Source organism: Malus sylvestris, chromosome 14, assembly GCF_916048215.2.
Source record: "Malus sylvestris chromosome 14, drMalSylv7.2, whole genome shotgun sequence".
Taxonomy (NCBI): Eukaryota; Viridiplantae; Streptophyta; class Magnoliopsida; order Rosales; family Rosaceae; genus Malus; species Malus sylvestris.
Window position 1 is genome coordinate 4,398,260 of NC_062273.1, and position 71,676 is coordinate 4,469,935.

Sequence of the window (71,676 nt, forward strand, 5' to 3'; positions counted from 1 at the left end):
TGTCGCTTTTCATAATAGCAAGCCTCTCCAAAGGTGAACTGGACTTAGCTCCCAACAGACGTCTTGGTACAAAATTCGGCACTAAGGGCATGACAAAACCTTTATGTCAAACAATCCTATCAGCAATCGTACTAGCCATTCTTGACATGGCAGGCGCCACATGCTCAGATCTAGTAGCCTCATTTTTCGTCCCCTTGGAAAAAGTCAAGTCAATCACAAGCCTGGAGGTAGTCGGCGAACCAGCTCGAGCAGCGAAAGAAGTCTTTGGTTTTTTCTCAGCCGGCATCTCTTGAGCAAGCAGAGAAGATCCATTTTCCCACCTTCAGTTGCAGTGGGATCCACAACGGTGATTGGACGAGCCAGTGCATCCACTTTGATCCTATTCACCTCCTCTTTTGGGAGCAGCCCACGTTTCTCCTGACGAAAAGAGTTAAAGTAGCCAATGTCATTCGTGGTACCTAGCAGGGAAGTTCAACCCAACATTCTAGCAGCTCATGAGGACCGCAATCTCTTCATTCTCTCAATCACCGACCTAGCTAGCGTCATGTCCAAAAGCCTAAAAGGACATAAGCCATGTGACTTGCCTAGCACTGCGCCCCAGTGCCACAATCCGAGGCCCCAGCCACACAAGCTGCCCTTGGTTCTAGCCAAGTCGAGCAGCTTAAAGCAGTGGTCCCAGCCACAATACCTCCTCGGCCCATGCCGAGTCGACTCCTGGCCCATGCCAGCCGACGTGCCGCACCATCTCGACGGCTGCCCCGCGGTAGCACCATCCACGAAGAAGACGAAGAAATCAACGAAAGACGGTCCTTTGCACAGGCAAGATGTAGAAGATTGCTAGAGGAGGGGGAACAAATATCCTCTAAGCCATCTCTCTCTTGTAAGGTAGAATAAATCGCTCTCCAAAGTTGATTTAATAACCCACTTAAGGTGGATTTAAATAGGCTTTGAGAGAAATTTATTTCCCTTTCCTAGAAGGATCTAATTTCCTATTAAAGAGAGAATATACATCAAAATAGGAAGCAGTCTTAAGTTTCCTAAAGCAAGAAGATCTCTACACCTGCTGCCCATTTCTGCGAGCAGCCCAACAGGTGTGGGGGCATTTGTGGAGCCAAAAATATTCACTAGGCGACACGTGGACTTTTGGACAAAAGAGGACAAAAATACCCTTGAGGCATACCGAGTTTCCTACGCGCAAGTAGTGGGTAATCATCCTCAATCAATTAAAAAATGCTCCAAAAGAGGTAACCAATTCCAAACTATCTCATTTTAGGTAATTATTTCCAAAACTTAATTTCTCTAATATATTATTTAGTTAATTAATTATCTAAATAATATATTCTTCCCATATCTCCTAAAATCATCCCTTAAAATCATAAATAATTGATTAATTAGGGGATCAACTCAATTAATCCCCTAATTGTCAATAAAGTGACCCAAATTAGTAGACAAAACCGGCCACCTCCCTTTGCTCCATACCTTTTCTGATTTTCTCCACCTTATTACCCAAATAAAGCTAGTCATTCAATTTGGTAACTTCCCATTTATTTTTCTCATATTTAAGTAAGCCAATAAATTGGCTAATTACATCACAAACTCACCAAAAACATACAAAGTGGCCGGCCACTTTCTTGGAAAAGTGGACCAACCTAGTCCTATAAATAGTCACCCATTTTTACCAAACACTCATTCCAAACCTCTTGCAAAAAATCCCAAATGCTCTAAACAATATTTCTCTCTAAAATTCTAACTTTGGCATCGGAGGTTCTTCGGCCAAAGCCCCCCCCATTCACCGTGGGCGCGTGAGGCTTTTGGCCTTAACCTAAGATGCTAGTTGTTTTGTAGGTGCAAAATCGTCCAAGATTGAGGAGGAGAAAATTTGCATCCATAACCCTATCATCAAGATTTTAAATTAATCCATGGAAGTCCATACAGCTATTCAATCAAGATTCTAAAGGAGTTTATAAATTCCAGAGAAATATGAGGGTATTCAATCAATTAAATTTTAAAGTAGTCTATAAAACTTTATGTGTATTCAATAATGATTTGAATTTAAAAGTTAAGGAGTTTGATAAATTTGCAGGGATTATAATATGTTTTAGGCTTAGGAAATAAAGCCAAACCCCATCAAACTTCATGTATTTGCACAATGATATATTACATTGCATGGATTTATAACTATATTAAAAGAGTAATGCTAGTCTTACCAGGAAAACTAATGAAAAGGGCTTGAAAATTTTGAGTTTTAATGATTATGACAAAATAAAGGTAAAGTGAATAGTACCATGTTTGACTTTTTAGTGTTAAAATGTGGTTTTTCGTTAAAGTGAACAGTACCGCAGGCTTTTCGTTAAAACTCTCATATTTATACCATATTTCTATTACCACCTTATATGGTGGCTGAGTTGGACATCCACGTCAATTCTAATTTATTTAGTTAAAACACTGAAAAAAAGAAAACAACTTATCAAACCCCAACCCAAATCTGCATCGGGGCCATTAATTGGTACCTGATTTGAAACCCATATGTGGAAACCAACAAAACAACCGAGTTGGATTCGAGTGTCAAAGAATCGTAACTGGGGTAAGATTTTTGTGTGTTGGAGAGGACGGCGACCACAGTGGAGAAAGCGACGCAGGTAGTAAAGAGGATAGAGATGAAGATGACGGTGGTGCTGGGTGTGTGAGAAGGGGAGGAAGATGGGATTGGAGAGGCGGAGTAGTCGGGTGTGAAAGAAAGCAGCGCCGCCGCTAGGTTCAATGAGTCTTTGCCGTGGGGAAAAGGATCCTCTCCAGATCCCTCCATCATAATCCACCAAATCAGGAAATCTGAGCTATTGAAATTTAATTCAATGACTACAAACAGGGGCTCACTTTAAAAGTTATAATAACTTTAGCAGTTGGATCAATTTTCAATGGCACAAATTCCCTGATTTGGTGGATTAGGATGAAGAGATCCAGAGATTATCCTTTTTCTTATTGTGGACGTACACCTAGCTAGTAGCTATTGCGTTAAAGGGTAAGTTAGGGAGACTAAATTTCTAAAATAAAATTTGAAAATTAAATGACATGAAAGTTGATGATTGGTTAATTACTTTAGCGTTAATTAACGTGCTCAATCCTATTGGTGGCACATCATTTAGTTTGCAAATTTAGTATCCTAGCATTACCCTACATAAAATGGCAGTTAAAATGTGAAACAAATAAGTGGTAAGAGTATATATATATTTTTTAACAGTGTAAGGCCTCGTTTGGTGGGTCGTATAAGGGACCAGATATGACTAATAATACAGACCAGGTTGTTTGGTGTCCTTTCGTATTAAATAGTCGTCAGATTAATTTAGTCAGTCTGCTTATTTTGTAGGGTAAACACCTGCATAATAAACCTTTCCAAAATGAGTGGATTATTAGTCCGGTTCCATTCCCTCTCTCTCGCACTTCATTCTCGCCCTCATCGTTCTCGCCCTCATCGTTCTCGCCAACGTCATTCTCCCCGTCGTCATTCTTGCCGGCACCGTCAATGCCTACGGCCGCCACATCTTCCTCTGCTACAAGAGCCCTAAGGCATGATCGTCGCGTGTCGAAGGCTCTGAGTCCGATCCGCTCCCTAAGTTCTTTGCCTACACTCTCAAAGCTCACAAGAACGACATCACCGTTAAGATCTGTCTTGTAGCTCAATCCCCTTCTGTTGTGTCGAAAACTTTTGCAGCTCAATTCCCCTTACCCCCTTTTTTGTTTTCTAATAGTAATCAAGTTTCCTTATTTCTGGGTAATTTGGGATTCGTTTCAAATATATAGAGGTGGAAGATTTGCTTGAACTGGTAAGGAGAGTGAGGGTGTATGGGGGCGCGGTGGAGAAGATCTGGGGAAGAAAGGATTTTTTTTATTTGTTTTTTTATATATATATATATAATTTGGTTTAAATAAAGGACAAATAGAAAATGCAATATCAAAGTTCAAATGACAAACAAGATTATTTTTATTTTATTTTTTAATTTGATGCATTTGGTTGTTGTGAATTTTTGTCAAAAAAAAAATCCCTTTTTTTCATTAGTCATCAAATTTTTTTTGTAAAAATAATAAGATCCCATCTCTTATTTGGAATGGTACCAAACACATTATAAATAATACGGTCATTAGTACGATAATGCACAAAACGTCAGACTAATTTAGTCAGTACAGTCCGATGGCAGATTATTCTATCTGACTAAAATAATCAGTACAGTTCGAACTGCCAAACTAGGCCTAAGAGTATATTTAGTCGTATTAAAAATCCCAATTAATTGAATTCTCATTTGCAAAAGATAAATGAACACTTCCAACTAAATACAATATGAACCAAATAATGGAATGCTCATTCCTTTCCATCGTTGATTAAAATTAGTGAAGGCAGTAATATTCAAACCCAAAACTTCAAACGCAAAATGTGAATACTCTTAAACAATTCTTTTACTCCTCAAAATAGTATAAATTAACCCAAACAAGATAACATTTTCAAATTCAGACCACTCCTAATCAAAATATGATCCTAACTCGCACTAACAGTTATTATCTATTACTCCAGTTAGTGTAAGAGTGGGTGAGATTTCACCCTATCAGAAAGAAAACAGGTAGTCTTCTGTCTTGAACCATATATATGGACAACCTACTAAGTTGATAGCAATAGTTTATACAGAATCCAAATTAACCAAAAAAATAGGGGACCTGAACTTTGAGTAAATTTAAGCCACATTTAAAATTGCAAATCATTGTATTTTCCCTACCACCCACCTAGGGCGGAGTTAGGATTTTTTTCTTGGGTGGGTTAGCTGAAATCAGTACCACAAAATTATATGTTCATTCTTTTTGCCTATATAAAATTTTATAATAATCAACATGAAACAACAACAATGAAATATAAACTTTTCTCAAAATCGTAATCTAATCAACAAATTCAAGGACCATATAATAATTAGCCTACTAATTAGATCAAGAATAGTAAATAAAGAGATTAAGAACAAACCATATGTGACATTCATTGGAAAATCTCAACGGAAAGTAAAGAAATTGCGGAGCTAGGGGTTGAATGGTTGATTAAAAAAAAAAATCTTTTTTTTGAGTAAGAAGCACAATGGCTAGATTGCATAGGGTAAAAAGTCTTTTTTTTTTGTTTGTCAAACAATAGATTTGTTAGATTAGGGAGCCAACGGGGTTCAAACTCACGATGTGGTGCAAGGGCAACACTCTTCTCCACCACTGTAAAAGGATGGGGAATAGAGAGAGAGATCATTTTATTTTAGTATAAAAAGTATTATTTATTACCTATCATGTACTAAGTATACATTAAATATTAACTTGAATTAAAATTGAGTTAGCTATATAAACTACATGCATTAACATAGCCAATTAAAGCATGAATTTACAAAAAACCTTCCTAAGCTACAGCCCACCTAAACCTTGGGTGATTCCGCCACTGCCGCCCACGTGTAACAATGTTTAACATGGCATGATTAAATTAGGGTTTTGGTCTTCCCTCAACAAGTAGAAAAAAAATTACGCATCACTTTGACCGCAACCATGCGATGCAAGTTGCTGATCAATTGGGGTTAAAACTTAAATCTTTCTTCTTTGACATGGACTGTTGTGATTGCAAAAGTAACAGATAATTAAGAAAATGGAAAAATGGGGAATTAATGCATGCATGATGCTGATGGTGGCGGCTGTGATATATAGTTGGTGTATATTCATCATGCATGATCGGTATATATGATGGTGATGGTGGTAGCCACGGATTAGTGGGAATCAGGATAAAAGTGGTAGCCACGGACGGATGTGATACATCTTCATCATGCATTCACACTTGACTCAAATATAGAGTGTTGTTCTTCTTACCTTAGTGTATTATCTTCTCATGCATTTTTTAATAAAAATTTTAATTACAAGTTTTCTCCTTTGTTAAATGATTGATAAGGACCTTAAAAGATACATAATAGTAATAGATTGGGCACGAAAAGGTAGCATAAGCCCTAGACTTCTATTGGGTTGTGAAAGGAATGGGCAATATGTAAGTCGAATTCACAAAAAAAAAACATAAATGGCTAGGATAAAAAGAATTCTAGAATGAAAGAGTGCATATGAGCTAGCAACTGATGATTTAAATTAATATTGATAGTAGTTATTAGAGTGCATAATCTCACAGCAGCAACAAAGAATTTGAAGCATCATTCATTTGCTAATAGATTATCGTCAGAGGATGGGGAAGTAGCATTTCAATTTTCTAAGAATAATAGTGATGTGGAAATAGCATATTAGAGGTTATGAGGAATAATAGCGGATGAAAAAAAAATAATATTTCAATTTTTTAACTTTTTATGGTAGGTGAAATTATAATGTGGGTTTGAAAAAATGACATTGGGGCAGGTCTAGCAGCTCTCAAAATAAATACCACCCTCACTATCGAGTTCATAAATTTCTTCTTATTATATTGTATTGTGTGTTTATGTGTGAAGATTGAGCGTTGTTTCACATCGAAAAAAATATAGGATCTTACATGTGCTTATAACAAATTATATTATTATAACCAATTAGTTTTATAATACAATTTCAACTTCCTTCATAATGATCAAAATTACTTCAATTCCAACTTCTAAGCAATTTTCTTTATGGCATAAAAACACTTTTATATAATAAAAAAATGTATTTGACAATGCTTGACCAAAAAAGTTAAACCCAACACTACTCCTTAATTATAAAAACATTGTTTTAGAGCTTTTGAGAAAACCACCTATCATGTGGCGGAACCAAGATGACGAATCAAGTTGCTTGAAAACTTGGGCTGATCGGGCTAGAGCTTATCCAGCCCTTCATGTTATTCCGCCTCTACATCTAAGTGCTTTTCTAAGATTCAAAAGTGATTTTCGAACATTGTTTTTGTCTTTGTGAGCTCTTCTTTGTTTATGTACCTCGATTTTCTTTTAAATTTATTCAACTCAAAGGTCGAAAAAAAAAACAGAAAGGAGTCTATGTAAAGAAAAAAAGAGATCTGACTTCTCTACCCTCCCACTTCCCATACACTCACATCCCCTCTTATTTGTACGATCACGGTTAAGCCACGTCAATATTTTATATGACTATTACTTTTTGTCTTATTATTTCTATACAAAAAATCAATATAAAATGTTGACGTGGCTTAACCGTGATCGCACAAAATAGGAGGGAATGAGAATGTATGGGAAGTGAGAGGGTAGAGAAGCCGGGTCCGAAAAAAAAAGTACGGAAATCAGTAATTCCCTAAGTAGAGAATTCTATTTTACAATTACTAGTGTTAAATCAAATACTATATTAGCAACGCATGGTATATACGTGCATGCTTATGCTTTTAATAAGTCTAAGCAACGAGAAACTATTGTAGAGTACAATACTGGAATGGTATTATACTATTGTACTATACTGGAATATGGCTATGTGATATAACAAATCCGCTCATACACATGAATTTGTAATTATTACTATGACCATAAAGCATAACCTTATCGTTGATCCGTATTATACCATGGTTACAAATAACCCAAAAGCCAGTTTTGAGTGCCTAACACATATTCCCTAGTTGGTTGAAGCTGTCGTAATGTGAAAGTAGCAAGGGTCGCCATTGTTCAAAGCTAAGCTCCGTACCCCAATCTTGCGTTTTGTTTGTGTGCTTTACGTATGGTGTCTATCACGATACTTAATGCCCAAATTATAGGTTGGCCACATTTTTCATCGCTTGCGTATAGATTGTGCATGACCTATGTTGACAGATATCAATAACGTATCCTCACTTTATTATTAATATATTATTAAAAATATATTAATTATCAATTTACTGTTAATACATTGTTATGATACATTGTCAATACGGATCATGAATAACTCACGTGCACAACCTATGTGCACAGGAGATGCTTAGTCAAATTTTTATCTGCTTGTTTGGCTTGGAAAACCACAAGTGGACCCCATTTCAACGTAATCCCTGGTTGAATGATGTTAACGAGAGGGATAAAATATTATGAGTCGGTAATTGCCTATTCCTTGTTGGGTAATCTATGAACTTGAGAATCCTTGGAGTCATTTGTTGTACCTAAGGCCTAACTCCTCTAGGTGCTAGATTCTATCAATTATTGCCTCCAATTTAAGATTCATGAGGATCAAAAACTTTTTAAAGAAAAAAACAAAACACTTTTATTCAAATCCCGTGCGAATCTTACCAGAGTTCTATTTTTCCCCACTCTTGTTTTGGCAGTTTCAAATTTCTTCGTTAACTTCTAATCCATGTCTCCCGGCAAATGCATTGAACCATATTAGAAATTAACAGCCATGGACGGAGGGAGGGCCATCTTACCAGAGTTCTATTTTTCCCCACTCTAGTTTTGGCAGTTTCAAATTTCTTCGTTGACTTCTAATCCATGTCTCCCGGCAAATGCATTGAACCATATTAGAAATTTACAGGACGGAGGGAGGTGAGGCCCAGTGGGTGCACATGCCCCTTCTCATCCTTTTTTTAAAATTACAAATTATTCAATTAATCATTCCCATTTTTTTTGCTTTGCAAATTATTCAATTAATCATATTAAAATAGTAAAAATCCTCTTTTAGTTTTTAAATGTCCCTCCGTCTTAGATATTTTTCTCACACACTAATGTCTAAACCTTGTTGAGTTGCATGTATTTGGTTTAGGGATGGGCAAATACCCATCGGTTATGAGTAACCGTTTAGATAAATAAATGGTTATGGGTATAACCGTTTACCCGTGAAATTTAAATGGACGGTTATGGGTATTAACCGCGGTTATAAACGGATAACCATTTACCCATTTATTTTATATATGTAAAATTAACACAAATCATGTTCCCTATCGAACAAAATTTAGATCAATACTATAATGCATGATTTCTATAGCTAATATAATATAATTTTCCTTAACCACTTTAAATTTCATGGTCTATTATATATATTATATTAATATTTTACATTCCAAGTCAAATAACCCAATAATACTGTCTTTTAACAGTTTTCGTAACCCAAGAATACTTAGCAAATTTTATATTACCTTCATTGTTAACAGTTAAAAATATCATCTGTAAACTATTATTTCAATTATTGGAATGGTATACGAACTTAAAAAATTAAAATGCGGAAATGTATAATGAAACTATAACGGTGTTTAATTGTTAGGAAAACAAAATTATGACAAATTTTATTTTTTAATTTTCAAGTTGTTAAAAAAAACACGTAGACAGGTGAAAAAGGAGTAAATGGTAAAAAAGAAATGATAAACGGGTTTAAAAATGATAAATGGGTAAACGGGTACTAAACGGTTATGTTTAAATGGGTACACGGTAATGAGTATGGTTAACCGTTTATAAACGGTTATGGGTATGGGTATAACCATTTAGACAATCACTCAACGAGTAAACGGTTATGCGGGTATGAGAATAAACGGTTATGGATAAATAACTGCGGTTACCCGCCCGCCATAACCGTTGCTCATCCCTAATTTGGCTAATTAGTACAAATAAGCATTAGATTGTCAACAATTAAAGACAAAATTAGACAATAGAGTAATAAAATTAGGCATTTTGTAATTAATTTTTTCAGCATTTGTAAAAGAACTAGCTTTATTTGTCCAAAAAATGAGCTCAAATTTTTTAAGGTGCCCCCTTTTAGTTAAATTTATGGCTTCGTCCCTGTTTACAGCCTACCCTAATCGAGCCATGAGACATCTATTCCATTGGCCATTCTTTCCTAAAATTATAAGGAAAACTAACGAAAAGTCCAAAAAAACTTCATTTTTAATGAAAAATCATTTTTAAAGGTATAGTGAATAGTATCAGGAAAATGTATAAATGTGGTTTTTTGTTAAAAATGAACAGTACGGGGAGTGTTTTGTTAAAACTTCCAAAATTATATGGACAAGTCTAGCGAGTTTACAATGATTGATTGTCTTTCCGCCAGATATTCTGTGTTCAAATTCCCCTCCCCCTATATCGGTTGCACAAGAAAAGCAAAAGTTCGATATGGGTTAAATAGTTTAATCGGAAGACATTATAGAAGGAACAAATGGAACGAAGAATAGAAGCATGAAAGTTAGGGAAACAACGTAAGTTTGTATCTCCAGTAAAAACAGAAAGAAAAAAAAACAGGTTTCGACTTCAAAAAATGTGACATCCCATCGAAACTTTCTTTACTACTAGCATACAGAGGTGGGGGGTTCGTTTACATTCGACTCAAACAATTACGATTCACATTTCTATTCGAATTACAAGTTACGGAGGTTTTCACACTCTAACCCATGGGTTCCAAGTGAAAGAAGCAAAATTAACAGAAATACATGAAAATTAAGCTATCAGACAGGTTCAGCTCACTTCTTTTATGCATTCCAGCTCATAATAAAGATTTTTTTTTGGGGGGGGGGGGGGGGGGGGGCGTGGGCATAGGGGACCATTAAAGATTACAAGTACGTCAGATAATTATACGAAACGATTTCAGCTTCATTTCTCGATTCCGACAGCGACTGGAAGGGAAGGGTGAGGGTAGGCATAGGGGTGCAGACGTGCATGCGTGTGCATAAAGGGAGTAAAGCTCTTAAAGAAAGCGTGAGCAGGAATTAGCTTCCCTGGATTCATATAGTGTTGTTGTGATCTAATGCTGCTTTTATTCTTTTCCTTGGCTTCAAAGCCTCCATTCCCAATATTTATTTGCATATCCGAATTTACTTTCATATATATATATATTTTTTTTCATTGATTGTTGATCATTTTCCAACAAACTTGTCGACCAAATAACAACAAAGCCTTATTCCACTATGTATATTCGGTTGTATGAATCTTAGAACGTCACTGAACTCAGTTTTGCGCCAAGCCTTACGTTAGCTCCAAGTACTCCATATATTTTCTTAAAGTCTTTTTCCAAGTCTTCCTCTACCCCTTTCCTAGGTTTTAAAAGTCTCTTTTCAAGTCTTCATAGGTCTTCCTCTAACTTGTTTATAATAATATTTGGGTAGTGAAATATAAAAAGAAAGTTAAGTTGAGATAAGATCAACTGTTGGTTATTACATGTAAAGATACTTGATTAACAAACTTAATGGAATTAGTAAACCACAATGGAGAAAGATTCCAAAAAAGATAATCAATAACACCCACATTGCAAATCACTTCAATAATTCATCGACTTGGAGAGTAGAGAAATTGTAAAAAATTCCATAATAGTCCATACCTTCCATTGACAAGGCAGTATGGACCATAAAATGGTTCAGTCTCTCTTGCTTCTCGTCGATGTTCTTCATTATTAGGGTAAAGAAGAATCACTGTATGGAAGTTCCCGTCACCAGCATGAGAAATAACTATGCTGTTGTTAGGTAAAATGTTAGGCACAAGGGTATACAGTCAGCCCATTTAATCTTCCATGCTATTTGTGAACCACAATATATTTCAGCTCACCTCCCTACTGAGTAATAGGAATAGAGTCATTTGATCAGACATTACCAAACCAGTTCCGATGCATCCAGCTCTTGTTTGGACCTTTATATCATTTCTCCAAGGCATGATAGAGGAACACAAACATCCTGCATATATTAAAAGTAAAGGAGCACGCTTTAGAATTCAAGGAAACATCCAGAAGAATGTAATTCTAGTAACCCGTTAACTAATTCATATACTTCCATTCTTACAACCGAAGAGAATTAGTAAGCAAGACAATGGTTGAAACTTTTGGGAAAAACTGAGTTGACCTTTTAGAATGTAGGATTCCTGAAAGTGATTGTTGTCAGAGTAACTAAGAATGTTCAACAAATTTTTAACTATTAAAAAAATGTTCTGCAACTGTGTGTGTAGATATAAACAAATGCACATTGCCTCGAAATTAGGCTCCATTGCAAAGCATGCCCAGAGTGCCTCATTTATCTACACGTAAAAAAGATATTTAATTAGGAAAACTAATGAAAATGATTTGAAAACTTTGAGTTTTAACGATAAGGACAAAATAAATGATCCAGTGTATATAGTATCAGTATTGACATTTTAGTGTAAAAATATGGTTTTTCGTTAAAATGAATAGTATCGAAAACTTTTCGTTAAAGTTCCCTATTTAAATAGATAAAATGACAACAAGGATAAGTTGGATCAAGCCTCTGGCTTGAATCTATCAAAGATACGCAAGTATGGTATTCAAACAATTTGAAATCGAGTTGCAGTTTAAACTGTAAGATTGGACAATACGTGCATTCAGGAACAGAGAGTTCCATTTGTTGGAGAGAGTTGACCTTTATAATTAGTTTAGATGTTTGTTTGGGTCCTTATAATTAGGATGTGATTACGGTAGATATTATTTTATATTTCTTCCCTTGTAGATCAATATTGTACAATATATATTTCCCTCCTTGGTGAGAAAAATGATAACATAGAAACTAAACCCCAAGATAAGTCCTAATTAGCATGGTATCAGAGCAAAGATCCTAGGATTTTTGCTCTGCCCATTCTCTCAAGCAAACTCGGCCCTCCCATGGAGAACCTACCACCACTCCATGGTGAAATCATCCCCATCTTAACCGATCTTACCCCTATCCTAAACAGTACAACCCTAAACACTACTACCCTAACCGACCCTACCATGAACCTTACTCCGTCTCTACCACAAGTTGTTACATAAATTGTTCATCATGATTCTTCTACAGCTTTGATTGGCATCAAACTCAATGGTGCCAATTTTGGAGTTTGGTCTCAAATTGTCAAGATGTTTGTTGCTGGAAAAGACAAGTTGGACTACTTATTTGGGAGTAATCCCCAACCCTCTACCGACGATCCGGCCTTCACCAAATGGCATACGGAGAACGCCAAGGTGAATGGATGGCTCATCAATTCTGTGGAACCCAATTTAATTGGGTATTTTCTTCGACTACCGACAACGAAAGAAGTGTGGGATGCAGTTGCTCGCACATATTACGATGGCTCCAATATATCACAAGTTTACGATCTTACCTGTAAGGCCTCTCGCATGAGGCAAGACGGATGATCGGTAGAGACATACTATAATGATCTTCAATCTTTGTGGCAAGAGATTGATTATTGTCGACCCAATCCGATGAAGTGCGATACTGATATTGAAATTTATAATAAAATTGTTCAAAAACAGATTGTGTGTTTACTTTGCTTGTAGGCTTGGATGAGATGTTTGATAAAATTTGTAGTAATATTTTACAAACTGAGCCCCTCTATTCCGTCGAACAAACATTTGCCTATGTTTTCCAGAAGGCAATAAAACACATCGTTATGAATACTGGAGGACAGCTGCCGAGTGGGACAACAATGGTGGCTCGGCCTGCAGCACAAGTTGCGGCTCCACCTCGTCCCCGTGCCCTCGAGAAGCCACCTGCACCAAGCTGAGGAAGTAACGCTAGGTGACTGCTCGGAGCCCAGTATAGGGCTCGCTCTTTGTTGCCAAGACGACATCACTACCCACTGTGGCCCCCACCCTTTTCGTCCTAAACCACTAGTCCTAGTTGGTGGTTGCACTTATTGGGGCAGTGAGAAGCACGGCCGTGATAATTGCTTTTAGTTGCCTGGCTATCCTAACTGGTGGGAACCATTAAAGCTTTAGAAACAACGGGAACGAGACGAGCAAGCCAATATTGCAACCTTAGTATCCCAACTATCTTTGATATCTCAGGATGATCCTCCTCCTGTTTTGAGTTCTTCGTATATGTCTCCGAAGTCCTCAAGTAATTGTGGTTATGCTTTTAATATGAATAGTGATGATACTTAGTTTGGTTAGATCATTTACTTCAGTGCCACTAACCATATGACCTATGACCCCTCTGATTTAGCATGTGATACTGTTCCACTCTGATGTAATATTACCAATGCTAATGGTGTCACCTCACCGGTGGGTGACTGGCGCTGGCACTGTACGCCTTACGCCTACTCTCTCTTTGCCTCATACAGTACTTATACATTCACTAAAGCATACATTGATGTCTCATGGCCAAGCTACTGAGCAATTGAATTGTTGTGTATTAATGTATCTGAAGTTTTGACTTATTCAGGATATTCTCACGAATGAGATAATTGGTTGTGGTACTAAGAAGGGGGATCTCTATTTTGTGGATAATGTCAGTACAGGATGGGTCAATCTCACCCAAGGAGTTGTCGATCACAAGCGACATCATATATGGTTATGGCATCACTGTTTTAGGTCATCCGTCTTTCAGTTTCTTACAACACATATTTCCGAATTTATTTGTTGGTTGTTCTGTTTCAAACTTTAAATGTGACACTTGCGTACTTACAAAGAGTCATCGTGTTTCTTATCTGTTGAATTCTAATAAAAATGTTACTCCTTTTGGTCTTGTTCATTCGGATATTTGGGGACCATCTTTAATTACTACTTTATCTGGTATTAGGTGGTTTGTGACTTTAATAAATGATTGCACATGGATGACATGGTTATACCTTCTTAAGCATAAAAATGATGTGTTTTTGGCTTTTAATAAGACATTCCACATCATGGTTCAGACACAATTTTCTACTAAAATCCAGATTTTGCGTTCTTATAATGGCGGTGAATATGTTAATAATGATTTTACACATTATTTTACTAATCACAGAATCCTTCATGAAACTACTTGTCCTCAAACTCCCAACAGAATGGGGTAGCTAAGCGTAAAAATTGCCATATATTAGAAATGGCTCGGTCTCTATTGTTTAGGGTACATACGAAACTTAACCCGTGTGCTCTCCATTGTATTTTTATGGGGTACAGACTACATCAAAGAAGGTATCGTTGCAACCACTCCCCTTCGTGACGGATGTATGTTACCATGGATGTCCATCTTTCAGAGTCCGAAATGTATTACTCTTCGGCTTCTTCCAACCTTACTCTTCAGTGAAAAACACTGAATGATGATGAGGGTTGGATCATGGCTGCTAACATTGATTTTCCATTACCACTATCAGCCGAGCCAGCAGGGATTGTGTTGCCAGCCCAGCTAACAGCAACAACATCGCTACCACGGAACCAGCGGTATGCACGATTATATCATTACCACCCACGACAACAGTGTTGCCACTTGCTGATTTTGGGACTTCTACTAATACTACTCCCCCTTGTCTCCAAATATAGTACCACCAGATGACCATATTCCTGAGAATATTCTTGAGGTAAGCTCTACTATCCCTGTTGATGTATCTAATCTTTCAAATTATCAATTACCTTTCAGGCACAACCGAGGAAATCCACCTAACATATATTCACTGGAAACAATAAAAGGCTCTAAATATCCCATTGTCAACTATGTGTCATCACATAAATTATCAGAACCCGAGAAAGCCTTTGTACAACAAATATCCAATGATAGCACACCAAGTTCATTGAAGGATGCACTATTGGACTATCGATGGACCAAGGCAATGGAGAAAAAAATGGATGCACTTCAGAAAAATCAAACATGGAATTTGGTTTCGCTACCCCGAGGAAAGAAGATAGTCGGATGTAGATGGGTTTACACCATCAAGTATAAAGTCGATGGGTCCATAGAGCGATACAAAGCACGATTGCTGGTCAAGGGATACACTCAGATGTATAGTGTTGATTATACACCCCCAGTAGCGAAGGTAAGAGTGTTACTTTCTTTGGCGGCTAACTTAGATTGGCCATTATAGCAATTCGATGTGCAAAATGCTTTCTTACATGGCAATCTTAAGGAATAAGTGTATATGGATATTGTGACACGCCCCGACCCCAATATCCCAAAATATCAGGATATGCATGTGTTGGCCGACACTCGTGGGTGACGAAGCCATTTTAAACTTGCATACAAATAAAATATGTAATTAGAAAGAAATATACCAATGAAGAACCATGTTCAGAGCATAAAACTAATCAATAATAATGTGAAAGAATTAATATAAAATGATACAAACAAAGAAGTGGGTTCTACTCTGAAAAGACTCGAAGATACCTACGCGGAGGTGTCCTAACGCCGGGATCGTGTGCCTTGAATCTAAATCCTAAAGGAGGCACAAAACCAAAAGAGTGAGTGGACCAAAGTTTATAATAATAGTACTAATAATAAGGAAACCATTTTCTTTATGAACATACTAACCCCCTATTTTGAAAACACATATAATAATACATAATAGGTTTTCTGAAAACTCTAGAATGCCATGAAAAATGTTCGTAAAACATGTAGGTGTAAACCAATGCTCATAAATGGTAATATAGCCACCCGAAGGCAAATTCGTAACTCTCCTCAATGATGTTCTCAACTAGGATATCATAGTGGCCCAAAGGCATAACCATCACCAAAGGTGAAGCTGTACGATACTAGGTTAGGTCAGTGAAGAAATCATGGTCCATCACCCGAAAGTGAAGGTATACGACTCTAGGTTATGCCAGAGAAGAGATATATGTATATGCAGTGGGTCCATCACCTGAAGGTGAAGTTGTACGACTCTGAGTTACGTCAGAGAAGAAACATAAGGTTCATCACCCGAAGGTGAAGTTGTACGACTCTAGGTTACGCCAAAGAAGAAACATATACATATAACATATCACACTGACACTAGCCTCGGGCTAGTGAACCTAGGGGTATGTCATAAATATCATCAACTGTGTCCTATGGCCATAGACGTCTACATACTCGATTGTGTGTATGTGTTGTATGATAACCCACCAGATAAGCACTGAAAACGTATCTCAAAAATCTCATATCAAATCCCCAGAGCTCAAAAGCTCAAAGCCTCATCTCATAAATCCATGATAATTCATATTCATAAATCCGTAAAATAAATCATATCTGCAAATCCATAAAATTTCATATACAAAATCCAATAATTCATAACCTTTCGTAAAATATAAATTCGATAATCATAAATAATGCATAAAAAGTAAAATCATGAAATCATGCTTTTCATGAATGCAATCCTAATATTTTCTCGAACTAGAGAGGATGGGGTCACTTCCCGCCAATGCTCATAAACACAATTTGAGACCATTTAGTAAAACTCTACCAAAACGATAGAATTTGGGAAAACAGACATCAGATTCATATTCGGTACGTCGAAAAACCTAAGGAGGGACCTATGTTTCCCCCACGCGTTGCCACGAGGTTGCGACCCGGGAGGCCACGCGCCACCATATGCGCTAAGATGGGTCATGGAAAAGTTCATCGGAAAGGTTTCCATCGTGGATGGTAGAGGCGTGAGTGCTCCACGCGTAGGCCATCACAGCCCCCCACTCGCACCCACGCGCCGACTCATGGAACTGGGCTTGGGTCCGGGTTATTGGATTGAATCCGGGTTGGATGGGCTTGGTTGTTGGATTTGGCCGGTGCTGGATTTGGCGTGGGGTTACTAGGTTGGATTTGGGTTAAGGTTAATGGGTTAGATCGATTTTGGGTTGGGTTGATCCAGTTTCAGGCCCTGGGTCGGCCAGATTCCGCGAAAAAGAAAACCGGAGCTTCCCAAACTCCGATCATCCCCAAAACTCGACTAAAACTAGTTATTCAATATACCAAATTGAAGCCCAAAGAACAAGAAGTTAGAATATACCTTTGGTTTCCTCGACCGTGGTCGGAGTTGGTTGGAAAATGACTCAAAAGCCGTTAGACCTCGTCGAAAAATCTGGAAAACGCTTCCTCGAGTTATTTTCATGTTTAAGCATTCACCAAAACCATTTTTATTCAACAACTAAATAATCTAGACCATGAGGGAAGAAGATCGAAGGGTGGTCCATGACTTACCTTCGTCAAGGACGGCGATAACTCGTTGGATTTGATATTGCATAATGATGGTATTATGCAGTGAACAAGGGAAAGAGGGAAAGTAAGAGATTTCTCAGCCTGGTTTGGGTTCATGAGTCCGTCACCCATCGTCGAGGAAAGAGTCTGTGAAGTTTGGGTGCTCGCGGAACAGCAGGTGGTGGTGGCGTGCCAGTTTACAAAGAAGGAAAAAGAGAGGTAGCTGAGAAAATTAGAATGAGAGAGAGGATTGGGAGTTGAGGTGGTGGTCAATGGGGTAGCTCATCGGAGAAATGTGTGCAAGTGTTGCTCGAAAATGAGGGAGTGATCGAGAAAAATGAGGAAGAGAGAGTTCCAAAGATTGGGGGAGGGAAGACATGTGGCAGAAGGAGAAGCGGGGTGTGGACGCCACGTGATAGAAATTATTAAAATAATAAAAATATCTAACACTAATATCTAGAATGGTGAATTGACTATTTTACCCCTCGACTTCGTAGTTTCGTAAAACATTCATCGCAACTCCAAATTCAAATCCATTTGCGCCCATGCGTCCGCAACATCAAGTACTAGAAAGATATGCCAAGGAAATGATTCCTACGTGACACAACAAGGTGGTCAACAAAAGTCAACATTTTTTCCTCGAATGCCATTTTCATAAATTCACGCTTTAAAATTATAAAAACCGTAATATTTGGGGACGGGTTGTTATATATTCCACCTGGCTATGCATCGGTTTCACAACTCGGAGTAGTGTGCAAGTTGAATAAGGCATTGTTTGGATTGAAACAATCACCTCGAGCATGGTTTGGTAAGTTCCAGATGGCTATAAGGAAGTATGGGTTCGGGCAGAGCAATTCTGATAATACACTTTTCTTGAAACGTCAAATGGGTAAATTGATGGCACTCATTATCTTTGTAGATGATATGATTGTTACGGGTGATGATAAAGAGGAAATCTCAAGGCTAAAAGATTATTTAGCAACCGAGTTTGAGATAAAAGATCTTGGTGGATTGAAATATTTCTTGGGAATAGAAGTAGCTCGATCTAAACAAGGTATATTTCTATCTCAATGAAAGTATGTTCTGGACTTGTTAGCAGAAATTGGAATGCTTGATTGTAAACCAACCAACACCCCCATAGTCCAAAATCATCATCTTGTTATGCACCCTAATCAAGTTCCCGTTAACAGAGACCGTTATCAAAGGCTAGTTGGAAGGCTAATTTATTTATCTCATACCAGGCCTGATATTGCATATGCAGTGAGTGTTGTTAGTTAGCTTATGCATTCCCCAAGTGATACTCATATGGGTGCGGTTGAACGCATCCTACGATACCTAAAGTCCTCTCCGGGTAGAGGCATCATGTTATCCAAGAATGGTCATTGCTGGATAGAAGGTTATACTGATGTAGATTGGGCTAGGAATATTACTGATCAACGGTCCACATCTGGCTACTTTACATTTGTGGGAGGTAATTTAGTGACCTAACGGAGTAAGAAATAGAAAGTGGTTGCTTTATCAAGTGCAGAGCGGAATACAACGGTATGGCAAAAGGAGTATGTGAATTATCATGGCTTTGGAGGTTACTCGCAGAACTCGGGTGTCCTTCAATGTCGGCGTCAGATTTGTTCTGTGATAATAAAGCGACCATTGATATCTCACACAATCCATTCCAACATGATCGTACAAAACATGTGGAAGTTGACAAACACTTCATTAAGGAAAAGTTGGATGGGAATATTATTCAATTCCCATTCGTAAAGTCAGATGATCAATTAGCGGACATCGTAACTAAAGTTGTAACGTCTCAAGCGTTCTACAACTCTCTCATCAAGTTGGGCATGAACGACATTTATGCACCAACTTGAGGGGGAGTGTTGGAGAGAATTGACCTTTGTAATTAGTTTAGTTGCCTGTTTGGGTCCTTGTAATCAGGATGTGATTAGGGTAGATATTATTTTATATTTCTTCCTTTGTAAAATAATATTGTACAATATATATTTCCCTTCTTGGTGAGAAGAATAATAACATAGAAATTAAACCCCAAAATAAGTCCTAATTAGCACCATTAATGGAAGTGAATAAGCAGCCATATATTTTATGATGCATAAACAAAATAGCAAGGAGGACAAGAATGTACAAGCCAAGAACGTACAGCTATATGACAAGTTACTTGCTGTTTTTCTTTGCAATAAGTTCCCTAATTTTGATGCCAATTAAGCGATAGAAGTACTAAAAAAGTTGCGACCGTGTGACTTTGTATTAAGTAGAATTGAAACAAAAGAAAATTGTAAGTGCCTATAAAGGATACCAGGAGATAATTTACCAACCACAAAACCACTACTTTACTACTACAAGATTGGGATGTTCTCCTCTCAATAAATGTAATTAGCCAAAATTAAAATTTAAAATAAAAAGCAAATGACAGTCAAGATAGAAGGGACCTAAACCTGTGCCTATAGATTCGAACATCAAAGTTGTAGTTTCAGGCAAATTCTTCCCATTCGCAATGTTGATAGCCCTCACTTGAACCTCATCCAGTAGTTCAACCCTTGAAACCTAATGGTTATGAAGAAAACATCTGTGAAGAAACTGAAAATATGAATTTAAATATGTAATATGCGGTTAAAGCTCTACCTGAATTCCCGACAGCATAGTAGCAATAGAAACATCTGTTGCATCCTTAGTTGAAGGGAGACTACACATAGCAACCTACAATTTAAATTTTGATTAATAACATAATCAAATCACTGAAGTATACCCTGTAAACAGAACTGTAATTCGTGGTCATAAACGGCTAGAAGTAATCAACTGAAACAAAAATTATGCAAGAGTCCATAGAAATAGACGTATCAACTTACCACAGAGTGTTACGGAATTTTCTGAAGCCGCAGAGTGACTTCCGTTATTGCACCAAGCGATCTTCACTTCCAATCACCAGGCGGGTCAAATCATACCAGTTACGTGCAAAGTTTTTAATGTTCACAACACGCCTAACTACCTAGAAGATCAACCACACAGTTCTAAAAGATAAAATAGAATAGGAAACAAACCCTGCAGCACTCTCTCTAGCACGAGAGATGCAGTCTTAACAATATCTCCATTTGCAAGAACTACCTGGAAGATGAACCAAATCCAGAAATACAACATTACAAATTTGTGTCGAGCATCAATTAGATACTGATGACATTATCACGCATGGTACCATACCTACTTGCTAAAAACAAAATCATGAAAATCAATATTAAACTAGACCAATGAAACTAAATTAAGTTTACATAAATATCGTTGATAGAATAAAAAACCAATTGTGCAACAAGATAATCAAACTATTATATGTATATGAGTTTTAAATGCTACTAATTGGTGACAAACACTAAAACAAGTAAAAAGGAATGGGTTTGGTAAGCCGATCGTGATTCCATTGAGCAAGGAAGAACAGACATGCAAGTCATCGTCTTGAAGAGGAGACCTCAAACATTAAGAGGGAGTGAGATCTTCATGTGATCAAAACTAAGTGGTCAGCAGGATCAAGAAAGATTGGAAAACACGTGTAAAAATCTTTCATTCATCTTCACAACTTTCCAGGTCTTTTCGATATCATTCTGAGATTTCTTACGTATTGTGTGTTTATATTAAGAGAGATGCTAAGAAAACTTTCTTAAAGTGAAGAAGTTTTTAATTGTGACGAGAACACAAATGATACACACTATATTTTAATTAAAATGGTAAGAAATTTTATTTTTTAAGTTATTAACTTTTTAGTATACATATCCAATTATTTGTATAATAACGTGTACCATCCGTGTACCGATTACATTGAAAAATCTCTCCTTAAAGTGGAACTATTCATGAACCCTCATCTTACAGTTTAACGTTAATTTTCATGCAAACACTATCAATCATCACATGTTGAAGAGTTTTCAATCTAAAGTTGGCCGTCATGAAGCATAAACAGATTAATAATTTCTTTTTTAAATTATATTTTAATTTATGCATAATTAATTGTCCCATCTTCTTCCCAAATCTGGAACCCATTAAAGTTATTTCATCGCCTCTGGCTTCCTCCGTCGTCATCCACACCCGCTCCCCTTCTCCTCCTCCCATGTCAGTGTTGTGCTAGGATAGCACCAAATCCATTGAAACCAACTCAAACTAACCCACAAGAAATTTATCAAATGAAAATGCAAGAACAAAATATAAGAGACACCAAGATTTTAACGAGGTTCCTCAACAGTCAGTGTAACTGGAGTACGTCCTCGGAGCAGTAGGAGCTCACCCAATAATCCACTATCAACCAAATGGGAGTTTACAAAGTGTAGGCAATCTCACAACCCAAAACCCCAATACAACCAATAGCTTTCACACACCAAAGAAACAAATAGAGAAAAAAATATAGTGATTAATTTCTTCTCTATACAAAGCTCAAAGCTATTACAACAACAACTACCTTGGTAGGTGATTACTAACCAAAGAGAAGAGCACATTCTTCTTTTTTTCTGCTCTCAGTTTTCTGCTCTCTGCAACTCTCTTTGCTCTCTCAAAGATGGGCTACTAAAATAGAAAAATGGTGCACACTTCCTCTCTCTTTCTCACAAGTATGCTCACTTCATCAATACAAAAGCACCCAATAAAAAATTCAAAAACATCATCATGACCTTCAATTTTTCTTTTCAACAAACATAATCATGATGCCTCCTCATCATGATGTTCCCTTATCATTTTGTCTTTCACTTTTTTTTTTCTTTTGGTTTGTTTATTAGCCTAAAGTTGTTTTGTTTTGTTGTCCACTTGACCACTTGGCCACTTATTCAACAATCTCCACCTTGGTCAAGTTCCGAAAAACGTCATGATAAGCCAACCAACACAATTAACACACAACATCACTCCCAAACATTAGCAAGAGAACAACTCATGCCGAGCCAAATGCTCCAAAACTCCTACTGCTCAACGCCTTCTTTATATAGGCATAATGTGAGCCAAGTTCAAACAGTGAACAAACTTGGCTACACCAACAACCTTAGTCAACATATCAGCGAAGTTGTCTTTAGTTGGAATCTTCTGGAGAATGATTTCCCCTTCACCAACAATTTCACAAACAAAGTGATAACGCACATCTATGTGCTTGGTCCTCGTATGATGAACATGATACTTAGCCAAGTAAATGGCACTCTGACTATCACAATGTACCTCCACTTACTTCTGATCAACCCCCAAATCTCTAATCAGTCCATGTATCCAAATGGCCTCCTTTATAGCTTCAGCAACTGCCATATATTCAGCCTCTGTAGTAGACAAAGCAACAGACGACTGCAAAATGGACCTCCAACAAACTGGCCCTTTAGCCATAGTAAACACATAGCCTGTAGTAGACTTCCTTCCATCCAGATCACCTGCATAATCTGAATCAACATAACCAACTGCAAAATGACCAATATGAGAGTCATCCCTCTCAAAGCATAAACCAACATCTCGAGTACCATGGAGATATCTCAATATCCACTTAGCTGCTTGCCAATGCTCTTTACCTGGATTATGCATATATCGACTCACCATGCCAACTGCATGAGCAATATCCGGTCTAGAGCATACCATTGCATACATCAAACTACCAACCAAATTTGCATATGGTATATTTTTCATTTGCAACTTCTCTTTATCAGTTTTAGGACATTGTAGAGAACTCAATTTAAAATGAGGAGCCAAAAGGGTACTAACCGGTTTGGTTGAATCATGAACTCCAAACTTCCGGATCAACTTCTCAAGATATTGTCTTTGATTCAAACTGACCAAACCCTTCTCTCTATCTCTAGTGATCTCCATGCCAAGGATCTTCTTCGCTTCACCAAGATCCTTCATCTCGAACTCGTTCTTCATTTGTTTCTTCAATTTCTCAATCTCTTCAACATTCTTTGAGGCAATCAACATATCATCAACATATATCAATAAATAAATGAAAGACCTATCTTGCAACTTCTTGAAGTACACACAATGATCATATTGACTTCTAGAATAATTTTGGCCTCTCATAAATTTATCAAACCTCAAATACCATTGCCTTGGAGATTTCTTCAAGCCATAAAGTGATTTCTTCAATTTGCAAAACAAATTTTCCTTCCCTTTCACTATATACCCATCCGGTTGACACATATAGATCTCTTCATTCAAATCACCATGTAGGAAAGCCGTCTTCACATCGAGTTGCACAAGCTCAAGATCATATTGTGCAACAAGAGCTAACATAATACGAATTGAGGAGTGCTTCACAACCGGAGAAAATATTTCATTGTAGTCAATGCCCTCCTTTTGTGCATACCCTTTAGCAACTAATCTTGCTTTAAATCTCACATTACTTTTCTCATTAGCATCTTCCTTCTTGGCATACACCCATTTGCAACCGATAGCTTTCTTGCCCTTAGGCAATTTAGCTAACTCCCAAGTCTTGTTCTTCAAGAGAGAATTCATCTCATCACCCATGGCAGTGCACCACCTCTTCTTCTCCTCACTCTCAATGGCTTCCTCGAAATTGGATGGAATATCATCAATGATAATAGGAAGAGCAAAAGCAACATAGTCACTATACCGAGTTGGCTTGGTAATTTGTCTCTTTCCTCTGTTCTTTGCAATATATTCTTAAGGTGAAACTTGCTCTTCAACTTGAATAGAATCTTCAAGTTCAACTTCTTCAACATCCTCATGGTTTCCAACTTCTTCACTTGTAGTGGCTTCGACATCAGCGGAAATAGGATTTGAAGTACCAGAGGCAACTTTCTCAAGCTCCACCTGTTGGACATCTTTCACATTCTTCTCAGAGACTTTGTACATACTTTCTTCATCAAATGTCACATCTCTGTTGATTACAAGTTTTTTCATCTCTGGGCACCACAACCTGTAACCTTTGACACCACTACTAAAACCAAGAAAGATAGTCTTTTTGGCTCTATGATCAAATTTATTTTCAGTCACATGAAAATAAGCAGGTGAACCAAAAATACGGATATAGTCATAATCAGAAGAAGGTTTTCCAGTCCATACCTCCATTGGTGTCTTACCCTGAACAGCAGCTGAGGGTAACCGGTTGATGATGTGACATGCATAATTAACTACCTCTGCACAAAATGACTTGCTTAAACCCGACTGAGACAACATACATCTAACCTTCTCAAGCAAGGTTCGATTCAATCTTTTTGCAACTCCATTTTGTTGTGGAGTTCCCCGAACACCGAAATGTCTCACAATTCCTTCCTCTTTGCAAACTTTAAAGAAAGGATCGGATGTGTATTCACCATCATTATCCGATCTCAAAATCTTAATCTTTCTGCCAGTCTGGTTCTCAACCATTTTCTTCCAACCCAAGAAAATGCTTAACACCTCACTCTTATGCTTCATAGTGTAGACCCAAGACCTTCTTGAATAATCATCAACAAAGGTCACGAACTAATGTCTACCACTCAAAGAAGGAGTCTTTGTAGGACCCCAAACATCTGAATGCACATAATCAAGAATGCACATAATCAAGAATGCCCTTCGTCTGATGTACAGCAATACCAAACTTCACTCTAGTTTGCTTCCCCAAGACACAATGCTCGCAGAAATCAAGCTTAGAAGTCGTGGCACCTTTTAGAAGACCTTGTTTCACAAGCTCTTGTAGAGCTTTCTCACCGGCATGGCCTAATCTCATATGCCACAGTCTAGTAGTATCTGAATCAGATGTGCCCATATTTTCTGAGAGTACAGAAGCTTCACCTGTCACGGTGCTTCCTTGCAATAGATACAAATGACCACATCGAGGAACTTTCATCACAACAAGTTCACCATAAGTAACTTTCAATGTCTGTCCATCTGAATGAAACCTGAAGCCCTTGGATTCCAAAGAACCCAAAGAACTAAAAAATTTCTTCAAATTCAATACATACCGAACACCTGTCAACTCTTTAACCATGCCATCATGCAACTTCAAACGAACTGTACCAATCCCTTTTGTTGTGCAAGGATTGTCATCTCCCATGAACACAACGCCACCATCAAACTCTTTCAAGCTTGAAAACCAATCCTTGTGAGGAGCCATATGATGAGTACAACCCGTATCCAACACCCATTTAGTGGCACAATCAAATGATGAAGAAGTGGTTAAAGCAAAATCAGAAATATCTGTTTCAACTTCAGCAACATTAGCTTCAGAACTTTCTTTTCCTTTAGTCTTCAATCTAGGACAATCTTTCTTCCAATGGCCCTTATTACGACAAAAGGCACATTCATCCCTTTCCAAAGGTTTTCTACCTTTAGAGTTTCCTTTAGGTCGAGACTGTGATTTTTTCCTACTAGAAGATGATCTTCTCTCCGATGATCTACCTCTAACAAATAAAGCTTCAGAGGTACTATCATGATTTTTATCTCTATGCCTCATTTCATAATTCATCAAGGCATTTGACACATCTTCAAATTTCACAGTTTCTTTACCATGCATAATAGTGGTAACAAAATGCTCATAAGAGTCCGGCAAGGAATTCAACAATATTAAAGCCTTATCTTCATCCCTAATATCCTCATCTAAATTTAACAAGTCGGCAATCAACTTATTAAAAGCATTAAGGTGTCTAATCATTTTTGTACCTTCTTTGTATTGGAAGCGGTAGAGCTTTTTCTTCAAGTGTAGCCAGTTCTCTGCACTCTTTGTCATATACTTGTCTTCCAATTTTTGCCACAACACACTTGCTAATGTCTCCCGCATCACAAAATACTTCTGAGTTTTTGCAAGGCACAACCGAATTGAAGAGCAAGCCCACAAATTTAATTTCTCCCATTCCGGCTTCGACATAACTTCCGGCTTCTCTCCCAAAGCGGCAAGTAGATCTTGTTGAGCCAACACATCTTTGACCTCACACTGCCACATCCCGAAGTTGTTTGTGCCATCAAACTTTTCCACTTCGAACTTTGCATTTTGTACCGTAGTTCTTGCAAACCCGAAGCTGCTTCCAAAAGGATTCTCATCTTGCCCGTCTGACATATTTGACAACTAGACAGTACCCAAGAGCAACCAATGCTCTGATACCAATTGTTGTGCTATGATAGCACCAAACCCGTTGGAACCAACTCAAGCTAACCCACAGGAAATTTATCAAATGAAAATGCAAGAACAAAATATAAAAGACACCAAGATTTTAACGAGGTTCCTCAACAGTTAGTGTAACTGGAGTACGTCCTCGGAGCAGTAGGAGCTCACCCAATAATCCACTATCAACCAAATGGGAGTTTACAAAGTGTTGGCAATCTCACAACCCAAAACCCCAATACAACCAATAGCTTTCACACACCAAAGAAACAAATAGAGAAAAAAATATAGTGATTAATTTCTTCTCTATACAAAGCTTAAAGCTATTACAGCAACAACTACCTTGGTGGGTGATTACTAACCAAAGATAAGAGCACCTTCTTCTTTTTTTCTGCTCTCAGTTTTCTGCTCTCTGCAACTCTCTTTGCTCTCTCAAAGATGGGCTACTAAAACAGAAAAATGGTGCACACTTCCTCTCTCTTTCTCACTTCCGTATGCTCACTTCATCAATACAAAAGCACCCAATAAAAAATTCAAAAACATCATCATGACCTTCAATTTTTCTTTTCAACAAACATAATCATGATGCCTCCTCATCATGATGTTCCCTCATCATTTTGTCTTTCACTTTATTTTTTCTTTTGGTTTGTTTATTAGCCGAAAGTTGTTTTGTTTTGTTATCCACTTGGTCACTTATTCAACAGTCAGATTATCTCTACCCAGAAAAATGTAGAGGGGTGGGACGGGGGAAGAAGAAAGAGAGGATAAAGGGAAGAAAATAGCCGGCGGCAAAGAGGTGATATTTTAAATTTTCTATTTTCATTTTTGAGATATCTGAAATGTTAACTGGAGAAATGTGGCGAGCATCCCCATAATTAATGGTAGGTCTGGCAAACGGATCCGTTTTTCCGTTTTTGTGTCATACCCGTTACCTTAACGGGTTTTTAAAATGTGACCTAATAATAACATGATTGGTTAACGGGTCATTTCGTGTCGGATTAATGGGTCATACAAAAAATTGACATGCCTAATGTCTACATTTAGCAAACAATATTTTTGTTAAGAATGAGTCTCACATTGATGAGAGGATGGACCTTGTATGGATTTATAAGAGATTGGGCTACTCCCCATAGTACCAATTGGTTTTATAGTGGGTTGTCCCACATGTGAAGCCAAACGGCCACACAACACGTGATTCACGTCACCCCGTTATGTTGTCCAAGTGTTAAACTTAAAAATTATGAGGGGGCATGTTGAGAATGAATCTCACATTGGTGAGAGGATAGACCTTGCATAGGCTTATAAGTAAGTTGGACTACTCCCCATATTGCCAATTGGTTTTATGGTGGAACCTGATTTTCCCTGTTGTGTTGTCCACATGTTAGGTTTGAAAATTCGTCAAACGTGAGAGGGCGTATTGAGAATGAGTCTCACATGGATGGAAGAAGGGACCTTTGCATGGACTTATAAGTAAGTTGGACTACTCCCGATATTGCCAATTGGTTTTATAGTGGAACCTCAACTTTTGGCTTTATGGTAGAACCTCAACTTTCTTCATGATAACAGAATATGTTGTCCCATGTATGAAGCCAAACGGCCACACGCACTCCATGTCACCCTTTTGTATTGTCCACGTGTTAGGCTTGAAAATTCGCCACACATGAGAGGGGATGTTAAAAATGAGTCTCATATTGATGGAATGAGGGACATTGCATGGGCTTATAATAGGTTGAGTTACTTCTTATATTGCCAATTGGTTTTAGGGAATGATGGAACCCAACTTTCATCAATTTTATCGGGGTTCTTAAGGGGTGACCCGCTAACGGCCCGACTAGTTAACAAATTGATCCGAAACCCATTATTTTCATATCATTTTGTGTCCGGTTAATAAGTCGCGCAAAAAATTTCTAAGTCTAGCTAATGGTGGTAAGCAAAAATAATCTTTCAAAAAAATTGCTAAGCCCAGTTGCAGGCTTCAAAGAATGATCTTTGAAAAGCAATGAATTTGCATCATTAAACAATCTATTGGCTAGATCACGGGAGATTCTCGGTTGTCTCCCAGATATACCACCCTCTTCCTATATCCCTCATCACGTGATTATAGATATGGGGCCTCTGCCTCCTCAATCTATCAATCAATACACGGCATATTTGGCTTGCATATCCCAGAACTCCTTAGTTTGCTTCACTATCTCTGTGCGTTCGGCGTTGTACCTCTCTTTCCAATAGTCTTTGCACCTGGTAGGGTTTTAGGAGTCAGAAAAGGGTAGTTCTCTCACAATAAGTTAAAAACCATTGAAGACTTTCAATTTTCTGACCTTGTCTTCAAGAGCAGATCTAGTTCCAACATGTGCACTGCTTTAGCAAACACTCCAGCCTGCATTCGAGGAGGATACGAACTTAGGATCAAACGATATATGATATGAAATTTCAATCTTTTCTTTCAAATTTTATATAAGATTATCACCAGTTTGTTCAAAAACTAGCTACATACCTCTCTGCATAGTGGGCACTTTGCATCCAGGCCTGCAGATTTAGGGCCTTGGAAAATAAACACAGAAGCAGCTGCGCAAGCACAAGACTTGCAGAACAGGTGGCCGCAGCTCAACGCATATGGATTGAAAACAGTTTCCTGTGAGTCATCAAATACACATCAGAATTCAGAACAGTTACGTACAAATGCCAACTTTTTCTCATTCAGAATGCAAGTGAAAGGACCTTACCAAGCATACAGCACAAGTCAGATCATATTCCATCTTTAAGTTGTCAGGAAGCATCAATGTAATTGTAGGTGGTGCCGCATCGAGATCACAGGAAAAGCGACCAGAAACCTCATTGAGCTCTTCATCATCTAATCCATCAAGATTCAAATAAAAAGCACCCAATTCTATAAGCCAAGGTGATTGTAAAATCTCAATATGTTGAGCCCGCATCTTGGATTTGAAAAGCTTGCCATTCTCAGAGCTATGTATCTGTAGTATTAGATTTTGAACGAAGGAACGCTGTTAGATACAGAACACCATCAACCAAGTTAGCAAGGAAAAAAAAATGACCAATCGCGTGCATACTTTATCATATTTCTCAAGGATTTTTCTAATAGCAATTGCGTTCATCGTAACATACTCAATCAGCATCCGCCCTTTTTCTACCATGGCTTGTTGATCATTCACGAAACACTGACGCAACCGCAGTAAGTATCTCTGCGCTCCAGTAGCAACATGGAGATGGAGGAGATGTCTGACTCTCAAACTAAAACATAGAGCTATGTCCGAAACCTCCTTCATTAACTCTGTGAAAAAGGCCTGATCACACACTACAATATAGAAAATTGATAGCAGATGAGTGAGACAACGGAATATGGTTATAACTTATAAGTAAGCAACAATGCTAACACCGAGAAGAAATAACAAATAACTTTACATGTAAGCTCAGTCTAGAGAAATATATTAGTCATGATATGTCACTTCTTTAACAAAATTCCCAAATGTCGACATCCTTCTAAGAAACAAGGAAAGTAGGAAAGCACGATTGGGGCAGCATCTCACATTCGTTAGGAAAGTTGGAATAAGTTCTTTTTGTTATTTGAAAATACCTGCACACTCGGTTCTACAGAGTAAAACTAAACCCGAAAAGGGGCTAAAACGCTAAAACAGCATGGTTTATGCCTACGATTTCTTCAAATCCTTTGAGCAGAATGTAGCTACCTGGAAACCAATTGGGTAAATCTCAATCTTAAACCCCGAAACCTTGATCATACCAAAAATCAAAACCCATGTTTCCTGGCTTCTTTAGAGATAGGCTCTTGTAACTCTTGTTTACTAAAATTAAACATATCTATCTTTAAACATTTAAATAAAATCCAAAATTTAAGCTTGTTGACATGTGAAAAAATAAGTAACCTATTATTAACTTAACCTACAATAATGATGAATTTTGTTGAGTATTAACAGACATGATTTGAGAGTTTTTTTTTTCCTTCCCGTGAAATCCTTATTTCCATCTGGCTTTTTTTTTTCTTTTTTTTTAAGCAATCTAACCTTTTAAAATTCAAATAGTGGTGCACTATTGTGTGTGCAAAATAATTTACCTACATTTATTTATAAAGCATAATTTTTTGTGACATTCATTAAGCCAGTATTATTACATATATCAAGCATATTTTATTGTTATTATACATTGCTATAAATTTATAACATTATTTTTATTTTTTGTAAAACTACTAATTCTTTCTTACAACCCGCATGAAATTAATTGTGTACATCAAACAGCCAAATAATGGTATTTTAGGCATCCGAAAAAAAAAATTAAATATGTAAAGTCAAACATAATTATTGAGTGCTACTAGACCCATCTCATTATTTTATTTCCCTACCCACCTTATAATTTGACCCACTATAAAAAGTTAAAAATTGAAATGTTATTTCTTCCCCCATTGTTATCCCTAAAATATCCTCTAATTTATATCTAAACTCATTCTATTTTAATTTATCATAATGTCATCACCCCAGCCGCACCACCCCCTCAAAACGTCACCCACCCTGTCAGCAACCAAACCTTTGACACCTTCTTGGTGGCATCTCCTTTGGGAACAGAGAAAAACGGGGGAGGGAAGTAGAGAGAGAAACGGGAAGGGAGGAAGAGAGAGAAGCACGAGGGAGAGAGAGGACGAAGATCCCCTCTCTTTGTCAGCAATGGTTGAAATACAATTTTGATGGAACATAGGTGGACATCAGTGGGGTGGGGGCTGGGTTATGGAGTGGTGGTGGGTGATGAGGAGGGATATTTTCAGTTTTCCAGTTTGAGAGAGAGATGGAGGGATGGTGGTGGGGAGAGAGAAAAACGGGGTGGGGACAGGGGAAATGGTAGTGGGGTTTTTTTTAGTGTTTTTTTTTTTTTTTTTTTGAGCTGTAGTAACATTAATTATAATAAAATAAATAAGGATTTAAAAGTCTTTTTATAAAAGGATAAACATGTTATTAACATTTTTACTAAAATGTGGGTGAGAAGATAGGACAATAGGGTGGGTTTATAACCACTCTTAATGAATTTACTTATGTGAAACCTAAGTCAATGAGCTTTATTGAAATAAAAAACTTATGATGAGTTTTATATGGAAAAAAAAATTGAATTTCATGAGCTAAAGTTACATTTTCAGTAAAACAATAACCAAATTGATAACAAGTTTATTAAAATAAATTAAATAACTGGGGAGTAAATTCTTACAAGGGCAAGATTGGCATTGGCACAACTGCTGATTTTGATTAGAAGCACCTTCTTGTCCTTGAGCAGCTGAAGATTCATGCAATGCCTTGCAACTCTGACAAGTCTTGAGAACATTCTTCAGCCGCTTGTACTCGACATGCGAGCAATTCTCCGAGAATCGTATCTTTTCCTTGTGCAAAAACTCGGTGTAAGTCTCTCCAAATTTCATATTTTCCCGATGAATCCAATGCAATTTAGTCCGGCTTCTGAAACCCTAGAAACCGGGGAAAGCCGGAAGAAAATGAAAAATGAACGATTTGGAGTGAGATGAGAATAAGGAGGTGGCGGCGGAGGTGGGAGAAGGTTTTAGGAGCCAAGCTCCCACCCAAGGCTTGATTCCTTCTCAATTTTCTCAGGAAACAAACGAAGGTTTATAAAGGAAAATGAGTGGTGCCGACGGAGCACACGCGGAAGTTGAAGCGAGTTTAAACGGGAAAATAGCGCGCGCTTTTTATGGAGTTACCCTTACGCGTTTACTAAGTTGAACCAAGTTTAAGAGAATGGCTTAGGTTGAACGACAAGACACAGTCGTCCATAGTTAACGCATATTCTTGGAGTAATTTTGGGAAATAACTTAGGTGAAATGGGTCGACATAGTCGCCAATAGTTTACGCATATACATCGAATTTCTTCCAAAAAAATATATATATACGAAATATACTACGGTATCACATAAGTCGTATGGTGCTTCTATTCTAGGCTTTTAACAACTACGTAATTTTTTGTTTATTTATTTATTTTCTTTTGAACAACAACAACTACGCAGTTTGAAGAAAGGTTTTACAAAAACAACTACGTATGACCTGTCACACAACATGCATATATGGTTGGAAGAAATTCAACCCCCCAAATATCGCTTGTATTTTTCTTTTCTTTTCTCAACTTTTGTATATTTGCTGAGTTTCTTTTGGTCACCACAAACCACCAAATAATTTATTCAGAGTCATTTTTATGTATTTTGTGTACACAATAATCATTCCCTAAATTTGGACGCTAGTTGTAAATTTTTTACATTTTAAAATTTTTTACTGATTTTAATATTTCGTTTAAATTTGTTTAATTACTCGATATAATAAAATTGTGTTGGCCTGTTATTTTTTATTTTTATTTTTTTTATTTTTTTTTTTATGCAATGGTAGATATTCATTAGGGGCAAAAGTCAAGTCACTTCAAAAACCAACAAAGGATTACAAAAATATGATCAATCTTAAAAAAGTACAACCAGTTACATAAGGTCCTAAAAAAAGGGGTCATTGATTAAAGACGGAGGGCAATCGATTCGTTCACTTTTATCCTCAATACTCAAACTATAACGAGGCATACGATGAGCCATGGTGTTGGCTTGACGACAAATATGGGTACAAAATCCTTCAATGATTGTAGGAAGCCAAAACTTAGAATCTTCTATAATGTTGCCAATGGAAGACAAATTACGAGAAGAAACAGAAATAGCACCCAGCGAATCTCCTTCAATGATAGTGTTGTGGAAACCCCTTGACGCCGCTCAAACCACACCATCTCTAAGAGGCAAAGCCTTTGACTGATGGGGGAGAATAATAAGGGTAGTATTGCAAGAGATAAAACTTAGCTAGAACTTTCTGTTATTTTAGTTAGTTCAGTAGTTCTTTCAAAAATGTATATATAAGCATAAGTGTAATCTTATAGTTGAGTGAAATACAATCACATTTTTTACTTCTCTCTCTACATTTCTCTCTCTCTAGATTCTATCATGGTTTCATCGCCATTTGTCTACCGACTCTCCCGATCCTAACCGCTTCTGCACCGCCTCTTCATACAAACCTTAACCGTCATTGTTTCTCCATGGCAGACTCTTCATCTCTTTCCCCTGATATTGTTTCTCCGGCTAATTCCTCTGTTGCTTCCTCTCCTTCATCCATTACGATTCAAAACATTGGTTCTATGGTGCCGATTAAACTCACTACTACTAATTACCTTACCTGGAGCACTATATTTGCTCCGATCTTCCGGCGGTACAACCTCACCGGCATAATTGATGGATCTCAGGTGGCTCCGTCCAAATATCTGTGCGATTCTTCTGGAAATCGTACCTCAACGTTGAATCCGGCTTTTGTTAATTGGTAGGAAAATGATCAGAATATTTTGATTTGGATAAATTCAACTCTCTCTTCGACTCTTTGATTCCTTATACTGTTGGAGTGTCTTCATCTTGAGAACTCTAGGCTAAACTCGAATCAAGACTCGCGACGGCGTCACAGTCTCACATCCATGAACTCTGATCTCGACTTCGTTCTATAACCAAAGGTGATGCTTCTGCCGCTTCGTATCTTCAGCGAATCGAAGAAATTGTTGATGCTTTAGCCAGTGCTGGAGCTCCAATTGATGATTCTGACTTGATCTCTGTGATTCTTCACGAACTGTCTCCTGAGTTTGATTCCTTTGTTGATGCGATTCAATTTGGCATTGGATCCATAACTATTGATGAGATTCATGGTCTTTTACTGAGCAAAGAAATCCAGATTGAAAATGGCAAGAAATTCACATCTGCACCAATTCAGGCATTTCACACTTCCACTGGAATTCTGCCTCTACCTTCTGAACCGCCAATGTCTCAAGCCTACGTTGCTCAACATTTCTCTACCTCCACTCCTCCTTCAGGTTGTGGTTCTGATCGCAATTTTTCAAACCCTAGAAACTCTTAAAATCGCGGAAATTTCAGAAACAACAATCAGCGCACCGGTTTCAATCGCTCCAATAATCAGAGGTATAATACCAATCGTAATTCTCGATTCAACAATTCCGGCTATGCTAATTCTGGGCGAAGAATCACTTGTCAAATCCGCAAGCAATTTGATCATGAAGCTATTGAATGCCCTCAACAGTTGAATCCTACCTTTGGCGCATCCTCTCATTCTGCATTATGTGTTAATAACTCTACTCCTCAGCACTCATGGTTGCTTGATTCTGGTGTATCTTCACACATGACCAACTCCTATGCAAAGCTGCAAAATCTGGAATCCTACACTGGTCCTGAACAAGTATACATTGGACATGGCAAAGGTTTGCCTATACTTCATCTTGGTTCCTCTAATGTATCTACTTCTTCTCACTGTTTTAATCTCAAGAATGTTTTACATGTTCCTGCTCTCAAGCAAGATTTGTTATCTGCCAACAAATTCATTCTTGATAACAATTGCTCAATACATCTATATCCTTTTCACTTTACTGTGAAAGATCTTTCTACGGAGAAGGTGCTTTTTAACGGACCTGTGCAAGAAGGCTTTTATCCGGTTCAAACTTCCATTGTTGCCAATCAATATGTGTTTGAAGCTTCATCCAAAGCACCTCAGGATATATGGCATCAAAGACTTGGTCATCCCTCTTCTAGGATACTAAATAAGGTTGCATCTTCTTGTGGTTTTTCGTTTTCTACTGGTATAAATAAACCTTTGTGTTCCAACTGTGCAATGGGCAAATGTTCAAAATTGCCATTTAGTTCTGTTTCTTATTCTACAAGTAAACCTCTAGAGCTTATACACACACACATATGAGGAACTTCACTAACTGTTTCTGTACATGGCTTTCGATATTACATCATCTTTGTTGATGATTATACAAAGTATTCTTGGTTCTTTCCACTTACATATATATTTGAAGCTTTCTTGGTCTTTACTCATTTCAAGTCTATGGTTGAGAATATGTTGTGCACTAAAATTGTTACTATGAGATCAGATTTTGGTGGAGAGTTTCTAAGTACTTAGTTTTCCAAATTCTTAAGGGATAATGGCATTATTCATCAACTTAGCTATCCCCATACTCCGGGACAAAACGGATGTGCTGAAAGAAAACATCGCCACCTGGTTGAAACAGCACGAACTCTTCTTGTAGCCTCTAAAGTTCCTCGTGAGTTTTGGGTTGATGCATTTGCCACAGCTATATATCTCATCAATAGACTACCTACGACACAACATTGTTCTCCATGGGAATCTCTTTTTCACAAACCACCAGAGTATACCTCTCTCAAGATTTTTGGGTGCCAATGTTTTCCTTGGCTAAAAGCCTATATCAGTTCCAAACTTGAACCCAAGAGTCAACCTTGTGTCTTCTTGGGCTATAGTTTACAACACAAAGGGTACAAATGTATGGATCTTGTCACTCGAAAGGTTTATATTTCTCGGCATGTTCTCTTTGATGAAACTCAATTTCATTTTCATCATATCTCAAGCCCTTCAACTCTGCCTCTGCCTTCATATTCTCTTTTCAATCCTATGCCTACATCATTAACCTTCTCCACAACCCCTGTAGCATCTATCATACCCTCTTCCTATACCATACCTTCTTCATCTACCAAACCTTATTCATCCAACCCTCCCACTCCTCAACACTCTAACCAACCACCTAACCAAACAACCAACCAATCAACCAATCTTCACCCTATGCAAACCCGGTCCAAATCTGGCATTGTAAAGCCTAAAGCTTACACTGCCATTAAACATCCACTTCCACCTCACCTATCTCAAGACTTTCTTTCATCTACCTACCTTCAAGCTTCTAAATATCCGCACTGGAGACAATCCATGCAAGATGAATACAATGCATTATGTAGCACTGGTACGTGGTCTCTTGTACCACCACATCCTTCTCACAATTTGGTAGGTTGCAAATGGGTCTTTAGAATCAAGAGGAAACCAGATAGGACAATTGATAGGTACAAGGCTCGGTTAGTTGCAAAAGGGTTTCACCAGCAACATGGCCTCGACTACACTAAGACATTCAGTCCTGTGGCTAAACCTGTCACCATCAGATTGCTTCTTACACTGGCAGCTCAATTCAACTGATTTCTTCATCAATTGGATGTAAGTAATGCCTTTCTACATGGCAACCTATCAGAATTTGTATTCATGATTCAACCCCTGGTTTTGAAGTCTCTACTCATCCTCATCATGTTTGTCACCTGCATAAGTCCTTATATGGTCTTAAACAAGCCTTTCGGGCGTGGTATGACAAGTTATACACTGCTCTGTCTTCTCTGGGATTCACTGGTTCCAAAAATGATCATTCCTTGTTTGTTAAAAAGGGTCCAGCTTTAGCCTTCATTCTAGTATATGTTGATGATATACTAGTGATTGGTCCAAAACCTCAAGCCTACAAGGATACCATCTCTCAGCTTAGTAATTTGTTTCCCATCAAAGATTTGAGGCCACTTCATTATTTTCTGGGCATTGAGGTCAAACATTCATCATCGGGGATTTTTATTTCTCAAACAAAGTATATTCTTGACTTACTCAAGAAGTCAAATATGATTGGTGCCAAGCCCTATGCAACTCCACTTAGTACTTCCTCTTTGGATTATGAATCTCTATTGTTGTCTGATCCTACTGAGTATAGGTCCCTGGTTTGTGGGTTACAGTACCTTACTTGGTCTCGATCGGATCTCTCTTTCGCAGTAAACTTAGTATGTCAGTTTATGCATCAACATCGAGAATCTCATCTTCAAGTTGTGAAACGAATTTTAAGATATCTCAAAGGCACTCTGAAGCTTGGTCTCTGGTTTCCTAAAGTCTCCACTTCTCTTCGTATCACTGCCTTCTCCGACGCAGATTGGGCAAGTTGTCACATAGATAGGAGATCCACATGTGGTTTTTGTATATTTTTGGGCAGTTCATTCATCAGTTGGAGTGCCAAGAAACAACCTACAGTAGCACGATCCTCTATTGAAGCTGAATACCGGTCTTTGGCAAACACTGCAGCTAACATTACATGGATCTGCAAACTCTTGGTTGATGTTGGTCTGCAACTTCCATTCCTCCCCAAATCTGGTGTGACAACATCTCGGCTATATCCTTAGCCAAGAATCTTATCTTTCATGCCTGAACAAAGCATGTGGAAATTGACTACCACTACATCCGTGAAAAAGTTCTTTCCAAAGCTATTTTTGTCCATTTTATTAGTACTCAAGCTCAGACTGCTGATATCTGCACTAAGTCCCTTTCCAAGACTCGATTCCATCTTCTTCAGGACAAAATTTCACTTCACACACCTCAGTTTAGTTTGAGGGGGGATAATAAGGGTAGTATTGCAAGAGATAAAACTTAGCTAGAACTTTCTGTTATTTTAGTTAGTTCAGTAGTTCTTTCATAAATGTATATATAAGCATCAAGTGTAATCTTATAGTTGAGTGAAATACAATCACATTTATATTTTTTACTTCTTTCTCTACATTTCTCTTTCTCTAGATTCCATCAGAGAAAACATCCTGAAAATTCTTGCAAAAACCAGCCACAAATTTTCCTGCATCATCCCTAATCACGATACTCGCCCCCCTCCAATTTTCTCAACCCCATTTCAAGCTCTATCAAAATTCATCTTCAGACGACCTTGAGGGCGTAGCGACCATTTAGTAGGGCTAGGAACAGAGGAATAGGGACCAGAAGAGTAAGAGTTTATTCTAATGAATTCCTACCACCAAGGGATGGCCCAAGCCACAGCCAAATATGGTGGATTGCATTTTTCATTCCAAAACCTAGCATTCCTGCATTTCCAATTTACCTAAACCACCACCAAGGCAACATCGAAGCTGTCGTTGGAAGGTTGGTAGCAAGCTCAAAAAATCAGTCCATCACCGATGCTGGTTCAAGATGTCTTGGCAAAGAGTTAAGAGGGGGGAGCTGATCCAAGAGCATAGAGCGAAATGACACTCTTTGAAAAGATGAATCGTGGAATCGACACAGGAGTTGCAGAAAACACACGATAGATCTGTCGATATTTGTTTCCTCACAAGGTTAACCCTCGTGGGGGTGAGGTCTCTGCATAAGCGCCAAGTGAACATACGAACCTTGGGGGGAACGTTAGCATTCCCGATGCCCAATTAATTTGAACTGCTCCTAACACTGAATCGGTTACCTAATTTGGGACCCTAAATTTTCTACTAATGAATGTGTTGCAACCTTTCTTGATGGTCTACAATAAGCTTGAAGCAAATACTCTAACAAATCACAAGATACTCATACTCATCCAGCCCTTGTGACAAAGCCGATGAATTCTATGTCTATCACTGTTTGTTTGTGTTGCTTCAAAGCCCAATTTGGATAGTGATATTCAAGAGAAATTAGATTCTATTGTTGTGACTAATCCTTTAGTTTGTGATAATCGAAAACTCCTAAGTGGGTCTGATTCTGCTCCCTCGCTCCCGTCGATAGAGTCAAGCAACCTTTTTTTCTGTCTTGGTATAGGAGGAACAATTTGACTCTGATCATGACTTGGCCAATACAGCAACTCTGGGCATCCTAATGACCTCATTGAATTCAAGTTAAAAATATTGATGCTTTGCCAATGCTTAGTTTATCCTATTCAAAGAAAAAGAAAAGAACATAGAAATTTGGAAGAAAAAAAAAAACTCTTTGAAGGGTAAAGCTACAGATACCCAGGTCGACACGCCTATTGCCCTATCTAATGATCAATATCGGGTGTTGGAACATTCATGGTCTAAATGGCCCCACTAAACATATGGAGGTTAGGAATTTGGTTGCTTTTCATAAACTCGATCTTTTGTATCTTATGGAAAAAATGTCGTACCAGTGCACAAGGCTCCCGCTTTACGCAAGGTCTGGGAGAGGTGAATGTCGGCTAGCCTTACCCCCATTTATGGAGAGGCAATAGTTACAAAGGCTCCCGCTTTTGTATCTTATGGAAACTAAGATTAATTCTGGAAATGTTGAGGGTATCTCCAGTTCTTTTTCTAGATAGTGGATTTTGATCAATAACTATTGCCGCCATCATTATGGAAGAATTTGGGTTAGTTGGAACCCTTCAAAGCTTTCAGTGTCCAAGTTGGAATCTACTGATCAAGTAATACACTGTAACATCAAGCTTTTAGAACCTGGACTAGTTCTTTTTGCCTCCGTCATCTATGCCTCTAATGACGTTGTTATGAGGAGGAGTCTTTGGGTCTAATTTAGTTTCCTTTGCTAGTTTTTTTTCTAGCTCCCCTTGGATTGTTTTAGGATATTTTAATATCACTAGAAGGTGTAATGAAACTGCTGGTGGTTCTCAAAGCTTCACCAGTGTAATGGAAGATTTTGCTTCTTGCCTCTTCAACACTGAATTTGACAATCTCAATGCCACTGGAATTTTCTACTCTTGGAGCAACAAGCGAGATGATTCAGAGTGTATTTTGAGAAAATTGGATCGTGTTCTGGTGAATGAAAGGTGGACTGAAACTCTGCCAAACTGCTCTGCTGAATTTTTTTTCCCGCTAGCATCTTTAATCATTATCCCATGATAGTCAACTTAGGGCTCCCTTTCTGAAACCGAAAATTTCCTTTTAAATTCTTTAACTTTATGGCTGACAGGGATGATTTTATTCCCACAATTTTTAATGTATGGTCTACTATAGTGCAGGGCTCTAAACAATTTCAGGTTTGCAAAAAACTCAAGCTCATTAAGCAACAGCTCAAGCGCCTCAACAAGGATCATGTTGGAAATGTCTATGATGTTGTTATTAAGTCCAAGGCTGATTTAGATATGTGCCAAAGGCTTCTGGACTCTAACCCTTTTCACAACTCTTTGCGAGCACAAGAAAAAATCATTTATGATGCCTATGTTTCGGTTTTGATTGTGGAGGAAATGTTCTTGAGGCAAAAATCTAGAGTTCAATGGCTAAAGGCAGGGGATAAAAATTCTTCATTTTTCTTCAAATCTATATCGAAGAACAGAAGTAAGAATCATTTAGTTTCTATTACTAGAGTTGATAGGTCTATTGTCAATTCAGAATAGGAAGTCAAGTAGGAAGCTATCAATTTCTTTCAATCCCTTGTCTCCCTACTTATTTGTCATTGCTATGGAGATGTTGTCCCGTCGTATTAATGTTGAAGTTAGATACTCTCCTTTTTTTCGGTTTCATTGGTATGTGAGAGAATTAGGTTAACTCACCTTTGCTTTGAGGATGATCTTCTTATGGTCTGCTTTGGGGATGAAGAGTCTGTTCGGGTTCTCTATCAATCTCTATGTGATTTTCAATTGCTTTCAGGGCTTCGCGCTAGTGCCTCTAAGAGCCAAATTTTTATTGCTGGAATGAATAACATCTCTAAACATCAAATTTTGCAATTGCTTAGTATTCCCTTAGGATCTTTACTGGTTCGTTACTTAGGAGTTCCTCTAATCACTTCCAAGCTTAGGCTTTGTGATTGCTCTCCTTTAATTGACAAGACTGAAGCAAGGATTAAAAACTGGCAGAATAATGTTCTCTCTTTTGCTGGGAGATTGCAACTCATCCAATTTGTGTTTTCCAGTATCCAAGTTTTTTGGTGCTCACATCTAATCCACCCTAAAAAGTGCCTTTTAGATGTTTAGAGAAGACTTCGCCCTTTCTTATGGTCTGGTACTTGCTTAGGGCGTTATGCAGCTAAAGTGTCTTGGTCTGACAATTTTCTCCCTAAGGCTGTAGGGGGCCTTGGCTTAAAGAGATTACAGTGTTAGAATAAAGCTCTTATGATCCGCAATATTTGGAGCTTAATTTCTGGTGTTTCTAATTTATGTCTAATAGGGTGAAGGCTTATTTACTTCAAGGTAATTCTTTTTGGAATGCCCATTTTCCTTCCATTTGCTCTTGGAATTGGAGGAAATTTCTTCATCTCTAAGGGCTAGTTGGACTCTTCTTCTTTCATGTCAATTGGTGATGGGCACTTGTGAGAACCCGTACTTTTAAAATATTGAACATATGGTATTTTGAAACCACTATGATATTGTTTATTTCTTTTCCATATATATACTACATATTAGTTTTTGCATTTTGCTGTCAACTTCTAGTCGATAGTTTCTTACAATTAGCAAGGTGTAGTCTTGCAATTGAAGTCTATCCCATTTTGCTTGGAGGTGTCCAACAATTAGATGGCTTCCTTCATAGTCCAACACGCAGCACTTCATTTTCTTGACAGCTGTTATATTTACAATGAGGTGTGAGGCTTTGAGGGATTCCATTAACACCACCAGCTTCCACCATTGTTGGCAAAGCCACATGTGTTAATCCCAAGTCATCTACCCCATGCACAACAATACCTTGAAACCCACTTGTCAACTGGCCATTCGTCAATTACATTTGTATCCCTACATATAATATATTTTACACTGTAGGGGGCCGATCCTTTCTACTATAAATAGAGGTTGCATTTCATTCTTTTATTCACCACTTTAGGAAACATATGTTGGCTGCTAGGAAGCCATGCATGTATGTCCGTGTATGTGTGTGTGTGTGTGTGTGTGTGTTTGTGTGTGTGTGTGTGCACGCACATTATATATGTTAGAGAGAGAGAAGGGAAGACAAATAGAAGGAAGGGATTAAGAAATTAAATAGAATCAGAGAGAAGGGTGCTGAAATATTCGTATTTATCTTCCTACTTGGGATGTCAGCCTACAGTAGGGAATTGATCACAATGGTGGTGCACTCTTGTAATAGAGAATTGGTGCAATGCTTTGGAGTTCAGGTAGAGGAAATATGGCAGACCTTTACGGAGATTGGCTTTATTAAATTTCATGAAGCATTACAATATTATTATCGATCTTGTTGGTTGGTTAATGTGATATGGGTTGCTAATTGGACAAATACTGCTCTTGCGTGTTTACTTGTTATTGGTTATGGAATTATTGGTGAAATGCTATTGGTTGAGAATATACTATGGTATATGTGAATGATAAATGAAAGTATTTATGAATCATTGTTATGCTCATAAATTCGCTATAATATATTTAATAATTTTCCTTGTTTACACCTTTGTTTTACTCTTCTATATAGATTTTACATTATATTTGTGTTTTGTAGGTTGTAACAAGCAAAGAGTGCAAAAGGAGCTAAAAAAGGTTTTTATAATCCTATGTCATTAGCACAGTCTGTGCAAAGCAGTCGAGTTCATGGATTAAACTGTATTGACTCGGGAAGAACCAGGAGATGTACCATATATGTTTGGAAAGCCAAGGATGTCTATTTTCTGAAGAATTTTACGGTTCCTGAATATCATTTTTCTAGAGGGAGTTATAGCAGTTTTAGTACATGAAGGTCAGGCTGTGCAAAGCAGTCGAGTTCATGGATTAAACTGTATTGACTCGGGAAGAACCAGGAGATGTACCATATATGTTTGGAAAGCCAAGGATGTCTATTTTCTGAAGAATTTTACGGTTCCTGAATATCATTTTTCTAGAGGGAGTTATAGCAGTTTTAGTACATGAAGGTCAGGCTACACGCGAATACAAAATTTTCTACAAACGTGTATCAATGTGGCAGATTAAATGAAGATTAAAATTCCTATTTATTAGGAGTTTTAACCAGTTGGAAGAAGCTAAAAAGTCTGTAAGGAAATAAATAAGAAGACTAATAAGATGGGACTTTAAAGCCCATTGAATTAGAATTAAGAAAAGAAGGCTATTCAAGCCTTGGGCTATTACAAATGAAAAGGGGGTTTTTTTTATCCCTTTTCAGCACAGCAGCAGGCAGGTCAGTGCAAAAAAACAATTAGAAGAAAAAGAAAAAAAAAAGAGCAGCCACCAAAGAGGAGTCAGCCATGACAGAAGAGAGAAAGAGGAAGGATCGGGGCACCATTCCGCAACTCATCATTGAAGAGTTTTTTCTTCTCCTTTTACTTTCTGTTTTGTTTGTCTTTGCTGCCCATTTACATTATGCGTAACTAAATTTCATAGTTGGGACTTGGTTGAAGTCCTAATCATGTTTCCTTGAGTATTTTCGATACATTTTTGTTACAAGACAATTTGTTGATGCTTTAGTGATTAATTCCAGTTTTAATTCCAATCTTATTGAGTTATTTTATGATTGATCACCATAGAATAGCTTTGTAATTGAGTTTGTTACATGGGTAAATTTGGATGATCGAGTCTTGTACCTATGCCGAGTAACAAAAGAACTAGTTACGGTTCTTAGAATTCATTATCACGGATAATCGGAATAGATACCATGTTCTAAGATTCGTGTGTTTGTCGATTTCCATTGTATTATGCTTTCTCAGAGTGCAACTTAGTAGATACCATGCTAAATACTTCAGAATGAAAAGAGTTAGTGTAAACACCCATGCCTAATTCGTTGTTCAGGGAAATCAATAGCTTAAGGAGTAGATACCATGCCTCTAGGTTAACAAACGTAAAGCATCAAAAATCTGTTTGTATCATTGTGTGTATCAGTTGCTTAGGCGAAAAAGGTTAGAGATGGATACCAAAGTTCTAACCGTTCAAACATTATTTTCAAAACCCTTATTGCCAATTACTTTTATTTGCCTATGTTCTTTATATTGTGTTTTACTACTTAAACTTAAGACATCTCAAACTATTTGTTAAACCTTTATGTGCATATTTGCTAGTTTTTGTGAATTAATTAATTTAAATTGTTAGAAATCATGCTCTAGATACATATTAGTGCAATCCTCATGGGAATGATCTTGTACTTGCTTTCTATACTATGTGTTTGATCTTGTGCACTTGCGAGTTTAAAACGTGTGATTAGTAGCTTAATATTTAGATTGTTAAATGCATAACAATCATTCATAGTTGGTCATGTGGTTGGAGTTTCAGTGGTGAGAAAGAATTGGAAATGAGGGTAGTTGGAAAGGATCTTTTATGTAGTTGAGCTAAACTCTTAGCAGGTACCAGGTCTCAGGCGAGCCCACAGTGCACAGATTCTTTAAGGGTAATTTGGGACTGGTGACAAAAAGGTTTTGGCAAGATGACTAACAAAAAGGGAAAATGAGATGATTGAGTTACAGGGGGTAATTATATTAGAACATTCGAACCACCACTGCAGAGGTAGAATGCACGGTATGGGACATGTAGGTCCGCGTGTTTTACTATATGAATTAACGAGTAAAGATGAAGAGTATTGCATTGCATTCATGCATTGTTATCGATAATGATTTGGTACTTGATTACATGATTATAACACGTAATTTAGTATTGTCAATTTATTGTGGTAAGGTTATGTCCCTACTGAGCTGTTGAAGCTCACCCTCAATTTTTATGCAGGTTTACTAACCAAAATGTCAAAAGGGTAGACCAGATGAAACAAAATAGATGTGAGGCTAGAATTTGTATTTATTTATTTAGCCTTGTAAAGAATTATTGAGTTATTTTAAATAAGAAGAATTTTATTTTTCACTCCGTTAGTTCAGTTTTATTTTAATTAGTTAGCTTTTATCTCACGTTTCGGATTTGGAGTTATTTTTCCTATTGACCCCGGGTTCGGGGCGTGATAGCGCTCCACCTCTTTATGGTTTGACAATTGGCACATGCTCGGGCCCCTTACCCTTAGATACCCTTCTAGTATCATTGATGAATCAGGGCTCCAACCAAATTCTTTGGTTAGTGAAATTATTGATGAGAATCGTTCTGGATGGAGGTGGAATTTTTCTTCCTCTAAAGATTTATTGGAAATTCGAGTTTCTATGTTCCACCTTTCTCCGAACCAATTTAGCATGATTCTATTACTTAGATATTGTCACCCAATGGAAGTTACTCTGCCTCATCTACTTGGAATGTTATTAGGGAGTCTCATTCGAAAGTCTCATGGGCTAGTCTCTTGTGGTTTGGTAAGCATGTCCCAAGGCAGAGCTTCATTCTTTGGCTTGCTATAAGGGGTAAGTTATCTACTATGGATCGGGTGATGGTCTTTACTCCTCATGCTTCGCCTATTTGCTCTTTTTCTTGATTGATAATGAGTCTCACAATCACTTGTTCTTTGAGTGTCCGTATAGTGCTAATATTTGGTCTCATGTGCTTTATAAGTGTGGTTGTGATCCTCCTCCTTTGGATTGACATGAGTTTATCACTTGGGCTGCTAATAATTGGACGTGTAAGTCGTTGGATGTTAGCATTAAGAAGTTGTGCCTCCAAGTTGTTATCTATGCTATTTGGAAAGAAATGAATAATTGTTTTAGCTTGGCCTTTGTTGCCATTGTTGTATTGTAGTTTGTTGCTTCTTTTGGTTCTCTTTTAATATCATCATTCATCTACCCAAAAAAAAAAATATTGGGACCCCAAAAAAAAAAAAAAAAACTATTGTGGAACAAACCCCCTAACATATTGTTTGAATGAAGAAAAAAAAAACTTGGATTTAAGTCATAATTTATAAATTGACATGCACCAATTCCCTTGTTTGGATTCATAATTATAGAAATTTAGAATTTCCTCATAAAAAAAAATTGAAATTTAGGACCACCAAATTCAAATTCCATGTAAATAGGTGTCATTTCTAAATTTTTGTGAATGAGAGTTTAAAAATAACAAATTCAACATTAAAATTCCATTGTTCTTTTAGGCTAACCAAACAAGAAATTTACAAATTCTAGAAAATAAAATTCCGTCATTTTAAAATTCCTTGGTAATCTGCCACTTAGTACTACAGTCTATTGGTATTTCTCTTCACTTGTAAGTGAGAGGTTTTAGGTTCGATTCTTGCTAAAGATGAATCTGAGCCACATTATTGTTAGTCCATTGTGAGGTCAAGTCTCATCCCCCTCCCTCTTAGTGCATATAATATCATTTGTCCAAAAAAAAAAAACCCTTAGTAATCTTAAATTTTCTCATCCAAACAAAGTGTAATGTTTATGGAATCCTGGGGTAAATTTGTGATAAACCCTTTTTGACCAATTTTTGAAAAACAAAAAAAATTATACTTATGTTGTAGGCCTATTTGATTGAACGATCTAGGGTTGAGAAAGAGAGAGGGGTTCGGCAATATTGAGAGAGAAGAGAGATTGATTTAATTGTGATGTGTGTTTGATTTACCCTATTGTGCCTTTATTTATAGTAGTAAGAAGGGTAAAACATTTCCCTTTAGGATTACAATATTTAATAGGTAATCTAATCCTAATAGGAATAGATACTTTCCCAGATTCCCTAGGATTTACACAATCACATTCATATTCTAAATATGACTGCAACACTCCCCCTTGAATGTGTAAATACTCAACAAACCATCGCATCAGATCTTTAATAGATAAGGTAGAATAGTTGATGAAGTCATCGGCACAACGGGTGATCGCGAGTCTCAAATTTAAGTGAAGTATGCATTTGTAGTAAAACTCATAAAACCTCGCTATGGTAAAACCCAAGGTATGGGAAAAACCTATAGACTAAGGAGAAAAGTGAGAAGTATGCATAATGTCTAAAACGAACGTCAAACTGGACGAAGGTAGTAAACTCAACGGAGTATGATCATCGCAGCATGGGTGCCTTTTTAAAACCTCATTAGGTAGCAAAAACCCGGTGGGAAAAAATGCTCCTAATTGTAGGAAAATGAGTACATTAAGATCATGTGAGTGTGCTTCTAGATACTCCCCCTGAGTTAGACATAACTTCTAAATAAGAGAACTACAAGCGATTCAACTCAGATAATCTACGCATACCGATTCCTTGGACGAGCTTCTGAAATGTAGACTTGGGCAATGACTTGGTAAAGAGATCGGCCAGGTTGTCTTGGGAACGGATTTGCTTGACTTCAATGTTCTAATGTTGCTGCTGCTGGTGTGAGTAAAAGAACTTCGGCGCTATGTGCTTGGTGTTATCTCTCTTGATGTATCCCTTCTTCAACTACTCGATACATGCTGCATTGTCTTCAAAGATCGTTGTAGGAAGGTCAACGACTGATGTAAGACCAATAGTGCTTCGAATATGTTCCATAACTTCTCTCAGCCAAAAGCACTCACGTGATGCTTCATGTAGGGCAAGAATCTCAGCATGGTTAAACGAAGTCGCGCGTTTGCTTGGTACACCTCCAAGATATAGCAGTGTCTCCAACGGTAAAGACATAACCCATTTGAGAATGTGCTTTATGTAGATCAGACAGATATCCAACATCTGCATAACCAACAAGGTGAGAATCAATCTGAAGGCTATAGGGGGCGGCAACACTTGGAGATTCAAGGGTATAAAACAAACCTAAATCCGTAGTACCTTTGAGGTAGCGAAAAATGTCTTTAACACCGTTCCAGTGCCTGCGTGTGGGCGCATTGCTGTATCTAGCCAATAAATTCATAGCGAATGAGATGTCGGGTTTAGTGCATTGAGCTAAGTACAATAAAGCCCCCATTGCACTTAGGTAAGGAACTTCGGGTTTCAAAATCTCGTTTGCATCTTCCTTTGGATGGAAGGGATATCGTTTAGCATCTAGAGTTCGAACAACCATGGGTGTACTCGAAGGCTTCGCTTCATCCTCATTAAAACGTCGCAACACCTTTTGGGTGTAGTTCGATTGATGTACTAGGATTTCATCCGAACAATGCTCGATCTCCAGGCCAAGACAGTAACGAGTTTTCCCTAGATCATTCATCTCAAATTCCTATTTCAAGTGTGTAGCAATTTCCTCAAGCTCTGCGGGAGTCCTAATGAGGTTCATGTCATCGACATAAATTACAACGATTGCAAATCCGAAATGTGACTTCTTTATGAACACGCATGGGCATAGTTCGTTGTTCACATAACCCTGACTTATCAAATATTCACTCAAACGGTTATACCACATTCGCTCGGATTGTTTTAATCCGTAGAGTGACCTCCTCAACCTAATTGAAAGAGTGTTCCGTGGTTTAGAACTATTTGAACCAGTCAATGGAAGTCCTTCTGCAACTTTCATATAAATTCTGTATCTAAATCCCCATATAGATACGCGGTTACCATGTCCATAAGCTACATACTCAGTTTTTCAGAAACTAGATTAGGTAGCAGAACGTTATAATGTCTATTACGGGGGAATACATCTCCTCGTAATCAATCATTGGGCGTTGAAAGAAGCCTTGCGCTACGAGGCGTGCTTTGTATCGTACTATTTCATTCTTCTCATTACGTTTCCTCACAAAAACCCACTTGTAGCCAACGTGCTTCATGCGTGGTGATGTAGGAATGATAGGTCCACATACCTTACGTTTCGCAAGCGAATCGAGTTCGACCTAGATTGCTTGTTATCAGTTTAACCAATCGGTTCTATGTCGGCATTCATCGACGGAACGTGGTTCAATGTTATCGCTGAGCATGATGTCAGTAACTACTGAGTATACGAATGCATCGTCGATGATCATCTCATTCCTATTCCAAACCTCATCCAATACTGTGTAGTGGACTGAAATCTCGCAATTCTCGGGAGGCCGGCATGTTTCATCTAAAGCATCACCGTAATCTAGAATAACCTCATGCGTTGGAACGGATGAATGAGCGATGGTCGGATTCAAACTAGGGTCATTAGTTGGTGCCATTTTCCTCTTCCGGGGTTGTAAATCCTTTGAACCAAGGGGTCTGCCATGCTTCAGGTTCAGAGCAGATGATTGGCTAGCTGCCAATGTACCTTGCCGCGTGAAAGGTGCGACTTCCCCATCTTCGGGGACGGTCCAACCTTCTTAAGTGGGATGTTGACGTACACATGGTACATGTATCCTTGCAGGTGTGTTTGCAGTGGGTATGTGTGATCTTGTCACATTTGCTAGATCATTAAAAGCATTTGGCATGCTTTGAGTAATGCTCTGAAGATCTATAATTTTGACGCACCTCAGTTCAGACTGGGCAGTGCGAGGATCTAAGTGAGATTTAGTGGGAGCATACCACAACAATTCACGGCATTCTACGGGAACGTTAGCATGCGTATCTCCCCTTAACGATGGGAAGATTGTCTTATCAAAGTGACAATCCATAAAACATGCGGTAAAGAGATCTTCTGTCAAGGGTTCTAAGTAGCGAACAATTGATGGCGAATCATAACCAACATAGATTCCCATTTTTCTCTGATGACCCATTTTGGTACGTAGCGGCGACACTATTGGCATATAAATGGTGCACCCAAACACCCATAAATGCGAGACGTCAGGCTCGTATCCAGTGATCAACTGTAATGGTTAATGTGGTTGGGTAGCGGTGGGCCTCAGGCGGACCAACATAGCTGCGTGCAATATTGCATAGCCCTAAGCATATACCGGCAGGTTGGTTCTCATAACCAAAGTCTGAGCTATCAATTGAAGGCGCTTTATGAAAGCTTCTGCCAGGCCATTTTAGGTGTGAACATGGGGCACAGGATGTTCCACATTAATTCCTACTGACATGCAATAATCGTCAAAAGTCTGTGACGTAAACTCTCCAGCATTATCCAATCGAATCGACATGATCAGATAATTAAGGTGGTAAGCCCTTAGCTTAATGATTTGAGCTAGGAGTTTAACAAACGCGGCGTTGCATGTGGACAACAAGCAAACATGTGACTATCTTGTCAATACATCAACCAACACCATAAAATATTTAAATAGTCCGCATGTTGGTTGGATTGGTCCACAAATGTCCCATTGAATCCTATGAAGAAATTTAGAAGGGTCGTGAATAATCTTTGTATATGAGGGTTGAGTATTCAACTTCCCTAAAGAACACGCTTTGCATGGTGGGAGTCCAACATAGGGATGTAACTTATGCCCGTGTGAAGATTTGAGGATAAGGCGCATCATGTCACGTCCAGGATGTCCCAAACGATCATGCCAAAGCAACAAAGTGTCTGGGAACTTAGGCATAGGGCTGGCCACACTATGGGCTTTTATGCCGCGAATGGTTGTGATGTACAACCCATTTGGCAAGTGTTCCAACTTCTCGTGAATATGCTTCTGGCCATATTCATACGAAGTGATACAAAGAAATTTAGAACCATGATCTTCAGTGGTTTCAAGATGATATTTATTATCTCGAATATCTCTAAAACTCAGCAACGTTCTTCCAGAACGTGGAGAATAGAGTGCCTCATTAATGGTCAGAATTGTACCATTAGACAACATGATACATGCCTTTCCGTATCCTTCAATCAGGTTGGATGGGCCTGAGAGAGTTGTCAAATGAGCTTTCTTGGGTATTAAGTTAGTAAAATAGTGTCGTTCACGCAAGATGGTATGCGTAGTTGCACAATCTGCCAGACAACTAACTTCCCCACTAGACATACCTAGAAATAAATTGATTGAATTTGTCACATGTATAAATATAAGTCCATTCATTCAATTAAGCAATTCGAGAAAATAATATCCATTCAAATAACAATCCATAATTCAAGACAAACCAAAACCAAACAAATTATTCCAAATACATAGAAAAATTGTTCAAAATCAAACCATAAACCTAGCAATATAGGGGGTAGGGCTGGCCACTCCTAGTGGGTTCAGCCACTAGGGGTAAACACCCTAAAAATATGTCTAATTTATTCATCCATAAGTGTTGATGCCTACTGGAAATCTGATATCTCCATTGATGTAGTTGCATCTTCCGGATGATCCACATGTGCAAAGTTAGACTCACGACGAGAATGATATTTGGCAAAAGCCTCAAGGGAAGCTCGACATACGCGTGACCAATGATCCTTTGATCCACAACAATAGCATATGGCCAATTCAATAGAAGCAGCCTGAACAGGAACTTTGCCCTTGTTCTTGAAGTTTGGGACCTTAGGGGTGAGTGGTGGACGTTGTTAGGTCACATTTCTTCCCTTAGGTGCGGTACTTTGTTGACCTTGGGCTCGTGGTTGGGCTTGCCGCCCATTTCCAGGGCCACGACGATTCTTTCGTCATTTATGACTGCTAGAATAGGTTGCATATGCTTCAGGCGCGGCGTTCGAGCCAGTGGGTCGAGCTTGATAATTATTCATCAAAAGTTAGTTCTACTATTCAGCGAGAAGTAAAATAGAGATCAAATCAGAAAACTTGGTAATTTCTGTGCACTATATTGTTGCTGCAGGACAATATTGGTGGCATAGAAGGTCGAACAGGTATTCTCCAAGAGATCTGATTCGGTTAGTTCCACTTTGCAGAATTTCAACATAGAACAGATTCTACAAACTTCAGAGTTGTATTCATTCACGGACTTAAAGTCCTAAAAGTGAAGATGATGCCAGTCGTGTCTTGCTTCAGGCAAGTATATGTCTTTTTGGTGATCGAAACGGTCGGCCAGAGCAAGCTAGAGGGTGCGTAGGTCCTCCTCATCGAAATACTCAGTCTGCAGTGCATCATGAATGTGTCTTTGGATGAAGATCATTGCAGTAGCCTTCTGAGCTTCGTCAACAGTTTTGTTGGCGATAGGTGCCTCGATAGTGGCTCTAATACCCTTTGCAGTGAGATGGAGCTTCACGTCGTGAACCCACTTCAGATAGTTTCTTCCAGAGACTTCTAGAGCGGAGAAATCGAGTTTGTTCAAGTTCGACATGTCCCTAAAATGAAGGGAGAAAACGTGATTAGTCATATGGTAAGCCATAGACATATATCGTAAAACATACAGGTTCTATAGACATGTAGTGGTTTAATTTATGCATGAAAACTAAGGGTTTCATGCGGTATGTTTTGAATGAAAATTTCGGGTTTCAAAGGCACTAAATTTGAGACTACAGGTTCAATTTAGTTTTATGAACAATGAGTTCATAATGAGAGGTTCTTGCAAGAAACATAGAATGCAATATACTAACTAAGTGTAGTGGATTTGAGGTTCTTCGGGAACTCATGTGTGAGAGCTTCGTTATTACGAAAGTATGTGACGATTCAAAGTATAAAAATAAATTATTGAATCGTTAATGTCCAAAAGTGATCTTCAGGTCAATAATTTTGGATTCATTATCAGATTAATGGATTGTAGGTCACTTTTAATTAATTCAATAAATTGGGTCATATAGGGTTGATTGTAGAAGCTAAATAATATTAACATAATATTATAGGATGGAAAATATAGCCCCAAAAATATTTGGGCTTGGTGCCGTGGGTTAGGGGGCACGGGTTGGGTGCCTTAAGCATAAGGCAAGGCCCAAAGGTCCTTGGATGGTGGTAGCATGCTTCAGACCTATCAAATTGGGCTCGAGAAGCGGGCTGGGGGTGTACGCAAAGTCGAGCGCAAAAAGCTGACTTTGGTTGGGCACGGGTGGACAAAGCCCAGCCCCATGGGTTGGCATGTGGGTTCGAATGGGAGCCCAACCGCATATGCTAGCTTCCTGTGTTGCGGGCCGCAAGGAAACAATGCCCAATCGAGTGGGCTAGCACCAAAGGTAGCAGGTATGCAGGCCTGGGTATGTGCAGGACAAGAACCCAGCAAACAAAGCTTGCTGTGGGTTTGGTCAAGGTCCAGGAAGACTACAAGCCTCCACAGAGAGGGAGCTAGGGTTGTAGGCCTATTCCACTTAAGCAAACTAAAGGCCTGGAGGTCCATGTAGGTGTAGCAAAGCCCAAAGGGCTGCTGCCAATGTTGTGCCGCAAAGGTGGTGCCAAATTATGTCTAATTTCCCTTCTTTTTTTTTTTCAAAATTCCATAGGGTTTAGGAAAACTCTAAATATGCTTCTAATTTAATTTTGTACTTTGACTTACAAATTTCACATATTGATGCACAAAACCGGAGAGTCTTGGAACAACGTAAATCCGACCGTGGATCTGCAAGAAAGTAAAGAACACAAGATGTATCGTGGTTCACCCCAATGTTTGGGCTACATCCACACTGATGTTGATATTGTTTCACTCTGAATGGTGAATATACAAGAAGGCTAGAGGCAGTGTGCTCTCTAGCCTATTTTCTCTCTAGCCCATTTTTTATGGCCTAAGCCTTGCCCTCAATCCTGGCCTAAACTTGGCTTCTTCAATGAAGAGAGTGAGGAGTCCTTTTATAGAATAAGGGCTCCTCACTTATTACACATTTGCCCATTCATTTATTACATAATTACATTTGAGTCCCCCGAGTATTTATACGAGATTTAAATACAGCGGCCCTAAGTATGATATAAACAGTAGTCCCCAAGTCTTCAGTCAAGAGAGTCTTTTGGCTAGAGACTTGAAATTCAGTCCATGTGTGGGCCAAAGTAACTAGATGTCGTCTATAACTAATACTCGATATGAGATGGTGCTCAATGTGAAATGATGCTCAACTAGAAGTAGCACATGTTGCGAGGCTGCTTAGCTTGTGGCTTATGTTGCCTTGGTTGGTTCGGCTTGTGGCATTTAAAGGTGAGGGAGTCCCTTTTATAGAATAAGGGTTCGCTCTTCAATACATAAATGATGGGTTAGAGTTAATGCTCGCGGTGAGGCGATTGCTCAGCAAGCGACGATGTTCTCTAATGATGGTAAGGGAGTCCCTTTTATAGAATAAGGGCTCGCTCCTCAATACATAAGTGATGGGTTAGAGTGATGCTCACTGCAAGGTGGTTGCTCAGCAGGCGGCGATGCTCTCTCTAATGAAGGTGAGGGAGTCTCTTTTATAGAATAAGGGCTCGTTCCTCAATACATAAATGATGGGCTAAGTCCCCCAAGTATTTTTCATGAGGCCCAATATATGGTATATAGTATAGTTCCCCAAGTCTTCAGTCAATAGAGGTTGTTAGCTGGAGACTTCAAATTCAATCCATGTATGGGCCTAAGTGGCAGTTGTTCGGAGGCGGTCTTTGTAGACTATGCACTGAAGCTTTGTAGGTGAAGCTTTGAAAGTGAAGCTTTGAAGTTGGAGCTTTTGTAAATGAAGCTTTGAAGCTGGAGCTCTGTAAATGAAGCTTTCGAAGCTGGAGCTTTGTAAATTAAGCTTTCGAAGCTGATTGACATGAGTGATGCTCATGAATGTTTATGTTGATTGACATAAGTGATGCTCATGGATGTTGACATGAGTGATGCCCATGAATGTTGACATGAGTGATGTTCATGAATGTTTATTTATGAGTGATACTCATGAATGTTTATGCATGATTGACATGAGTGATACTCATGTATAATTTTGGAGTACTGGACGTACTTTTGATCACCTGGTTGGTAATAATAGCGGCAGGCTGCCGAATAATTTTGGAATAATGGACATACTTTTGATCACCTGGTTGGTGATAATAGCGGCAGGCTACCGAATAATTTTGGAGTACTGGATGTACTTTTGATCACCTGGTTGGTGATAATAGCGGCAGGGTGCCAAATAAATTTGGAGTACTGGACGTACTTTTGATCACCTGGTTGGTGATAATACGACATGTTGCCGAATAATTTTGGAGTACTAGATATACTTTTGATTACCTGGTTGGTGATAATAGAGGGTGAACCTTAAGTGGATGGATGGAGGTTGGAGTTTGAAGCCATAGGGCCTGACTCTTTTGGGCATATGGGTCTTCGCCCTCCACATAACATTCCAGCCATTATTTTAGGCTTGCCTTTTTTTTTATTACCCTCTGATAGGGTTATACAGATGTCTCCGAAATATAAGAAAAATAAATCACATCATTCAGAAATAAATCTGACCCTCTGCTTAATGGTTCACACCCATAATTCCTTTTTCTGCATGCCATCACCACCGCAATTATGTCTGCTTCTTTTTATCTTCTTTTGTTTTCTGCTTTTGCTTTCTGCTTTTGTTTCCCACTGCGCCTCTCTCTTTTGCTTTTGCTTTCTCTCTGTTTTTCTTTCTTTTGGCAGATGGCAGAGAAAAGGAATAATAACAGACTGATTATTGAGAAAGCTTATCTTCTTCCTTTCTACTGTCGGTCTGGTCTTCTTGAACTGATTTTAGGCAACTGCACTAGGGACATTCTCCTATGTCCCACTGAATCATTCCCCTTCCGCTACGTTTTGATCGATGACGGTCATTGTGCTTCCACCACCGTCGCTGCAACTGCAACTGCTTGATATAATCGTAACTTTGTCATACGTCCCATCGGACATATCATGACGCAACATAACCTTCACCTAAGGGAAACCATCCAAGTACTGCAGCCCAGGATACGTCTCGACAAGCCTAAATCGGATCGTGCGAGTCACAAGCGACGCAGTAAAGAGATTGTTGAAGAGTACAGATCTCTCCGTGCTTCCATGGTGGAAGGATCGTTATATGCAGAACAAGTGGTTCGGTCCTTACAAACGAATCGTGAATCCGATGACGGAGAAAACCTTCTCAAGAGACTCCACCATTTTTGCTCCTGTATCTGCAACCAAATGCCGTTGGGTTGGGTTTGACGACGCCGTTTCCGGCTCTACCATCAACAACCATCTCTATGTTCGTAGTGAATTGGTTCTGGGTCACTGCGAATGATGTTCTTCTGGGTCTAAAAACCCATCTCATTTGATAATAAAGTTTTTATCGCATTGGGTTGGCCACCATCGGGTTCTACACCTCCTGCTCGTCAGAAAGTTAATTCTTTTTGTTAGCGCCGAACCCAGGCCAGAAACATTCATGAGCGCCGAACCCAGGCGAGACGACGGAGTTTGACCGAAGAATTTGGAGTGGGATTGGAGTCAACCGGGGACTTGAACTTGTGGAGGATCGGTGAATTGGATCGGATATGTGGGGTGGGTGTTAATCGGGTCGAAAGCAAGAATGGACGCCGTGGATGGGATGCCATAGTGAACTGCAACTCGGATCTGTGAGTTGTTTATGGCTTTCTGCAAAAACAGGTGGATTGGACTAGCGGATGAGACTGAGATCTTTGGTTTCTATGTTGGCTTTCTGCAAAAGCAGGTGGCTTTCTGCAAAAGTAGGTGAATTTGCAGCTGAAATCTTTGGTTTCCGTGTTAACTGACTGAGAGAGGAGAAAGAGGTGGTTGGAGGTTTGCGAAAATTTTTTGGAGAAGCCCAAAGAGTGAGGTTTTTGGGTTCTTGGGTTTCTGCAGATCCACGGTGGAGGTGAAAAAATGAAAGAGAACCAACACAACTTTTCGTATCATTTCCCATAGACGGTGCCAAATGTTGATGCACAAAACCGAAGAGTCTTGGAACAACGTAAATCCGACCGAAGTAAAGAACATAAGATGTATCGTGGTTCATCCCAATGTTTGGGCTACGTCCACACTGATGTTGATATTGTTTCACTCTGAATGGTGAATATACAAGAAGGTTAGAGGCAGTGTGCTCTCTAGCCTATTTTCTGTGGCCTAAGCCTTGCCCTTAATCCTAGCCTATACTTGGCTCTTTCAATGAAGAGAGTAAGGAGTCCTTTTATAGAATAAGGGCTCCTCACTTATTACATATTTGCCCCTTCATTTATTACATAATTACATTTAAGTCCCCCGAGTATTTATACGAGATCTAAATACGGAGGCCCTAAGTATGGTATAAACACCACATAACAATTTAATTGTGCGATGCATGAAACAAATATATGAACATATACAATATATATATATCGAAGGGAAAATATAAACATAGAAGGGTTCATGTATCACGACGAATGTTTTCATGCTTCGTAGACGTTTCAAATATCTTCTTTTATTTTAAGCGTACCTAAATAGCATAAAACGAATAAGCCTTGGAATTTGGTGAATGATAGCCTCCTCCAACGATGTTTCAATTCCTCAGCTTCTGGTAAAAGCGTGCTGATAACGTGTTGTAGGCCTATTTGATTAATCGATCTAGGGTTTAGAGAGAGAGGGGTTCGGCAATATTGAGCGAGAAGAGAGATTGATTTAATTGTGAGGTGTGTTTAATTCACCTCATTGTGCCTTTATTTATAATAGTAGGAAGGGTAAAACCCTTTCCTTTAGGATTACAATATTTAATAGGTAATCTAATCCTAATAGAAATATAAGAAACTTTCCCAGATTCTTTAAGATTTACACAATCATATTCTTATTCTAAATATAACTGTAACAACTTATAGAATTTTGACTCAATTGAGAAGGTGTAACAAAATTTGTGGGGTAATTGAGCAACAAACAATATATGTGGGTTAAATATCAACAAAAAATATATGTGGGGTAAATTTGAACTGTTCAGTTGACAATTGTTCCTGCATCTCCTCGATTCGATTAGCACCCGGTGTCCGTCGGCTGCAGTCGGCAGAGGATAGACAGCCTCTCTTCTCCTAAACCAAAAGATTCAGGTTTCATCTGCGAACCCAACTGAAAGCGAGACCCACCCGCGCACCCGACCCAAACCCGTTTGATCTGAGATTCTGAGATCCACTGCCCAGAAGCCGTCCCCTAAGCAACAACCACCGACCCATCACGCCTCCTCCTCCTCCTCCAGCTTCCTACTGGTAAATTTCCCCATTTGGATTTTCTTGTTTGCTTTTTAATCTTTGCTTGTGCAAGCATGACTCTTTGCTTCATTAGCTTCTGGGATTGTTTGGGTTCTTGAAAATGCATGAATTTATTTGAAACTTTAATCCAGTTAAAATTATTAAAGTTTGTTTAATTTTGCACAAATAACAGTCCATTTGTTCGATCTTCAAATCCAATGATTTTTTCTAGATATGATCTTTAGATGAAGATAAAAAGAAATTACATTTTCGATTATAATGTTAGTAAGGAGGGAACTAATACCCTTTTTGGATGCTTTAATTCCATCTGAAAAGAAAAGTCCGTGCATTGTTGCACTCATTATTCATTACTAGCACAATAATCGCAGTGTTTTCGTCGGACTTTGTTTCTGAATTTTGATATAAACATACTGTAAAGTTTTTTACTGGGTAAAACCTTTGCGTTCTGAAGTATTCGTTGTATCGTGTTAAATTGCTTAAGATACGGAGGCGAATTTCAAGTCGACAATGATCTCATTGTTTCTGATCCAGTGAACATTTGATTTCACGAGCAGGTTCTCTGATGATGGCAAAGAAAAGGCAAACGCAGCTTGGGGTTGCCCAGCACAAGAATAATACCTCCACTGGTGGTCTAATTGAGTCTTCAAACTCCGATAATGATCCTGATCTGCAAGATAGTTGGGTGATAGTTAAGAAGCAGAGAGTCAAAATTCTGATACCTCCCCTGCCTGTTGCTAATAAATCTCCACCGCCAAATCCAGGACCAGTCCAGCTGCAACCTGTGGCCAGAGAAGCGGAAGGAAACAAATCACAGTTTCCTGTCGAGACTGAGGCATTTCCTAAGACGACTTCAGTGCAGGAGCAAAAGAGGATTAAATCTATTGCTCATAAAGGGGTTGTTCAAGTTACTAGAAAATCTCCTTCTGCTGACTACGTTTCAACATTTGGGAAGTCAATCAAGCGAGATATAAGAATGGAATTACGAAATCCAGATCAGATTGCTACTTCACAGTCTCATAGAACACCGGGAGTATTTAAAACCTCAAAAGCCATCATTCAGCCAAGAAAATTACGACATGGCCCGAGTATTTTCCTTGATCAGGGAATGCTGCTGAATCAAAAGCTGAGAGCTCTGAATCTTGAGAGGAAGCTTCAGAAAGCCGGCGGGTTAAGCAGGTGGTTAGCATCACTAGGACTGGGGCAGTTTGTTAGCATTTTCCAGAGGAAAGGTCTGAGTAAGTTCCAGTTGGTGAATCTGACCATGAAGAAGCTCAAAGACATGGGTGCCAATGCAGTAGGGCCCCGTAGGAAACTGATGCACGCAATCGACTGCTTTTGCCAGCCGTGCTTCTTTTAAAAGCATTCCGGAATTCATTTAGGATCAAGTTGAGAAACAAAACCCAAAACCAACATCTTTTTCTGCGAGTAACATCAAAAGCAGCGAGGTACGTTGTTCCCATTTCGATGTGTACAGTTTTTCGGATTGGTGCATTTTATGAAAAGAAAATGTCTACAAACTACGGCAATGTCATGTGATTGCTAGTTGTATGGATAAGCCTTGTGTCAGTTTTCTACGAGCATTCAGAATGCTACATGAAGTAGGTTTGTAACGTTTGTTTATGGAAGTATGGGTGTAAATAATTGTGTCCATTAGATCGCACACATGATTTTCATAAGAGGACATAATGTGGTGGCGATGCTCACCATTTTACGGTGATGGGTAACGTATTGTTTAGCCGGAGGTCGTTGTTTGAGTGACACAAAAAGAGAAATGAACTCCTTACTCCTTGCTGCAAGCACTTCATGTCGGCATGGGAGAGTGGTTGGCTGGTACCACACTGATTCTAATTTCAATTGAATCCATATGATAGAAAACAATATTTCACATATTACCCATAAAAATTGAATTACTCATTTTGTTTGGTAGTTGGTAGTGTTTTTCAATAAAACTAAAAGGAAACCAATTACGAAATTTGGTTTAGAGTTTGTTTGGTACTTTATTTGAAATTTACTTTTTAGACGTAAAAATACTTTCTACGTTTTACACTTTTGAATACTTGTTTGGTTGGACTATTTGCAAAAACCGAAGTCAAATTTAAGGATAAATTATACAAAACTACTTTAACTCTTGATGTCACGAAACTATCATACCTCATCTTTTAAAATTGACAATGTCATACCTCATCTTTAGAATTTGGTCCAATGTTATACCTTCCACCTGGCCTTGAATTTGTTAGTTAAATATTGACGTGGCTTGATCCAGAGCCTACTTTCTAGTAAAAAATTAAAAAAAAATTAAAAAAAACTAAAAAAAATCATTTAATATTTTTTAAATATTAAAAAAATAAAGGAAAAAAAAAACCTCAGTTTCTCTTCCCCCCTCCCCTCTCTCTCCCCCCCCCCCCCAAATCTTCTTCTTCTCCCTACCGACAACCCAGAAAAAAGAAAGAAAAAAAACCAATTTGTCTTCCCCCTGCACCCACCCTCAGTTTGTCTTCCCCCCTCTTCTCCCCCACCCGAGCTCAACTTGCAACCCCAAAAAAAAAAAAAAAAAAAAAAACCCATCTTCATCTTCCTCGACCCCTCCTTCCCTGCAACCCACCATTTTCTTCCCCCCCTCCCGTCTTCCCTAAACCCCTCACATCCACTACTTGCAACCAAAAAAAAAAAAAACCCCATATCCCATCTACCCCGGCGAAGGTTGATTCTGTGGGTGAAGAACCTGAGCGCGGAGAAAATTGAGGGAATGGATGTGGATTTAAGGAGTGGGGTGTGTACAGGATGGAAGAGGGTGGGTGTAGGGGTGGAAAAATTTCCCAAAAATCCCAAACCAAACTGAAAAAATACCGATCCCAAACCAAAAATGTCCCAAACCGATTTTCCCAAAATTTTGGGTATGCTATCCCGAAAAAATACTGAAATTTCAGTATGGGAATCGGGATTGTCTTTCCAATATTTCGTATTCCCATACCCAACCGAAATATATATTTTTAATTATTTTATATATATATACACACACACATATAATAATATATATAAATCATGTTGGCACAATAATAAAAAAATCAGGTTACTTTATTTTTCATCCCGGCAACATAAAGATATGAAGGATTATGATATGTGTTATGTGTCATTCTATTTCATTGATAGGAGTCACCTTTACTGGAAGTAACACAAACACCAGTGTCAAAGTTGTTGAAGAAAGTAGAGAACATAAACACCAGAAGTGTAATGAGTATTCCACATAATCACAAAAAGGTATAACTTTTGTAATAGGTTTGCCTTCTAGTGTATTCTTAAATGGTAAAACAACTCTGTTCTATAGGTTATAAACTTATAATTGGATCTCAGTACTAAAAAAGAAAATATCATATAAAACTTATCCGCGGTTGCACTGGTGGTTGTTTAAGAGTTTAATGTTGCCTACCGATATCTTTTGATCAATTCATGCACTATACCTTCTACCCCCTCAACTTCATGCCAGGTAACTCATCGGGAGTATGAAGTTGAAACTAGTAATGGAAGAACAATCACGAAATGAAGGAAAACAAGAAGCACAATAATGTTTGAAGTATGTACCTGATTATTTCAGTGAAAATATAACAACTATGGGAATTGGGAATACAGAATCACCAAAAGCCCAAAAATATTTCGGGATTCTCGATTGTCCCGAAATACCAAAACTATTTCGGGATTCCCAAAAATTGGGATTACCGAAATTTTGGTTTGGGATCGGTATTGAAATTGGGAATACTGAAAATTTCGGTTTGGGAATCGGGACTAAGGTTTTGGTTCGGTATTACCGAACCACCCCTAGGTGGGTGCGAGGTTGGGTGCGGAGGGTGAATGCGAGGGTGGGTGCGGGGAGAAGATGAACTAGGAAGAAGATGAAGATGGGGGAGAAAAGATGAGAGGATAAGGGGAAGGGGTGGGGGAAGTTTGGGCTTTTTTTTTTTCTGGGTTGTAGGTAGGGGAAGAAGATGAAGATGGGGGAGAAGACAGAGACAGGGAGAGGAGGGTGGAAGGGACAAAGTGAGGTTTTGGCTTCTTTTTTTTTTTAATTTTTTATTATTTTAATATTTAAAAAATATTAAATGATTTTTTTATAGTTTTTTTACTATTTTTTAATAGAAAGTGGATTCTGGATCAAGCCACGTCAGCATTTAACTGACAAATTCACGGCCAGGCTAACATAAGGTATAACATTGGACCAAATTCTAAAGATGAGGTATGACATTGTCAATTTTAAAAGATGAGGTATGATAGTATCGTAACACCAATAGTTAAGGTAGTTTTTTGTCACTTACCCCAAAATTAACTTAAAAATTAGTTTACTTTTAAAAAATAATAATGTTATTCTTACCATATTTTTGTACTACAATTGTATATCACCTTAGGTAACATTTGAGGTAGACAGCCACATCATTTAAATTAATTAGCATTTAATTTCAAAATGTTAATCAATAATTAATAAAAATATTGTTAATTAAATGATGATTGTAGTATACAAAGAGTCTTCTTCTGTTTTAATTAATAAAAATATTGAAATTAAATGATGTAGCTTGTCCAACTTATTTGCCACCTAAGATGGTAAAAAAATACGGTATAAAATTGTGGTAAGGATAACATTACTCTTTAAAAAACTCATAAAGTGAATTTTTAGAGTTTTTATACTCCAAATCAGTGCTTTCTCTCTACTCTCCTTTCTCATTTATGATCTTTTAGCTATTTATCTCTTTCATATCTTTCTCTCTCCTCTCCTAATCCCCTCTCTTTTAGCTCTTTGTCTATCCAATTGAATTTAGTAGTAGTTTCTGAATCCACAGGGAGTTGTTGTAGCCTTGTAGGTTTTTTATTTTTATTTTTTAATTTTTTTTAATTATTAAAATTAAAGGCAATTTTGAGTACCAACAAGTTTTTAAATTTTAAAGAAAATTCTTTTTAAAAGATGTTTTTAAGAAATGTTTTGAAAAATTCTAAATTTTTTTTTAATACGCTACCAAATAGGTCCTTAGTTTTTAAAAATCACCATCGAAACTAGGTCGAATCTTTATCTACAAAGTTGGGATGTATAAAAAAAATGATTGCAATCGTTGTTGGTATACGACTTTTCACGAGAGAGAGAGATTTGGATGCACCAAAGCTTAATGCTGTGGCCACTCACCTTGGGTTGGCATGGACACTCAACCAACTGCTTTTGGCATGAGATTTCAAAGTGGGAAATGAAAGTGAAAGGAAGCAAAATAGACACTCGGATTCTCATTCTTTTCCATTGTAAAAATCAAGCTAAAAGGAACATGTTTCGATTTTACAAAATGTTTTTTTGCATGCAAGTGGTCCATCGTTCTAGTAGATAGATTATTTTTTTTTAACTCGAAGTGTTTCAGGTTTAAATATTTTCTCATCTCTCTAGTCTAATTTAGGCTTTTCGCACATTGGATCGGAAGATCTGAGTTCTAAGCATGGTCTAAAATATCTATAGTATCCCGATATTTCCATCGAAATTTCCGTGTTTTTGGACTACCGATATTTTTTTGAACTACCGATATTTCTGATATCATCGATATTTTAGACCTTACTAAGTCACTCATGTATCTTACTATGCAATGTATAAAGTGTAAAATATTGTACCAATTCATTATATATAAATGATTATGGTGTGTTTAAACTTCTTTCATTAATTACTACATATTTTCTGCACTCACAATGTTTGCTAGCTCACTATATAATCAACTTAAATAAGTTATATCTATCATGCAATTCATTTCCTTCCAATTTTTTGTGATAAACTAATAAATAATTGACTAAATAAATATCCTGCAAAGTTTTAATAAAAATTTCCAAGTTTTTCTTACAATTTCCGTGGTTTTTATTCAATTTTTATTGATATCGATAATATCCCGATATTTCCATCGAAATTTCTATGTTTTTGGACTACCGATATTTCCGATATCATCGATATTTAATACCTTGGTTCTAAGGGAGTGATTCTAATTCTTGTAGTTCAATATAGGGTGGTGATCTTCACCCGTTTTACCTCTCACATACTCTTTCAATATAGAACTAGTAACAATTTTTGAGGGTGTGTAAGAGTAAAATGCAATATGTGAAAATCATCACCCTATATATAATTACATCAAAGTATTAAACAATTGAAAAGTTGAGTGTGAAATAAGATGGGGGCATGTGAAAAGTACAAAGTAGATAAGTGTAGCAATTGTGTTATAAGAATTAAGACAATTAATTTATAATAAGAACGAGAGGACATCCTAGTTGACAAATAATAGTCTGAATTTGTTGATCAGCTCTCTTTGTTGAAGGTCCTACCTAAACAATCAATCATGCGGTCACACTCGATCATGGACATTCGATTTGTCATTTCGACTACATTTGTTGGGGTGTGAGGTTGTCCAATTTCAATTATGTGCCTTGCTGACGTCTAGTTTCCATTGATGGTATGAGAGATCAGTCTCAAGACATGATTCATACATATAAAAATTAAAGTAGCAATATCGTTTATAATAAAACAAATATTTTTTTTGTGTGAATTAGTTGTTATTAATTTTTTTTTGAACAAATGATATTATCTACATTAAAGAAATGGAATGACAATAGACATGCCATTTTTATTGGGGAATTTTTGTTTTTTATTTTTTTATTTTTAGCATATGAACAATGAGTATGTTACATATTCGATTCTACCCCTAAAAATATGCTTGAGAAGTAAAGTGCTCCACTTTTTCATGTCTCGTCTTCACTTTAAAACCCAATTATTAGCAGTATAGCTGTCTTGGTGCAAACCCCTTTTCGTTTAGGTGGAAAGGTATGGAATAGTTGGTTTTTGCATTTTTTTTTTACGATATTATCTACATTAAAAAAAAAAGATAGTTTAGCCTTACAATGAGTTAGAATCAAATCTAAGACTTTTCACTTGCAAGTGAAGGAATACCACTAGACGGTAATACTAAGTGATAGTTCTTGTATTACCTTTTTAAAGAGGGATAGAGGTAGTGTTTTCTTTGGGAATGATAAATACTTTTTTTTTCTTCTTACAAATTTATTTTTATTTGATTTATTTAATTTGAAGAAAAAAGTGTATATGAGGCCAAAAAAAATGTGAAACTTTGGTTTTTTTTTCTTCGTCTATATAGGCATTAGATTGTGATTTGTAATTAAAAAAATAATTTCTTTATGTAATGTCTTCACTCTTTCTTTTTTTTAAAAGGGGCCACATATGCTATTATGTGTACGAAGCCTCGTACCTTATATTCAAAACTTATACGCGTACCTTGAACTCTAAACGTAAAAAACAACTAACAATCATATGTACAGACCTCGAGTTTCATACTTGAACTTAAAAATCAAAACCTAGATTGGAGGTAATTAGACACATGAATCTATGATATTGGACTAAACTGAATCACATTCATTAATCCACATTTAAGTTTATTTTATTAGGGAAAAAATTTGAAAATTATGATAAAATTGCAGTTTATTAAAAACTTGTAACTCAAGTAATTAAAAATATTCACTTTTATTTTAACGTCTATGTTTGTTTTAAAAAATCTAAATAAAAAGTCGCTATTATAGTTTTCAAGTAGAAACTTCTTTAGTGCTCTGAAATATAAAATATTTCGTACTTTTTTTAGTAGATTGATTTAATTTTACATTAAGATGAGGGAAAATTCGGATAAACCATACAATGAACAATTTAATTTGATATCGAATTCGTCATTCATAATATTCAAACCTAAAACTTTTCAATTCAAAATAAAGAAAAATATCATCGTTTATAATACTGATTGACAATATTTCGTACTTTTTAACTGTGAGATATGCACACACTGCCACCATACACATTCCCATCACTCAGTTGCCCGAGAAAAAGAAGGATTCCCCTCACTTATTCCAATCTCAACGCTTTTACTTTTGCTTTTGCTTGTTCTAGGAAAAATCGGTGGGCCATGAACCCAAATTATATTAAAAGATTTAGTGGGCCAACATCACATCTCCAATCGCCTCGACAGCGTCTCTCCTTGATTTGCACATCTCCAACCCATCTTGTCGATAGAGGTGAATTGTCTGGCCTTCTATTTTCATATATATTTTTTTCATCTGTTTTTATTTTATGTAATCACGGTTAAGTCACGTTAATATTTTATATTTTTATTATTTTTTGTGTTATTATTTTTATAAAAAAATCAATATAAAATGTTAACGTGGCTTAACAGTGATCACACAAACAGGAAATGATGGGAAGAGTATGGAAATGGGAGGACAGAAAATCCACCTCCCTTGTCGACACCCTTTCAGTGCTTTGCTTGTGTTCGACTGTCGTTGCCATGAAATAATTTGGTGTATAGATTTTTAGGGTTGTACGAGCTTGTTTGGATGTGTTTTTGAAATAACTGAAAGCGTTTTTGATGAAAATATTTTTAGAACCAATTCTTAGTAAAAATTCAAGTAAATTCTGGAAAAGCACTTAAAGTGCTTTCTGGAAAAATCACAAGTTATGTATTTTTTCTAGGAAGCACTTTAAGTGCTTTTAGAAACAAAAAACATTTTCTCTAAAAGTGCTTTCAACTATTTTAAAAGCACATTCAAACAAGCTCGTAGGATAATGTTGTGCATCAAAATGTTGATTCTCCCCTGCATTACTCTTGCTAGAAATATTACTTCATTAGAGGGTTGCCGAAGTATTGGACATTCAGACACATCGACGTGTCTTGGACACTACGGGTGCGTTTGGTACGTGGGACGGGACGGGACGGAACGGGACGAGGCGTTCCGTCCCGCGTTTGGTGCGCCAAAAATGGGTGGAACGGGCTGTTCCACGGGACAGATTTTGGGTGTTTTTGCGTTCCACCTCCCCCCTGGAACGGGTTTGTTCCACGTCTGTGGAACACAATGTTTAACCATTTTAAGACAAATATACCCCATGTCTTTTTCAAAAATTACACCTTCGTTCCGTCCCGTCCCGTTCCGTCCCGTCCCGTCCCGTTCCGTCCCGTCCCGTCCCGTCCCGTCTGCGTACCAAACGCACCCTACCTGAACGCAACTTGAACACAATTAACGATTTAGACTAGATTAAAACACGGTAGGAGTTTTTTTTGTAAATTTAAAAAACATTTTGAGGCTGTTTTGGAAATATTGAAGCTAAAATCTATAAAAGTTACCGACCTCAACCTAACTTAAATCATCTTTTTTTTTTCTATAATTTTGTGCCTCCCTCTTTAATTCTCCATCTTTCTACAGTTCCTTAGTCACTTAATTCCACATCATATGCGCAACAACTAGCATCTAACACAAGTATTGTTTTATTATGAATTTCAAGTATTATTTTTAATATATATAATTTATTATATTTTAATCGTTGTATCTTACTCATGTGCGTGTTCTTTTTTTTTTTTTAAATTTGCCGTGTGGTCTTATCGTGTCGCCGAATTTATGTTCTTGCATCAGAGTTGAGTTGACATTTATCAATTTATTATTTAGAAGTGGGTTTTTTTTATAACTAAATACTATAAATATGAAGAAAAAAAAAAGAAAACTAATGAAAAGGGCTTGAAAACTTTGAGTTTTAATGATAAAGACAAAATAAAGGGTAAAGTGAATAGTACCAGGATTGACTTTTTAGTGTAAAAATGTGGTTTTTCGTTAAAGTGAACAGTACCAGGTGCTTTTCGTTAAAGTTCCAAAAAAAAAAGGAAACTATTCAATTTTAATATGAAATAGTAACTCCCACCGAAACTCACAACTGTTTAGGCCAGCAGCCTAAAAGTCCCAAACCCCCCCCCCTCCATTTGAAACCACCACCCTCATCTCTCTCTCCTCCCAGGCTCCTCCCCCATCTCTCTCTCTCTCTCTCTTCCCCCCAAACACAACTTTCTCTCTCATCTCCATAACCAGTATAGCCTGTGAAAAAGTCAAAATGGGTCAGCTCCTACCTAGCTCCACCACCCTCTTCACTTCAAAGCCCTCACCCATGTGCACCTTCCTCTCCCTCCTCATCATCGGCATTCTGGGTTTTTATACCCTGCATTTCCCCCACCCTCCACTCTCCTCCTCAAATTCCCATTCTGCCCTCCGATTCCGCCAGATTTTCCTCTCCCACGCCACCAACGCCACCCTCTCCTCCTACCTCCGCGCCCTCACCCTTCACCCCCACCTCGCCGGGACCCCGCCTTCTGTCGACACTTTCAACTTCGTCCGGGCCCACTTCCTGGGCCTGGGCCTCGACACCCGCTCGGCCCACTACAACGCCCTCCTCTCCTACCCACTCCACTCCTCTCTCTCTGCACATTTTGGCAACGGCTCCCGCGTGGACATCCCCTTAACCGAGCCCGGCCTCAACAATAATCGCGACGGCGTCGTTCCGCCGTACCACGCGTACTCCCCCTCCGGGTCGGCGCACGCTAAGCTCGCCTTCGCCAACCACGGCACGGACGAGGACTATCGTGCGCTGGGGGAGCTCGGGGTGAACGTTAGCGGGTGCGTGGTGATTGTTAGAAGAGGCGATGACGTGTCCAGAGGCGAAGTGGTTAGGAAGGCCGAGAAAAACGGTGCGCTGGCTGTACTATTGTACACCGAGGGGGCCGGTGGTGCTGGGAATGGGGGGTTTAAGAAGGGTTTTGAGAGAGGGTTTGTTATGAACGGCGTGGGGGACCCACTGAGCCCTGGGTGGGCCGGGGTCGACGGAGCCGAGAGGCTGGACCTGGACGACCCTGAGGTACTGAAAAGGTTTCCAAAAATTCCATCCACGCCCCTGTCCGCGGAGGCTGCCGAAACCCTTCTGGGTTGGCTCGGCGGGGCTACTGTGCCGCCAGCGTGGCGGGAATCGCTGCCCGCCGCAGTGCGCGGTGTGGGGCCTGGCCCGACAGTGGTGAATTTCACTTACAAGGTCGGTTTTTGTGGGTGCTCATTTTTCTCTGTTGCATGGATTTTAGTCAAATGTTGTGTGAAAGGTGGTGGCTTGGAAATTTCTGAATCTGGCAGTGTGTGATTTTTTGACTTTGGTGTTTTCTGTTATTTCTGTTATGTTATCCACACTGTTGGTTGTGTAAAGTTTAGTCAAAATTCGATGTAGGCAGTGGGGATGTGTTATAATTTCAGCTTTACATTGGGAATTTTGAACACACACACACACACACACACACATATATATATATATTGTGAAAAAGCTTTGAGATTTTTGCCAATTTGCGGGGAATAGTTGACTTGGGGGAAATTTGAGTCAAATTTGGAAATATTTTCTTGGTTTGGTTGGTCTATATCTCAATTTCCAACCATTAGCTAAGAATAAGATACTTGGAAAATTTCTAAATTTGGGCACATTATAAAATGCAGTAAAAAACTTTGGAATCATGACTTTTATACACCGGATGTGGGATTCCATAGCTGACATATATTTTCATTCATTTCCCCAACATCTTGCGTATACGAACTTGTGTCATGCGCAGACTCTGTTCATAGCAAGATCACCCGATTAAGGAAATGAAGCCAAATATTTTTTTTTTTTGGGGTAACAGCGTCAAGAGAAGAATGCTGAGTAAGAAATGGTATATGATGGTGTATATTCAAATGAGACTCATGGCATTTCCATAACCGTACAATATTGAGAATTTGGAGCACCATAATGTTCTTATATCCACGGAAATTCCATTCTCCCGTTTGCGGAGGAGTGCATGTGCCTCTTGCATTGTGCTTCTAAGAGCTTGTCTTTTAGTCCCTCTGTTAGAAACCTGTTGTTTTGTCACTTTCTGTTGCATCATTTACTTTGTAATCGATATCATTTTTGCAGCAATAGCCGTAATCTATCTTTTATATTATCGTCTTTTGCTTTTAAATATTTTGCTTACCTACCTATAAATCTTTGGAAAGAGGAATGATTATATTTTAGCCTGTATGCTGGATAATATTCTTCCCTGCTCCCTCTCTCCTCTTATATATTCTCTCTTATATTTTCTGTGTCATAATTTTAGGGGGAGAAAAAGGTGGTGAAGATTCATAATGTTTTTGCTGTCATAAGGGGTTCAGAAGAGCCCGACCGCTATGTGCTGCTTGGAAACCATAGAGATGCGTGGACATATGGGGCTGTTGACCCCAATAGTGGAACTGCAGCATTACTTGACATTGCTCGTAGATATTCTCTTTTGATGCGTTCAGGTTGGAATCCTAGGAGGACGATTATTCTCTGTAGTTGGGACGCGGAAGAGTTTGGAATGGTAGGTGATTCTGCGTCTTCATTACCAAAAGACTCTAGGCGGTCACAGTCATTGTTTTGCATCAGATATTTAAGTGACTTTATTATATAATACTTAGGTTTATTAATCAGAATACTTGAATTTATTGATCTCTCAAGGTTTGGTGTTCCCAGGTAGGATCTACTGAGTGGGTTGAACAAAACATTGCCAATCTGGGCTCCAAAGCCGTTGCCTACCTTAATGTAGATTGTGCAGTTCAAGGGCCAGGATTCTTTGTCCGCTCGACTCCTCAGCTGGACAATCTGATTCTTGAGGTCACAAAGAAGGTAAACAAAATAATCATAACCAGTAACTACAAATAGAAGAAAGTTATTTTCTTTGGGTGCGAGTCAGTGTTACACCTGGTATTTTAGTGATATATCCTTGACCGCTATTCAATGTGACCTCAGGTTAAAGATCCAGACTCGGTGGGTGCCACTGTATATGAGAAATGGATGACAGCAAATAGAAGGGTTGATGTAAGTGATTATCAGTAATTCCCGTTCTTGCTCCTTACTTTCATGCATTATCCTGCCATGACAGTTTTGGTCACATGTTCTGTCATGGGTTTTCAGGTCCAAAGACTAAGTGCAGTGGATTCTGATTTTGCCCCATTTTTGCAACATGCAGGGATTCCTTCCATGGATATGTATTATGGAAGTGGTACATCTCTTATTTTCCTTCTAGTAAGTCGGATAGAAAAATTGAGTTTTATATTAATACTGCGATAGCATGATTAATCTTCATTCATGTTCAGATTTTTCTGTTTATCACACTGCATACGACGCTTATGAGTGGATGATAAATTTTGGAGATCCTTTCTTTCAGAGACATGTGGCTGGTAAGCTTACTTTTACAGACTTGTCCACAAAACTCTTTGCTGTTGAGTTCTTTTTTAATATATTTGAAGACGATTACTTTACTGTTAAAAATTCAATGGAACTTCTCCTCAGTTGCTGGAATGTGGGGACTTCTTGCCCTTCACCTGGCTGACGATTTAGTTCTACCTTTCAATTTCCTCTCTTATGCGGATCAGTTAAAGGTGTGAATCTTCTCCGAATTGGGTCATTAACTTTTTTTGTTCAATTATTTTTTGTGAAATACTGATGGTATCATTTTTACTTATGGCTTTCGTTTTGGTTGAATCAGTAAAAGTAAGAGAGAAATGGGATGCAAGAATTTAAATTTTTATCATGGATAGAGGGAAATGATGTAATAGGAAAATTATTTAAAGGCATTCATCTTCATCAGTTTAACGAATGTGCCAAAAATATATTTTATTTTTATTGTAGTTGTGGTTAAAAAAAGGGGTAGTCTAAGCTTTTTTCATGCATATGGTTGGTCCTTTTTAAACTAAATGCTAAACCTACATCTTTATGAATTTTGGGCAGCATTATAAAGATGTTTTGAGCAACTTGTTGG

General features: G+C 38.1%; 4 protein-coding genes and 1 long non-coding RNA gene across 9 annotated transcripts in view; 3 read left to right on the forward strand and 2 right to left on the reverse strand.

Moving 5' to 3' along the window:
• Positions 1–19,976: 19,976 nt before the first annotated feature.
• On the reverse strand, positions 19,977–21,330 carry LOC126600865 (uncharacterized). The gene is made up of 3 exons (XR_007615612.1): positions 20,608–21,330; positions 20,384–20,458; positions 19,977–20,305 (listed from the first exon to the last, which is right to left on the reverse strand). It is a non-coding gene; the product is annotated as an uncharacterized LOC126600865 (long non-coding RNA).
• Positions 21,331–28,725: 7,395 nt separating this feature from the next.
• On the reverse strand, positions 28,726–32,415 carry LOC126600866 (probable E3 ubiquitin-protein ligase BAH1-like). The gene is made up of 6 exons (XM_050267558.1): positions 32,022–32,415; positions 29,867–30,111; positions 29,522–29,770; positions 29,293–29,430; positions 29,117–29,175; positions 28,726–29,036 (listed from the first exon to the last, which is right to left on the reverse strand). Exons 1-6 carry the CDS (start codon positions 32,227–32,229, stop codon positions 28,934–28,936), a joined length of 1,002 nt encoding a protein of 333 aa, XP_050123515.1. The 5' UTR covers positions 32,230–32,415; the 3' UTR covers positions 28,726–28,933.
• A 6,703-nt stretch (positions 32,416–39,118) lies between these two features.
• Positions 39,119–43,068, forward strand: LOC126600867 (uncharacterized). Of its 3 annotated transcripts, XR_007615613.1 has the most exons (4): positions 39,119–39,551; positions 40,043–40,247; positions 40,440–40,755; positions 42,856–43,068. XR_007615613.1 is itself a non-coding variant. In XM_050267560.1 (3 exons), exons 2-3 carry the CDS (start codon positions 40,380–40,382, stop codon positions 42,915–42,917), a joined length of 438 nt encoding a protein of 145 aa, XP_050123517.1. In that variant the 5' UTR covers positions 39,119–39,551; positions 40,043–40,379; the 3' UTR covers positions 42,918–43,068. The 3 variants fall into 3 exon arrangements, 2 of the variants coding, with proteins under 2 accessions (XP_050123517.1, XP_050123518.1); XM_050267560.1 differs by having other exon boundaries at positions 40,043–40,755; XM_050267561.1 differs by lacking the exon at positions 40,043–40,247.
• Positions 43,069–57,729: 14,661 nt separating this feature from the next.
• Positions 57,730–59,808, forward strand: LOC126600868 (uncharacterized). Of its 2 annotated transcripts, none has more exons than XM_050267563.1 (2): positions 57,730–58,009; positions 58,544–59,808. In XM_050267563.1, exon 2 carries the CDS (start codon positions 58,575–58,577, stop codon positions 59,367–59,369), a length of 795 nt encoding a protein of 264 aa, XP_050123520.1. In that variant the 5' UTR covers positions 57,730–58,009; positions 58,544–58,574; the 3' UTR covers positions 59,370–59,808. The 2 variants fall into 2 exon arrangements, with proteins under 2 accessions (XP_050123520.1, XP_050123519.1); XM_050267562.1 differs by having other exon boundaries at positions 57,731–58,009; positions 58,567–59,808.
• Positions 59,809–67,865: 8,057 nt separating this feature from the next.
• The window catches only part of LOC126600869 (probable glutamate carboxypeptidase AMP1), a 4,817-nt gene continuing 1,006 nt past the window's right edge, over positions 67,866–71,676 (forward strand). The window contains exons 1-8 of one of the 2 annotated variants that reach the window (XM_050267565.1): positions 67,866–68,912; positions 69,994–70,236; positions 70,389–70,541; positions 70,665–70,733; positions 70,830–70,917; positions 71,012–71,095; positions 71,208–71,296; positions 71,646–71,676. The exon at positions 71,646–71,676 is cut by the window's right edge and continues 83 nt beyond it. In XM_050267565.1, the coding sequence (XP_050123522.1) occupies positions 67,944–68,912; positions 69,994–70,236; positions 70,389–70,541; positions 70,665–70,733; positions 70,830–70,917; positions 71,012–71,095; positions 71,208–71,296; positions 71,646–71,676 (1,726 nt within the window). In that variant the 5' untranslated portion in view covers positions 67,866–67,943. The remainder of the gene's footprint in view (positions 68,913–69,993; positions 70,237–70,388; positions 70,542–70,664; positions 70,734–70,829; positions 70,918–71,011; positions 71,096–71,207; positions 71,297–71,645) is intronic. The other variant, XM_050267564.1, reaches the window with a different exon arrangement.

What these genes read in the sequence shown, in the direction of transcription:
- LOC126600867 (XM_050267560.1), top strand. Translation starts at nt 40,380, where the DNA reads ATGGCTGACAGGGATGATTTTATTCCCACAATTTTTAATGTATGGTCT. An exon ending in ATCTATATCGAAGAACAGAA is followed by an intron (nt 40,756 to 42,855) that starts GTAAGAATCATT and finishes TGTGTTTTGTAG; the next exon opens with GTTGTAACAAGCAAAGAGTG.
- LOC126600868 (XM_050267563.1), top strand. Translation starts at nt 58,575, where the DNA reads ATGATGGCAAAGAAAAGGCAAACGCAGCTTGGGGTTGCCCAGCACAAG.
- LOC126600866 (XM_050267558.1), bottom strand. Translation starts at nt 32,229, where the DNA reads ATGAAATTTGGAGAGACTTACACCGAGTTTTTGCACAAGGAAAAGATA. An exon ending in TCCTTGAGAAATATGATAAA is followed by an intron (nt 29,771 to 29,866) that starts GTATGCACGCGA and finishes CTAATACTACAG; the next exon opens with ATACATAGCTCTGAGAATGG. An exon ending in TGACTTGTGCTGTATGCTTG is followed by an intron (nt 29,431 to 29,521) that starts GTAAGGTCCTTT and finishes GATGACTCACAG; the next exon opens with GAAACTGTTTTCAATCCATA.